The sequence below is a fragment of the Bos indicus x Bos taurus genome, chromosome X (genome assembly GCF_003369695.1).
Source record: "Bos indicus x Bos taurus breed Angus x Brahman F1 hybrid chromosome X, Bos_hybrid_MaternalHap_v2.0, whole genome shotgun sequence".
NCBI classification, from domain to species: Eukaryota; Metazoa; Chordata; class Mammalia; order Artiodactyla; family Bovidae; genus Bos; species Bos indicus x Bos taurus.
The window spans coordinates 71,105,526-71,177,614 of NC_040105.1; the positions used below are offsets into that span (position 1 = coordinate 71,105,526).

General features: G+C 38.9%; 1 pseudogene; it reads left to right on the forward strand.

Moving 5' to 3' along the window:
• The first annotated feature begins 21,473 nt into the window (after positions 1-21,473).
• Positions 21,474-41,165, forward strand: LOC113888077 (annotated as a pseudogene).
• Positions 41,166-72,089: the final 30,924 nt, after the last annotated feature.

Consider the following 72,089-nt stretch of genomic DNA (forward strand, 5'->3'; position numbering starts at 1 on the left):
TCCTCTGCCTTTTCTAAAATCAGCTTGAACATCTGGAAGTTCACGGTTCATGTATTGCTGAAGCCTGGCTTGGAGAATTTTGAGCATTACTTTACTAGCGTGTGAGATGAGTGCAATTGTGCGGTAGTTTGAGCATTCATTGGCCCTGCCTTTCTTTGGGATTGGAATGAAAACTGACCTTTTCCAGTCCTGTGGCCACTGCTGAGTTTTCCAAATTTGCTGGCCTATTGAGTGCAGCACTTTCAGAGCATCATCTTTCAGGATTTGAAACAGCTCAATTAGAATTCCATTACCTCCACTAGCTTTGTTCGTAGTAATGCTTTCTAAGGCCCACTTGACTTCACATTCCAGGATATGTGATTCTAGGTGAGTGATCACACCACTGTGATTATCTGTGTCATGAAGATCTTTTTTGTACAGTTCTTCTGTCTATTCTTGCCACCTCTTCTTAATATCTTCTGCTTATGTTAGGTCCACACAATTTCTGTCCTTTATCAAGCCCATCTTTGCATGAAATGTTCCCTTGGTATCTCTAATTTTCTTGAAGAGATCTCTAGACTTTCCCATTCTGTTGTTTTCCTCTATTTCTTTGAATTTCCTCAATTTCTGACAAAAATGTGGTCCACTGGAGAAGGGAATGGCAAACCACTTCAGTATTCTTGCCTTCAGAACCCCATGAACAGTATGAAAAGGCAAAATGATAGGATACTGAAAGAGGAACTCTCCATGTCAGTAGGTGCCCCACATGCTACTGGAGATCAGTGGAGAAATAACTCCACAAAGAATGAAGGGATGGAGACAAAGCAAAAAGAATACCCAGTTGTGGATGTGACTGTTGATAGAAACAAGGTCTGATGCTGTAAAGAGCAATACTGCATAGGAACCTGGAATGTCAGGTCCATGAATCAAGACAAATTGGAAGTGGTTAAACAAGAGATGGCAAGAATGAACATCAACATTCTAGGAATCAGCGAACTGAAATGGACTGGAATGGGTGAATTTAACTCAGATGACCATTATATCTACTACTGCTGGCAGGAATCCCTCAGAAGAAATGGAGCAGCCATCATGGTCAACAAAAGAGTTCAAAATGCAGTACTTGGATGCAATCTCAAAAATGACAGAATGATCTCTGTTCATTTCCAAGGCAAACCATTCAATATCACAGGAATCCAAGTCTATGCCCCAACCAGTCACGCTGAAGAAGCTGAAGTTGAACGGTTCTATGAAGACCTACAAGATCTTTTAGAACTAACACCCAAAAAAGATGTCCTTTTCAATATAAGGGCCTGGAATGCAAAAGTAGGAAGTCAAGAAACAGCTGGAGTAACAGGCAAATTTGGCCTTAAAATATGGAATGAAGCAAGGCAAAGACTAATAGAGTTTTGCCAAGAAAATACACTGGTCACAGCAAACACCCTCTTCCAACAATACAAGAGAAGACTCTACACATGGACATCACCAGATGGTCAACACCAAAATCAGATTGATTATATTCTTTGCAGCCAAAGATGGAGAAGTTCTATACAGTCAGCAAAAACAAGACCAGGAGCTGACTGTGGCTCAGATCATGAACTCCTTATTGCCAAATTCAGACTTAAATTGAAGAAAGTAGGGAAAACCACTAGACCATTCAGGTATGACCTAAATCAAATCCCTTATGATTATACAGTGGAAGTGAGAAATAGATTTAAGGGCCTAGATCTGATAGATAGAGTGCCTGATGAACTATGGAATGAGGTTCGTGACATTGTACAGGAGACAGAGATCAAGACCATCCCCATGGAAAAGAAATGCAAAAAAAGCAAAATGGCTGTCTGGGGAGGCCTTACAAATAGCTGTGAACAGAAGAGGAGCGAAAAGGAAAGGAGAAAAGGAGAGATATAAGCGTCTGAATGCAAAGTTCCAAAGAATAGCAAGAAGAGATAAGAAAGTCTTCCTCAGCGATCAATGCAAAGCAATAGAGGAAAACAACAGAATGTGAAAGACTAGAGATCTTTTTTTACACAAGCACACCACAGTTACAAATACTTACTGGTCAATTATTGATGAGAACAACCTGAACACTAACAGAAAAGATATTTTACAACTAAAGATGTAAAGAAGCAGCCACAAGATGGAAAGGAGGAGTGGACACACAGTATAGTCAAGAGTCATATCCCTGGGTAAGTGACCCCCAAACAGGAGAATAACTGCAATTGCAGAGATTATCCACAAGGAATAAGGGTCCAAGCCCCACACTGAGCTCCCCAGGCCAGAGACATTTCACGGGAAAGATAAGCCTCTATAATATTTGGCTTTCAAGGCTAGTGGGGCTTACTTTCAGGAAAACTTAAGTGCTGTGGGAAATACAGACTCCCCTCTAAAAGGACACACACTAAATCTCACAAGCTCTGAGACCCAGGACACAAGTAACAATTTGAAAGGAACTTGGGTTATATTCACTTGCTGATCTTGGAAATTCTCTCAGAGAAGGCAATTGGGACTCACTCTAGGGTTATATACAGTGGTGACAGCCATTTTTGGACCTGTTGTCCTGTTGTGGGTGAGGCTAGGTTTTGTGTGTTGTGGTGAACAGGGCCAGTTCCAAGGGATCTCAGGGGTGTTCTTATGTTGGACCAACATCAGCAATGTTGGAAACACCATTTTGAGATTCTTTCTCTAACAGGCTGTTTGATGTAGAACCTCCTCTTAGCTCCCCTGAAACTGGCCCTGCTCACCACAACACCCAAAACACAGCCTCATCCCCAACAGGACAACAGGTCTGTGAATTCAAGACCTCAGAGCTAGAGTACTCAGTATCAAGCTCGACCTACCAGTGGGCCTGAACTAGCCCTTGGGTCCAGTCTTACTCCTCAGCAGTGGGAATTAGGCCTAGGATGATTGGATCCTAGACCTTCTCACTTGTGGGTGGACACCAATTCTGGGACCTTTTCATACTGCACCCAGAGACCCCAGGATCCTGTGGGCCAGAACTAGCCCCAGAACTCTTTTGTTCCTAGCTCTATCTACTATTGGGTGGATACCAACTCTAGGACTCCATCCCATAGCCAGAGACCCCAGATCTTAGCTCTGCACATAATGTGCTGGTAGTATTTTTGGGGATCAAAACTTACCCACTAGTGGGAAGGCAGCAACATTAGGATACCCAGAGCACCAGATCCACCCATGAGGAGATTGACACCAGCCCCAGGACAGCTTCAGCGTCTCAGCCACCTGCCTTCGGCCATGGCCCAGCCCAACAGCAGGTGGATACTAGGTATGGGATCCCAACCCTGCAGTCAACTACCTGGCACCATATACATGACATGGCACCATATACCAGTGGACTGGCACCAGTTTGGGAACTCTCCCAGTCATGCAGCTAACCATGGAAGGACCCTGCCCCATATACCAGAAGCTGGCAATCTTCACGCAAGGCAGGGCCTGGCAGCCAACTAGATTAGGAGACAGCCATGCTTACAAGTTTCTATAGTTGTCAGCTTATCATAGCAGAAAGACCCACATAACCCATACAGAGGCCACTCCAAAAGCATATCGCTCTGGTGACACGAAGGAAGTATGCTGTTAAGCCCCATAGCATGTCTCCTACATAAAGCCATTTCTCTAAGGTAGGGAAATGTAAACAGTTTACCAAATACATAGAAATGAAAGAAAATTAGACAAAATAAAGTGACATAGGAATATGTTTCAAATGAAGGAACAAGGAAAAAAAATCCCAGAAGAACTAATTGAATTGGAGATAAGCAACTACCCAATAAAGCATTCCTAGCAATAATCTTAAAGATGCTCAAAGAACTCAGGACAAAAAAACAGTTGGACACAGTTAGAACAGTAAAAAAAAGAGTTAGACAATATAAAGAGGCACCAAACAGAGATAAATAATGCAGTAACAATTAAAAAACACACTTAGATGAGTCAACAGTAGATTAGATAATATTATACTTAGGGATAGATCAGCAAACTGGAAGACATAATAGAGGAAATTATTTTAGCCAAACAGAAAAAAGAAAATAGTAAAAAATATGGGAATATTTTAAAAGACCTCTGAGATGGCATAGGGATGAGATATGGTTATATAAATATATTAAATATATATATATATATATATATATATATATATATATATATTTCATGATAAGCACAACTGAAAATCCATAATAGATGCAGAACGCCAAAAACTGAAAAGAATCCAAACATAACACTGAAGATAGTTACCAAATCATAAGGGAAGACAGCAAAAGTAAAATAAAGGAACACAAAGGAATATGTCTATCGGGAATTACTTTAGATATAAATGGACTTTACTTTCAAATTAAAAGAGAAGAGTGGCTGAATGCATATAAAAATAAAGCCCATATATTGGGCTGAGCAAAGAGTTCCCTTGGAGCCTCAAAAAAACTTTTTGGCCAACTCAGTATATGCTACTTATAAGAGATTCACCTAGGTTTTGAAGACACACATGAACAGAAAATGAGAAAATGGAAAAACATATGCCATGGAGTGGAAATGGAAAGAAAGCAGAGGCAGCAATATTTCTATCAAACAAAATAGACCTTAAAACAAACACTATAATAAGACAAAGAAGGACATTACATAATGATAAAGGGATATATACAAGAAGAATATATAACACTTGTAAGTACATATGTGCCCAGCATAAGTACATAAGTGCCTAAAGCAAATATTAACAGACATAAAGTAAGAAATTGACAATAACATAATAAACATAGGAAACTGTAACTTCCCACCTACACAATGGACAGATCATCCAGACAGAAAATCAGTAAACACTGGCCTTAAAATTACAGAGTAGAACAACAAGAGAATAGAAATTCTTTTCAAGTGCACATGAAACATTCTCCAGGACAGATCACATGCTAGATGACAAAACAAGTCTTGGTAAATTTAAGAAAACTGAAATCATATCAACCATATTTTCTAACCACCATTCTATGGACTAGACTATAAATCAACTACATGGAAATAAACTGCAAAAATCACAAACATGTGAAGGCTTAAATAATGTGCAACTAAACAATCAATTGGGGAGGGCAGTCCTAAGATGGTGGAGGAATAGGATCAGGAGACCACTTTCTCCCCCACAAATTAATCAAAAGAACATTTGAACACTGAGTAAATTCCACAAAACAACTTCTGAATGCTGGCAGAGGACATCAGGCACACATAAAAGCAGCCCAGTGTCTTCGAAAGGAGGTAGGAAAAAATATAAAAGACAAAAAAGAGACAGAAGAGCTAGGGACAGAGCTCTGTCCTGGGAAGGGAGTCTTAAAAAGACAGACGTTTCCAAACACCAGGAAACACTCTCACTGCCGAATCTGTGGAGAGCCTTGGAACCACAGAGGGCAACATAACTGGGAGGAAAAATAAATAAATAATTAAAACCCACAGATTACAATCCCAACGGTAACTCCCCCAGTGGAGAAGCAGCGCAGATGCCTGCACCTGCCACTAGCAAGCGGGGGCTGGACAGGGAGGCGCGGGCTGCATTGCTTAGAGTAAGGACCGGGCCTGAATGCCCTGAGGGTAATCTGAAGGAACTAACTTGGGCTAGCAAACCAGACTGTGGGATATCTACCATGCAAAAAGCCCTAACCTAAGACACCGCCAGGCCCACTCACAGAACAAAGGACTGAACAGAGCTAGCCTGCTGCAGACGATCCCCCTCCGGTGACAGGCAGCCAGAGCCAAGAGGGGGCAATTGCGGCCCCAGAGACACATTATCTACCAAACTGTAAGCAGGCTTCTTTGCTAACTAAGACTTCTTGGGGTTCTGGACAGTCAACATCCACCTGAGAAGGTGTGCCGGCTGTACACCCAGAAAACTGAGCGGCAAGGATGGGGGAGGCGATAAGTCACAGTAACCGTGCTCGTCAAACACCTCATCACCTGAGCTGCTTGGACCTGGGAAGGGCACAAAACGGAGGCCCAACCGAGTCTGTGCCTCTGAGGCCTACCCGAGTACCTGAACCTGAGCGGCTTAGACCTGGGAGGTGCATGTAGCCCAGGGTGGGCCTGGGATGGTTCCCAGTGGAGCAACCTAGAGCCTGAGCAGTGTGGGCAAGGAGGGCACACACGCCATGAGCTGGGGCACGCCCATTGTGGCTGAGACACTGCGAGCACATGCCAGTGTTATTTGTTTGCAGCGTCCCTCCCTCCCCCCAGGGCGACTGAACAAGTGAGCCTAAAAAAGTGTTCAACACCACTCTCTTGTGTCAGGGTGGAAGACCAGCAAACAGAAGAAGTTAAAACTGAGCGAACCTCCTTGGAAGTGACAGATGCAACAGATTAAAATCCTGTAGTTAGTACTGACTACATCAGATCAGATCAGTCTCTCAGTCATGTCCGACTCTTTGTGACCCCATGAATCCCAGCATGCCAGGCCTCCCTGTCCATCAACAACTCCCAGAGTTCACTCAGACTTACGTCCATTGAGTCAGTAATGCCATCCAGCCATCTCATCCTCTGTCGTCCCCTTCTCCTCTTGCCCCCAATCCCTCCCAGCATCAGATTCTTTTCCAATGAGTCAACTCTTCGCATGAGGTGGCCAAAGTACTGGAGTTTCAGCTTCAGCATCATTCCCTCCAAAGAAATCCCAGGGCTGATCTCCTTCAGAATGGACTGGTTGGATCTCCTTGCAGTCCAAGGGATTCTCAACAGTCTTCTCCAACACCACAGTTCAAAAGCATCAATTCTTCAGTGCTCAGCCTTCTTCACAGTCCAAATATCACATCCATACATGATCACAGGAAAAACCATAGCCTTGACTAGACGAACCTTTGTTGGCAAAGCAATGTCTCTGCTTTTGAATATGCTATCTAGGTTGGTCATAACTTTCCTTCCAAGGAATAAGCGTCTTTTAATTTCATGGCTGCAGTCACCATCTGCAGTGATTTTGGAGCCCAGAAAAATAAAGTCTGACACTGTGTCCACTGTTTCCCCATCTATTTCCCATGAAGTGATGGGACCAGATGCCATGATCTTCGTTTTCTGAATGTTGAGCTTTAAGCCAAATTTTTCACTCTCCACTTTCACTTTCATCAAGAGGCTTTTAAGTTCCTCTTCACTTTCTGCCATAAGGGTGGTGTCATCTACATATCTGAGGTTATTGATATTTCTCCTGGCAATCTTGATTCCAGCTTGTGTTTCTTCCAGTCCAGCGTTTCTCATGATGTACTCTGCATATAAGTTAAATAAACAGGGTGACAATATACAGCCTTGACGTATTCCTTTTCCTATTTGGAACCAGTCTGTTGTTCCATGTCCAGTTCTAACTGTTGCATCCTGACCTGCATACAGGTTTCTCAAGAGGCAGGTTAGGTGGTCTGGTATTCCCATCTCTTTCAGAATTTTCCACAGTTTATTGTGATCCACACAGTCAAAGGCTGTGGCATAGTCAATAAAGCAAAAATAGATGTTTTTCTGGAACTCTCTTGCTTTCTCCATGATCCAGTGGATGTGGGCAATTTGATCTCTGGTTCCTCTGCCTTTTCGAAAACCAGCTTGCACATCAGGAAGTTCACGGTACATAGGAGGGGCCTATAGATCTTGAGAAATATAAGCTGGATCAAGGAACTATCTGAAAACGAACTGACCCCACACTACCCACAACACCAGATAAAGTCCTAGATATATTTTTACTATTTTTACTATCATTCTTTTTTACTGATTTTTAAAAATTTTAAGTCCTCTATTATTCCTTTAATCTTTATCTTTATAACCTACTATTACTTCAAAAAAAAGAGAGAGAGAGCCTATTTTTTAAAGTAAACTTCATATATATATATATATATTATAATTTTTGTGACTTTTTTTTTCTTTAATATTGTTTTTTTGAAAATCCAACCTCTACTCTAGATTTTTAATCTTTGCTTTTTGGTATTTGTTATCAATTTTGTACCTTTAAGAACCCAATCTTCAGTACCCATTTTTATTTGTGAGCGAGATTACTGGCTTGACTGCTCTCTCCCCTGTTGGACTCTCCTTTTTCTCCACCAGGTCGCCTCTATCTCCTCCCTCTCCCTTCTCTTCTCTATCCAACTCTGTGAATCTCTTAGTGTGTTTCGGACGGTAGGGAACACTTACAGAACTGATTATTGGCTGGATCTGTCTCTCTCCTTTTGATTCCCCCCTTTATCCTCCTAGCCACCTCTGTATCCTTCCTCCCTCTTCTCTTGTCTGTATAACTCCGTGAACATCTCTGAGCAGTCCAGTCTGTGGAAAGCACAGAAGGAAGTGATTACTGGCTAGCTTGCTCTTTCCTCTTTTGATTCCACATCATCTCGTTCGGGTCACCTCTAACCCCCTCATCCCTCTACTCTTCTCCATGTAACTCTGTGAACATCTCTGGGTGTCCCTCATTGTGGAGAAACTTTTCATCTTTAACCTAGATGTTTTATCAACGGTGCTGTATAGATGGAGAAGTCCTGAGACTACTGTAAAAATAAGACTAAAACCCCAGAAGCAGGAGGCTTAAGTCCAAATCCTGAGAACACCAGAGAACTCCTGACTCCAGGGAACATTAATTGACAAGAGTTCATGAAATGCCTCCATACCTACACTGAAACGAAGAACGACCCAAGGGCCAACAAGTTCCAGAGCAAGACATACGATGCAAATTCACCAGCAACACAGGAACACAGACCTGAGCTTCAATATACAGTCTGCCCAAAGTTACTCCAAACCCACTGACATCTCATAACTCATTACTGAACACCTCATTGCATTCCAGAGAGAAGAAATCCAGCTCCACCCAACAGAACACCATCACAAGCTTCCCTAAACAGGAAACATTGACAAGCCACCTGTACAACCCCAGCCACAGCAAGGAAACTCCAAAATAAAGAGAACTCCACAATAAAGAGAACTCCACAAACTGCCAGAATACAGAAAGGCCACCCCAAACACAGCAATATAAACAAGACGAAGAAACAAAGGAATACCCAGAAGGTAAAGGAACAGGATAAATGCCCACCAAACCAAACAAAAGAAGAGATAGTAAATATACCTGATAAAGAATTCCTAACAATGATACTGAAAATGATCCAAAATCTTGAAAACAAAATGGAATCACAGATAAATAGCCTGGAGACAAGGACTGAGAAGATGCAAGAAAGGTTTAACAAGGACCTAGAAAAAATAAAAAAGAGTCAATATGTAATGAATAATGCAATAAATGAGATTAAAAAAAACACTCTAGAGGGAATAAATAGTAGAATAATTGAGGCGTAAGATAGGATTAGTGAGGTAGAAGATAGAAAGGTAGAAATAAATGAATCAGAGAGGAAAAAAGAAAAACAAATTAAAAGAAATGAGGACAATCTCAGAGACCTCCAGGACAATGTTAAATGACCCAACATTTGACTCACAGGAGTCCCAGAAGAAGAAGACAAAAAGAAAGACCATGAGAAAATACTTGAGGAGATAATAGTTGAAAACTTCCCTAAAATGGGGAAGGAAATAATCACCCAAGTCCAAGAAACCCAGAGAGTCCCAAACAGGATAAATCCAAGGCAAAACACCACAAGACACATATTAATAAAATTAACAAAAATCAAACACAAAGAACAAATATTAAAAGCAGCAAGGGAAAAACAACGAATAACACACAAGGGGATTCCCATAAGGATAACAGCTAGTCTTTCAATAGAAACTCTTCAGGCCAGGAGGGAATGGCTTAACATACTTAAAGTGATGAAGGAAAATAACCTACAGCCCAGATTACTGTACCCAGCAAGGATCTCATTCAAATATGAAAGAGAAATCAAAAGCTTTACAGACAAGCAAAAGCTGAGAGAATTCAGCACCACCAAACCAGCTCTCCAACAAATGCTAAAGGATCTTCTCTAGACAGGAAACACAAAAAGGGTGTATAAACTCGAACCCAAAACAATAAAGTAAATGGAAACAGGATCATAATTATCAATAATTACCTTAAAAGTAAATGTGTTGTATGCCCCAACCAAAAGACAAAGACTGGCTGAATGGATACAAAAACAAGACCCCTATATATGTTGTCTACAAGAGACCCACCTCAAAACAAGGGACACATACAGACTGAAAGTGAAGGGCTGGAAAAAGATATTCCACGTAAATAGAGACCAAAATAAAGCAGGAGTAGCAATACTCATATCAGATAAAATAGACTTTAAAACAAAGGCTGTGAAAAGAGACAAAGATGGACACTACATAATGATCAAAGGATCAATCCAAGAAGAAGATATAACAATTATAAATATATATGCACGCAACATAGGAGCACTGCAATATGTAAGACAAATGCTAACAAGTGTGAAAGGGGAAATTAACAATAACACAATAATAGTGGGAGACTTTAATACCCCACTCACACCTGTGGATAGATCAACTAAACAGAAAATTAACAAGCAAAAACAAACTTTAAATGATACAATAGACCAGTTAGACCTAATTGATATCTATAGGACATATCACCTCAAAACAATGAATTTCACCTTTTTCTCAAGGGCGCACGCAACCTTCTCCAGGATAGATCGCATCCTAGGCCATAAAGCTAGCCTTGGTAAATTCAACAGAAGTTGAAATCACTATTAGATCTCAATTACAGGAGAAAAACTATTAAAAACTGCAACATACGGAGGCTGAACAACACACTGCTGAATAACCAACAAATCACAGAAGAAATTAAAAAAGAAATCAAAATATGCATAGAAATGAACGAAAGTGAAAACACAACAACCCAAAACCTGTAGAACACTGTAAAAGCAGTGCTAAGGGAAAGTTCATAGCAATAGAGGCATACCTCAAGAAACAAGAAAAGAGTCAAATAAATAACCTAACTCTACACCTTAAGCAACTAGAAAAGGAAGAAATGAAGAACCCCAGGGTTAGTAGAAGGAAAGATATCTTAAAAATTAGGGCAGAATTAAATGCAAAAGAAACAAAAGAGACCATAAGAAAAAATCAACAAAGCCAAAAGCTGGTTCTTTGAAAGGATAACTAAAATTGACAAACCATTAGCCAGACTCGTCAAGAAACAAAGGGAGTATAATCAAATCAATAATATTAGAAATGAAAATGGAGAGATCACAACCGACAACACAGAAATACAAAAGATCATAAGAGACTACTATCAGCAACTATATGGCAATAAAATGGACAACTTGGAAGAAATGGACAAATTCTTAGAAAAGGACAACTTTCCAAAACTGAACCAGGAAGAAATAGAAAATCTTAACAGACCCAACAAAAGCACAGAAACTGAAACTGTAATCAGAAATCTTTCAGCAAACAAAATCCCAGGTCCAGACGGCTTCACAGCTGAATTCTACCAAAAATTTAGAGAAGAGCTAACACCTATCCTACTCAAACTCTTCTAGAAAATTGCAGAAGAATGTAAACTTCCAAACTCATTCTATGAGGCCACCATCACCCTAATACCAAAACCTGACAAAGATCCCACAAAAAAAGAAAACTACAGGCCAATATCACTGATGAACATAGATGCAAAAATCCTTTACAAAATTCTAGCAATCAGAATCCAACAACACATTAAAAAGATCATACACCATGACCAAGTGGGCTTTATTTCAGGGAGGCAAGGGTTATTAAATATCCACAAATCAATCAATGTAATACACCACATTAACAAATTGAAAAATAAAAGCCATATGATTATCTCAATAGATACAGAGAAAGCCTTTGACAAAATTCAACATCCATTTATGATAAAAACTCTCCAGAAAGCAGGAATAGAAGGAACATACCTCAACATAATAAAAGCTATATATGACAAACCCACAGCAAACATTATTCTCAATGGTGAAAAATTGAAAGCATTTCCCCTAAATTCAGGAACAAGACAAAGGTGCCCACTTTCACCACTATTATTCAACATAGTTTTGGAAGTTTTGGCCACAGCAATCAGAGCAGGAAAATAAATAAAAGGAATCCAAATTGGAAAAGAAGAAGTAAAATTCTCACTGTTTGCAGATGACATGATCTTCTACATAGAAAACCCTAAAGACTCCACCAGAAAATTACTAGAGCTAATCAATGACTATAGTAAAGTTGCAGGATATAAAATCAACACACAGAAATCCCTTGCATTCCTATACACTAATAATGAGAAAATAGAAAGAGAAATTAAGGAAACAATTCCATTCACCATTGCAACGAAAAGAATAAAATATTTAGGAATATTTCTACCTAAAGAAACAAAAGACATATTATATATATATATATATATATATATATATATATATATATATATAAAACACTGATGAAAGTAATCAAAGAGGACACTAATAGATGGAGAAATATACCATGTTCATGAATCGGAAGAATCAATATAGTGAAAATGAGTATACTACCCAAAGCAATCTATAGATTCAATGCAATCCCTATCAAGCTACCAACGGTATTTTTCCAAGAGCTAGAACAAATAATTTCACAATTTGTATGGAAATACAAAAAACCTCAAATAGCCAAACCAATCTTGAGAAAGAAGAATGGAACTGGAAGAATCAACCTGCCTGACTTCAGGCTCTACTACAAAGCCATAATATCAAGACAGTGTGATACTGGCACAAAGACAGAAATATAGATCAATGGAGAAAAATAGAAAGCCCAGAGATAAATCCACACACCTATGGACACCTTATCTTTGACAAAGGAGGCAAGAATACACAATGGAGAAAAGACAATCTCTTTAACAAGTGGTGCTGGGAAAACCGGTCAACCACTTGTAAAAGAGTGAAACTGGAACATGTTCTAACACCATACACAAAAGTAAACTGAAAATGAATTAAAGATCTAAATGTAAGACAAGAAACTATAAAACTCTTAGAGGAGAACATAGGCAAAACACTCTCCAACATAAGTCATAGTTGGATCCTCTATGACCCACCCCCCAGAATATTGGAAATAAAAGCAAAAATAAACAAATGAGACCTAATTAAAATTAAAAGCTTCTGAACAAAAAAGGAAACTATAAGCAAGGTGAAAAGACAGCCTTCAGAATGGGAGAAAATAAGAGCAAATGAAGCAACTGACAAACAACTAATCTCAAAAATATACAAGCAACTCCTACAGCTCAATTCCAGAAAAATAAGTGACCCAATAAAAAATGGGCCAAAAAACTAAACAGACATTTCTCCAAAGAAGATATACAGATGGGTAACAAACACATGAATAGATGCTCAACATCACTCATTATCAGAGAAATGCAAATCAAAACCACAATGTGGTACCATCTCAGGCTGGTCAGAATGGCTGCTATCCAAAAGTCTACAAGCAATAAATTCTGGAAAGAGTGTGGAAAAAGAGACCCCTCTTACACTGTTGGTGGGGATGCAAACTCGTACAGCCACTATGGAGAACAGTGCGGAGATTCCTTGAAAAACTGGAAATAGAACTGCCTTGTGACCCAGCAACCCCACTGCAGGGCATACATACCAAGGAAACCAGAATTGAAAGAGACACATGTACCCCAATGTTCAATGCAGCACTGTTTATAATAGCCAGGACATGGAAGCAACCTAGATATCCATCAGCGCATGAATGGATAAGAAAGCAGTGGTACATATACACAATGGAGTATTACTCAGCCATTAAAAAGAATACATTTTAATCAGTTCTAATGAGGTGGATGAAAGAGGAGCCTATTATACAGCGAAGTAAGCCAGAAAGAAAAACACCAACACAGTATACTAACACACATATATGGAATTTAGAAAGATGGTAATGATAACCCTGTATATGAGACAGCAAAAGAGATACAGATGTATAGAACAGTCTTTTGGATGCTGTGGGAGAGGGAGAGGGTGGGATGATTTAGGGGAATGTCATTGAAACATATATAATATCACATAAGAAATGAATACAGGATGCTTGGGGCTGGTGCACTGGGATGACCCAGAGGAATGGTACTGGGAGGGAGGTGGGAGGCGGGTTCAGGATGGGGAACACATGTACGCCCATGGCAGATACATTTTTATGTGTAGCAGAACCAATACAGTATTGTAAAGTAATTAGCCTCCAATTAAAATTCATTTTAATATTTGGCAAAACTAATACAATTATGTAAAGTTTAAAAATAAAATAAAATTTAAAAAAAGTAAAAAAAAAATTTAATTAAAATAAATAAATAAATAAACCATTAATGGATCACTGAAGATCTCAAAGAGGAGATTAAAAAAATACACGAAGAAAAGTACAAATGAAAACACAATGATCCCAAATTTATGGGATTCAGGCAAAAGCTTTTATGAGGGGGTAGTTTATAAAAGTGCAAGCTTTTCTCAGGAAACAAACAAACAACAAATCTCAAATTAAACCACCCAAGCTTACACCTATTGGAACTAGGAAAAGAAGAACAAAGAAAATCCAAAGTTAGTAGAAGGAAATAAATTATAAAGATCAGAGCTGAGGTAAATTAATTAGAAGCAAAAATCATAGAAAAGATCAATAAAACTAAGAGCTATTTCTTTGAAAAGATAAATCAAATCAATAAATTTTTTGTCAGATTCAAGAAAAAAGAGAGGACCAAAATCAATGAAATGAGAAATGTAAAAGAAGTACAAATTATACCAAAGAAATATGAAGTATCATAAGAGCTTACTATGAACTATATACCAATAAAATGAACAACATAGACGTGTACAAATTCCTAGAAATGTACAATCTTACAAGACTAAAAAAGGAAAAAATTGAAAATATGAACAGAACAATTATCAATAAGGAAATTGAATCAATAATTAAAAAATAACTGTCTTCTGAAGTCCAGGAACCTTTGTCTTCATGAATGAATTCTCTTAAACATATAGAGAAGAGTTAATATCTACTTTTCTCAAACTAGTCAATAAATTTGCAGAGGAAGAATTGCTTTTGAATTCATTCTAAGAGGCCAACATCACTCTTGTTACCAAAACCAGAAAAGGATATCACACAAAAAAGAAAATTACAGGCCAATATCTCTAATAAACATAGATGCAAAAAATCTCTACAAAACATTAACACAACAAATACAACGATATATTAAATAGGCCATGCATCATGATCAAGTGGGATTTATTCCAGGAAGAGAAGATGGCTCAATATCTGCAAAATAATATGATATATCACATTAAGAAATTGAAGAATAAAAATCATATGATCATTTCAACAGATGCAAAATAAGCTTTTGACAAGATTCAATAACCATTTATGATAAAAAGCTCTCCAGAAAGTGAGCATAGACAGAACACACACAATATAATAAGTATGTATATGAAAACCTACAGCTGACATTATACTCAATGGTGAAAAGCTGAAAGTATTTCTTCTAAGATCAGGAAAAAGACAACAATGCCCACACTTACCACTTTTATTTAACATAATATTGAAAGTCCTAGCTACAGGAATCAGGAATCCAAATTGGAAAGGAAGAAGTAAAACTGTTACTGTTTACAGGTGACATGATACTCTATACAAAAATTCTAAACATGTCACCAAGAAAACTACTAGAACTCATGAAAGAATTCTCTAAAGTATAGGTTACAAGATTAATACCCAGGAATCTGTTGCATTTCTATACACTAAAAAGGAATTTTAAGAAAAAAAGAGAAAGCAATCTTATTTACTATGACATGAAAAAGAATAAAATATATAGGGAAAATTCTAATTAAATAGGCAAAAGGCCTGTACTCCAAAAGCTATAGCTCATTGATGAATGAAATTGAAGAAGACACAAACAGGTGCAAAGATATACCATGCTCATGGATAGGAAGGATCAGTATTGCTAAAATAACCGTACTACCCAAGCCAATGTACAGATTGAATGCAATCTCTATCAAATAACAATGTCATTTTCACAGAATTAGAACAAATATTTCAAAAATATGTATGGAACACAAAATATCCTGAATGGCCAAAACTTTCATGCTCCCTGATTTCAAACTGTACTATAAAGCTATACTACACTAAACTATAAATCAAAATTCTATGATATAGACACATAAATTAATGGTAGAGAATAGACAGCCCATAAATAAACTTCACACTTATATGGGGCAATTAATATATGACAAAGGAGGTATAAATATACATTGGGAAAGGATCACTCTTCTGGGAAAACAGGACAGTTACATGCAAAACAAACAAATGGGGTTATTTTTCACATGATATACAAAAACAAAGCCCAAATGGATTAAATACTTTAATATAACCACCTGAAATCATAATACCTTTAAAAGAAAACATAGATAGTATTCTGTGAAATCTGTATTAGCAAGATTTTTTTGGATATGTCTCCCCAGGCAAGGGAAACAATAGGAAAAAATAAATTTAACTATATCAAACTAAAAAAAAAAAAAGCAAACAAAAAAAATCCTTTTGAACAGCAAAGGAAACTATCAATGAAATGAAAAGGCTACATAGCAAATGGGGGGAGATATTTGTAAGTGTTTATCTAGTAAGACATTAATATCCAAGATATACAAATCACCATCAAAAAACTAAACAATTGGATTAAAAAATGGGCAGAGGACCTGAATATACATTTTCCCAAAGGCAACATACAGATGACCAAGAGACACATTAAAAGATGCTAAACATCACTAATAATCAGAGAAATGCAAATAAAAACTAAAATGAGATATCACCTCACACCTGCCAAATGGCAATTATCAAGAATTACAAAAATAAAAGTTTTGGCAAACATTTGGAGAAAAGTATACCCTTGTGCACTGTTAGTTGGAATTTAAATTAACACACTCACTATGGAAAAAATTATAGAAATTTCTCAAAGAGGTAAAAATAGGAACTATCCTACAATCTAGCAATACCACACCTGGATATTTATCCTAACAAAACAAATACAATAATTAAATATGATATATGCACTGATATTTCTTGCAAAATTATTTACAATAGCCATTATAAGGAAGCAAACCCAGTGCCCAGCAATAAATGAATGAATATTGAAGATGTGGTACATGTATGCAATTTAACATTAGTTATAAAAAGAATGAAACCTTACTATTCACAATTACATGAGAGGACCTTAAGTTCAGTTCAGTTCAGCCTCTCAGTCATGTCTGACTCTTTGCGACCCCAGGAACTGCAGCATGCCAGGCCTTTCTGTCCATCACCAACTTCCGGAGTTCACTCAAACTCATGTCCATCGAGACGGTGATGCCATCCAGCCATCTCATCCTCTGTTGTCCCCTTCTCCTCCTGCCCCCAATCCATTCCAGCATCAGAGTCTTTTCCAATAGGTCAACTCTTCAGAAGAGGTGGCCAAAGTATTGGAGTTTCAGCTTCAACATCAGTCCTTCCAATGAACACCCAGGACTGATCTCCTTTAGGATGAACTGGTTGGATCTCCTTCCAGTCCAAGGGACTCTCAAGAGTCTTCTCCAAGACCAAAGTTCAAAAGCATCAATTCTTTGGCACTCAGCTTTCTTCACAGTCCAACTCTGATATCCATACATGACCACTGGAAAAACCATAGCCTTGACTAGATGGACCTTTGTTGGTAAAGTAATATCTCTACTTTTTAATATGCTATCTAGGTTGATCATAATTTTCCTTCCGAGGAGTAAGTGTCTTTTAATTTCATGGCTGCAATCACCATCTGCAGTGATTTTGGAGATCAAAAAAGTAAAGTCTGACACTATTTCCACTGATTCCCCATCTATTTCCCATGAAGTGATGGGACCAGATGCCATGATCTTTGTTTTCTAAACGTTGAGCTTTAAGCCAAATTCTTCACTCTCCTCTTTCACTTTCATCAAGAAGCTTTTGAGTTCCTCTTCACTTTCTGCCATAAGGGTGGTGTCAGCTGCATATCTGAGGTTATTGATATTTCTCCTGGCAATCTTGATTCCAGCTTGTGCTTCCTCCAGCCCAGCATTTTGCATGATGTACTCTGCATATAAGCTAAATAAGCAGGGTGACAATATACAGTCTTGAGGTACTTCTTTTACTATTTGGAACCAGTCTGTTGTTCCATGTCCACTTCTAACTGTTGCTTCCTGACCTGCATATAGGTTTCTCAAGAGGCAGGTCAGGTGGTCTGGTATTCCCATCTCTTGCAGAATTTTCCACAGTTGATTGTGATCCACACAGTCAAAGGCTTTGGCATAGTCAATAAAGCAGAAATAGGTGTTTTTCTGGAACTCTCCTGCTGCTGTTTTGATTACCCAGTGGATGTTGGCAATTTGATTTCTGGTTCCTCTGCCTTTTATAAAACCAGCTTGAACATCTGGAAGTTCACAGTTCATGTATTGCTGAAGCCTGGCTTAGAGAATTTTGAGCATTACTTTACTAGTGTGTGAGATGAGTGCAATTTTGTGGTAGTTTGATCATTCTTTGGCATTGCCTTTCTTTGGGATTGGAATGAAAACTGACCTTTTCCAGTCCTGTTGCCACTGCTAAGTTTCTCAAATTTGCTGGAATATTGAGTGCATCACTTTCACAGCATCATCTGTCAGGATTTGAAATAGCTCAACTGGAATTTCATCACCTCCATTAGCTTTGTTCATAGTGATGCTTTCTAAGGCCCACTTGACTTCACATTCCAGGATATCTGGCTCTAGGTGAGTGATCACATCATCGTGATTATCTTGGTCTTGAAGATCTTTTTTGTATAGTTCTTCTGTCTATTCTTCCCACCTCTTCTTAATATCTTTTGCTTCTGTTAAGTCCATACCATTTCTGTTCTTTATCAAGCCCATCTTTGCATGAAATGTTCCCTTGGTATCTCTAATTTTCTTGAAGAGATCTCTAGTCTTTTCTATTCTGTTGTTTTCTTCTATTTCTTTGCATTGATCACTGAGGAAGACTTTCTTATCCCTCCTTGCTATTCTTTGTAACTGCATTCAGATGGGTATATCTTTCCTTTTCTCCTTTGCCTTTAGCTTCTCTTCTTTTCTCACCTATTTATAAGACCTCCTCAGACAACCATTTTGCTTTTTTTGCATTTCTTTTTCTTGTGGATGGTCGTGATCAATGCCTCCTGTACAATGTCACAAACCTCCATCCATAGTTCAGGCACTCTATCAGTCTAATCCCTTGATTCTATTTGTTCTTTCCATTGTATAACCATAAAGGATTTGACTTAGGTCATACCTGAATGGTCTTGTGGTTTTCCCTACTTTCTTCAATTTAATCTGAATTTGGCAATAAGGAATTCATGATGTGAGTCACAGTCAGTTCCCAGTCTTGTTTTTTGCTGACTGTATAGAGCTTCTTCACCTTTGGCTGTAAAGAATACAATCAATCTGATTTTGGTATTGACCATCTAGTGATATCCATTTATAGAGTCTCATAAACCTCATAATATTTATTAATATCAACTTTATAGAGACTAGCCTTTTGCACATCTAACTAAAGTTTAACATTAAGAAAGAAGAAGAAGTGAAGTCACTTAGTCATGTCCGACTCTTTGTGACCCCACGGACTCTAACCTACTAGCCTCCTCCATCCATGGGATTTTCCAGGAAAGAATACTAGAGTGAGCTGCCATTTCCTTCTCCAGGGGATCTTCCCAACCCAGGGGTCGAATCTGGGTCTCCTGCACTGCAGGGAGACTCTTTACCATCTGAGCCACCAGCAAAGACATTAAGACAACAAGACTGGAAATCAGGTTATCTGAAACTCAGTCCCTATCCTAACATCACTTACTATAAGTGTAATCACTTACTATATAGTACTCTGCTATATGTAAATAATAATTAACTGGTCCTGATTCATTAAAATATATAATCTCAGTCTTGTGCAAGTCACTTCTGTGTTAGATGACTAATTCCATGGAAATGAATACTTATTCTCATTTAAATCTTTGAATGTTACTACCAGTAATCATGTCTTTATGTCTTGGTTTGACTCAGTTTACAAATTTGATGTTTAACTAACATGCATAGTTTGACTCAGGGTATCCAAAGGCAGAGGGCTAGCATGAGTCAGGTTTAAAAACAGGAATAGAAAGAAAGGAAGGAAAGAAGGAAGACACCTAACTTGGGAAGAAGATAAATAATAAGGTTGTAGAAAGGTTGAAGAAGATAAATAATAATGTTGCAGGGCTCCCTAACCTTGAGCCCAAACTAACCTTGAGTCAGCAAAATGGTGATAATTAACTCATTGAAAAAGATTATTTGCAGTCCTCCAGGCCTAGGTTCTGTTCTGTTTCTGTTTTCTCTCTGGCCCTGACTCTGTTACTGATTGACATGTACTGGTGGCTGATTTACTGATTACATAATTATGGAAGAAACTGTTTCTTTCACAGAGGAAAGAGCATTGGCATGCAGTTAGGATATCCAAGTTCTCAACCATACTCCGTTGCTCCTTTGCTGTAACCTGCCACAAATTATTAGTACTCTTTGGGCTTCAATTTTTTCTGCTAAATGAGAGGGTTGGATTTTATGATATATGAGATCCCTTCTAGTTCTGTCATTCATTGTCTCTAAGAAGGAATATCAGACTTTCTGAGAAAGTACAGGTACATTAATGCAAGTGTGTGGGACACTGGGGGAATAGTAAGGCACAAATTATCTGGGGTAGATTAGTGAAGGCCAAAGAAGGTTATAACTTGAAAGAAGCAAAGATTAAAGGCTGATATGCTTTATGATTGCTGATAATACACCCAGGCCCCTTTGTTTATGCTTCACTTATGTGGACACCTATGGACCATGCAGATTAGTACCATAGTCAGAGGACAGCTAGTAAAGATAAGAATAGGCACCAGAACTAAATTCAGTTAAAATGAGAAGTAAGAAACATCTAACCCCTTCCCTTGCTCTTCCCAGAAAGTTCAATTAGAAATTGGTTCAAGGAGAGGAATCAAGATGGCAGAATAGGAGGACATGGAATTCACCTCTCTTCACAAGTACATCAAGAATATACCTAAAAATGGAACAATTCTCACAAAGCACCTGTTGAACACTAGCGGAAGACTTTGTACATCTAAAAGAATAAGAAAAATCCCCATACCACTGAAAAAAAAAATTAAAGAGGAAACAAGAAGGATCCATCACACTTTGTGGGAAGCTGAAAGTGAAGAGAAGTTCCCACACTCAGAAAAGCCTCTTCACAGTGGGGAAATAAACTGGGGTGGAAAGGAAACTTCAAGCAGGCTGGAGGGGAACAGAGAAATCAGTCAGTCTGTGGGAGGCTGAACAGTGTAAGAAGTGTGCTTATGGTTCATACCACAACCTGGCATACCCCAGCCTGAGCCATGTGTCTCCTGATAAGAAGGGAGTTTGGGTGCTGGGAAGTGGGGTTTGAAGAGCAGACCCAGTGAAAGTAAAGCTGTTGGTGTCCTAAAGGACAGCTGAAGTGACAGCCTGAAGGGATGGGAGTGAGGAGATCCACAACTGAGAGAGTTTATGGAAGAAGCCTGGGCCACCGTAGAAACAATATGTCATTGTTGACTGGTGTTCAAGGGTCAGGGCCACCATTGCAACCTCTTTACCCACCAACTGGTCCCTGCTTTCATGGGCACTGGGAAGGACACCTGTTTGAGTAGGCTCACTCCTCAAGCCAAAGCCTCCTCCACACATGCAGGCTCTGGGGTTCTGATCATCTCCATCCTGAAAGCCTCCTTTGGCCATGCAAGCTCCAGTGGACCTGCAAGGCTTTTTGAGAGTCAACCCTGGGCACCCCAGCCTGAAATGGTAATCTGGCAATGCTAGTACAGGCAGAGTGTTAAAACATGGGGTTAAGAGAGCAGATCTGGGGAGACGACTGCCATTGGCTGTGTGGAGATAACCTAAAGGGATGGAAATGAGGGGTTCTGGGAAATGAAGTGAGGGGCTCCACTGCCAAGAATGCTCCTAAAGGAAACATTGTCTGCCTTGGAAATATAACACGATTTTTTAGTGGTGCACAAGGGGCATAGCCACTATCCTGGTCTCTCTCCCCACACACCAGCTCTTGCATCCATTGGCGCTAGGAAGGACTCTCATCAAAGAAAGTGTGCCACAGTCTGTTGCAACTTCCTGCCAGTCTCTGCCACTTCAGGTTCTTTATGCACACCCCAATTGTGCCTGCCTTATTCCTCCCTGGCCTGAGTGAGTAACTGTGTCCCAGTAAGTTGCTACTTTTGCTCCTGATCCCCTGGGTGGAGAACATACTCCTGAAGGTAGTCCATAGGCAGAGGTGGGGGAAAAGACAAAGCTGAATCCTAGGGGTTGTGCAACCAAAGAAGAGCAACAGAAATCTCTCTGTGCAGCTTCACAAGTGGTGAATTAAATCTCTGAAATCAGCATGATAAACCCTGCCCCTTGGGAATATCTGAATGGACAACAAATGCTCCCACAACTGAGACTGGTCTAGTCTTAGCATCTGTGGAAGTTGAGGACAAGTACACAAGGGAGCTGGGTCAGATCAAAGTTGGAGCTGACCCCACAGTGCCCACAGTACATCCAGAGACCTACCTAAAGGTACTGGAAGACCTCCTGGGGAGGTGAGGCTTAGTTGTGACACTGACAGCAGAGGACTCAGGAAAATAATATTATCACTATTATTTATGTTTCATTGTGTTCTTCTGTTTTATTATTTTCTTTAAAAATTTTCAATATATTTATATTTTATTAATTTTTACTTTGCTGCATTTTCTCTTGTTTTTTTTTGTTTGTTTGTTTGTCTTACCTTTTTAATCTTTTATTTCAAATATTTTTTGTGTTTTTGCCTTTATTCTTTTATTTTTTGTTTTTCTGGTTCTTTGTTTTCTTGCTTTTTGTTTCCTTTATTTTTTTGTTTGCTTCTTTTTTTTTTTGGTTTCATTTTGTTTTGATCATTTATCTTCAGTTCTGTTGGTCTGATTGTTTTCTTCTTTAGCTGTTACTTTTATTATTGATGTTTATGTTTGGTTTTATTTTTCTGTTTGCTTTCTTTTTCTGGCCATGTTATGTGGCTTGTAGAGTCTTTTTTCCCCTGCCAGAGGTTGGGCTTTAGCCTACAGGGTGGAAGTGGTGAGTCAACGGCTCTGGACCACCAGTGAATTCCCAGGCCCAGGAAATATGAATTGGTGTGGGGTCTCCCAAAGGTTTCCATCTCAGCACCAAGACCTGGCACCACCCAATAGCCTACAGGCTCCAGTGGAGGATGCCTCACATTAAACAACCAGGAAGATAGAAACACAGCCCCATCCAGCAGCAGACAGGCTGAGTAAAGCTGTATGGAGCTAACAGAGACCCCCAAACACACAAACCCAAGTGGTCCTGCCAATCAGAGGGACAAGGCTTAGCTCCAGCCACCAGAGTACAAGAACCAGTCCCTCCCAACAAGAGGCCAACACAAGGCCATGAACCAATCACAAGCACCAGGAGGCAGACTGTAGAAGAGGAAATATGACCCTGCAACCTGTTGCAAAGTATACCACAAACAGTAACTTAGACAAAATGAGATGACAAAGAAATATGTTACAGATGAAGGAGCAAGGTAAAAACACACAAGACTTAATAAATGAAGAGGAAATAGGCAATCTACCTTAAAAAGTATTCGGAGTAATTATAGTAAAGATGATCCATTATCTTGGAGATAGAAAAAAGACATGGCTCAGGAAGATAAAAGACATTTTTAACAAGGGCCTAGAAAAACTAAAGAACAAGCAAACAGTGATGAAAAACACAATAACTGAGCTGAAAAGTGGACTAGAATGAATCAATAGCAGAATAACTAAGGCAGTAGAATGGATAAGTGAATTGGAAGGTAGAATGATAGAAATAATTGCTACAAAGTAGAAAAAAGAAAAAAATGAAAAGTAATGAGGGCAGTCTCAGAGACTTCTGGGATATTTTAAACACAGAGACATTCAAATAATAGAAGTCCCAGAAGAAAAAAAGGACTTTGAGAAAGCATTTGGAGATTATAAATGAAACTTCCATAACATGGGAAAGGAATTAATCAGCCAAGTCTGGAAAGTGCAGAGAGTCCCATACAGGATAAACCTGAGGAGAAACACACTGGGACTTATATTAATCAAACTAACAAAAAATAAATACAAAGAAATATATTAAAAGCAACAAGAGAAAAGCACAAGGGAATCCCCATAAGGTTAAGAGCTGGGGTTTTTTGGCAGAAACTCTGTAGACCAAAAGAAAATGGTTTAATATATTTAAAGAGATTAAAGAGAGAAAAACTACAACAAATATTAATATACCCAGCAAAGATCTCATTCAAATTTGATGGAGAAATCAAAACCATTACAAACAAGTGAAAGCTAAGATAATTTAGCACCACCAAATCAGATTTACAAGAAATGCTAGGCAGGAAGAAAAAGATCTACAAAAACAAAGTCAGAACAATTAAGAGGAACATACATATCAATAATTACCTTAAATGTAAAGGGATTAAAGTTTCAACCAAAGGACACAGACTGCCTGGATGAATATAAAAACAAGATCTGTACATATGCTGTTTAGAAGAAACACACACTTCGGATACATACAGATTGAAAATGAGGGGATGGAAAAAGATATTCCATGCAAATGGAAAAAAAAGAAAGTGGAAGTAACTATACTTATATCAGACAAAGTGAAAATTAAAGTCACTCAGTTATATCTGACTCTTTGCCATACCATGGACTATACAGTCCATGGAATTCTCCAGGCCAGAAAACTGGAGTGCCTTTCCCTTCTCCATGGGATTTTCCCAACCTAGGGATCAAAGCCAGGTCTACAACATTGCAGGCAGATTCTTTACCAGCTGAGCCACAAGGGAAGCCCAAGAAAACTGGAGTGGATGGCCTATCCCTTCTCCAATCCAGGAATCAAACCAGGGTCTCCTGCATTGCAAGAGGATTCTTTACTAACTGAGTTAAGAGGGAAGCCCATATCAGATAAAATAGACTTTAAGATAAAGACTGTTACAAGAGACTGGGCTTCCCAGGTGGTGCTAGTGGTAAAGAACCTGACTGCCAGTGTTAGAGACAGAAGAGACTTGTGTTCTATCTCTGGGTCAGGAAGATCCCCTGGAGAAGGAAATGGCAACTCACTCAAGTATTCTTGCCTGGGAAATCTCATAGACAGAGAAGCCTGGTGGGCTACAGTCCATACAGTTGCAAAGAGTCAGACATGACTTAGTGGTTAAGCACAAGAGATTAGGAAGGACACTATGAAATAATCAAGGGATAAAGCCAAAAAGGACATATAACAATTGTAAAAATATATTCAACAGACATAGGTACACCTCAATACATAAGGCAAATGTTAATAGTCATGAAAAGAGAAATCAACCATGATATAATAATAGTGGGAAACATTAACACCCTGCTTACAATAGTGGACAGATCAGACAGAATACAAATAAGGATACAAGCTTTAAATTACACATTAGACCAGATAGACTTAATTGATATTTATAGAGCATTCCATCTAAAAACATCAGAATACACTGTCTTCTCAAGTGCACATAGAACATTCTCCAGAATAGATCTCATCTTCGATAACAAATCAAGCCTTGGTAAATTAATGAAATTAAATCATATCAAGCATCTATTCTGATCACGATGCTATGAAATTAGATATCGATTACAGGGAAAAGACAAAAAAAAGAAAACTGTAAAAACATGGGGGAAAATAACTAAATAACTAAGAGATCACTGAAAAAATCAAATAAATATATATCTAGAAACAAATGACAATGGAAACAAGATAATAAAAAACCTATGGGATGCAGGAAAAACCATTTCAAGAAGGAACTATGTAACAATTCAATCCTACCTTAAGTAATAAGAAAAAAAAAAAAAAAACCTTCTAATAAACCTCCTAACCTTACACAGAAAACAATTAGAGAAAGAACAACAAAAACAAAAGACCCAAAGTTAGTAAAAGGAAAGAAATCACAAAGATCAGAACAGAAATAAAAAGAAAAAAAAAATAGCAATGATCAATAAAAGTAAAATCTGGTTCTTTGAGAAGATAAACAAATGGATAAACCATTAGCCAGACTCGTCAAGAAAAAAAGAGAGAGGACTGAAATCAGTAACATTAGAAATGAAAAAGGAGAACACATAACTGACACCACAGAAATACAAAGGATCATAAAAGACTACTACAAACAACTATATACCAATAAAATGGACCACTTGGAAGAAATGGACAAATCCATAGGACAGTACAAACTTCCAAGACTCGACCAGAAGAAATAGAAAATATGAACAGACCAATCACAAGCATGGAAAGTGATACTGTGATTAAACATCTTCCAACAAACAAAAGCCCAGGACTAGATGTTTCTAGAGTTAAATTCTATCAAACATTTTGACAAGAGCTAACACCTATTCTTCTCAAACTCTTCAAAAAAAAAAAAAAACTATCACAGAGAAGAACACTCCCAGGCTCACTCTACAAGATCACCATCAGCATGATTAAAAAAATCAGACAAAGATATTACTGTAAAAGAAACTTAGAAGTCAATGTCACTGATGAACATAGACAAAAATTCCTCAAGAAAATACTAGCAAAGTGAACTAACAACACATTAAAAGGATCACGTACTATGGTCAAGTGGGGTTTATCCCAGGGATGCAAAAGTGGATTCTTCAATATATGCACATCAATCAATGTGATACACAATATTAACAAACTGAGGGATAAAAACCACAAGATCAACTCAGTGGGTGCAGAAAAAGCTTTTGAAAATATTCAACACCAATTTATTATATACAAAAAAATAACTCTCAAGAAAATGGGCATAGAGGGAACCTATCTCAACATAATGAAGGCCATATAAAAGAAACCCACAGCAAACATCATTCTCAATGGTGAAAAACTGAAAGCTTTTCCCCTAAGATCAGAAATGAACAAGGATGTCCACTCTCACCAGTATTATTCAACATAGTTTTGGAAGTCCTAGCCAGGACTATCAGACAACAAGAAGAAATAAAAAGAATCAAAAATGGAAAAAAAAAGAAGTAAAATTGTCATTGTTTGCAAATGACATGATACTGTATATAGAAAATTCTAAAGATGCCACCAGAAAACAACCAGAGCTAATAAATGAACCTAGTAAAGTGTCAGGATACAAAACTAATACACAGAAACCTCTTGCATTCCTATAACCTAACAACAAATATCAGAAAGTGAAATCATGGAAACAACCCCATTTGCATTCCAACAAAAGAATAAAATACCTAGGAATAAACCTACTTAAGGAGGTAAAAGACCAATAGTCATAAAACTGAAAGATACTGATGAAAGAAATCAAAGATGACACCATCAAATAGAGAAATATACCTGTTCTTGGACTGGAAGGATAAATATTGTGATAATAACTATCTTTCCCAAATCAATATAAAATTTCAATGTAGTTCAGTTCAGTCGCTCAGTCGTGTACGACTCCTTGTGACCCCATGAACCGCAGCACATCAGGCCTCTCTGTCCATCACCAACTCCCGGAGTCCACCCAAATCCATGTCCATCGAGTCGGTGATGCCATCCAACCATCTCATCCTCTGTTGTCCACTTCTCCTGCTGCCTTCAATCTGTCCCAACATCAGGGTCTTTTCAAATGAGTCAGTTCTTCACATCAGGTGGCCAAAGTATTGGAGTTTCAGCTTCAACATCAAACTTTCAAATGAACACCCAGGAATGATCTCTTTTAGGATGGACTGGTTGGATCTCCTTGCAGTCCAATGCACTCTCAAGAGTCTTCTCCAACACCACAGTTCAAAAGTATCAATTCTTTGGTGCCCAGCTTTCTATTTAGTCCACTCTCACATCCATGCATGACCAGTGGAAAAACCATAGCCTTGACTAGACAGACCTTTGTTGGCCAAGTAATGTCTCTGCTTTTTAATATGCTGTCTAGGTTGGTCATGGAGAAGGCAATGGCACCCTACTCCAGTACTCTTGCCTGGAAAATCCCATGGACAGACGAGCCTGGGGGCTGCTGTCCATGGGGTTGCACAGAGTCTGACACGACTGAAGCCACTTAGTATCAGCAGCGGCAGGTTGGTCATAACTTTCCTTCCAAGGACTAAGCGTCTTTTAATTTCATGGCTGCAGTCACCATCTGCAGTGATTTTGGAGCCCCCCTCCCAAAATAAAGTCTCTCACTGTTTCCATTGTTTCCCCATCTATTTGCCATGAAGTGATAGGACCAGATGCCATGATCTTAGTTTTCTGAATGTTGAGCTTTAAGCCAACTTTTTCACTCTCCTCCTTCACTTTCATCAAGAGACTCTTCAGTTCTTCTTCACTTTCTGCCATAAGGGTCGTGTCATCTGCATATCTGAGGTTATTGATATTTCTCCTGGCAATCTTGATTCCAGCTTGTGCTTCATCCAGCCCAGCCTTTCTCATGATGTACTCTGCATATAAATTAAATAATCAGGGTGACAAGATACAGCCTTGACATACTCCTTTTCCTATTTGGAACCAGTCTGTTGTTTCATGTCCAGTTCTAACTGTTGCTTCCTGACCTACATACAGGTTTCTCAAGAGGCAAGTCAGGTGGTCTGATATTCCCATCACTTTCAGAATTTTATACAGTTTGTTGTGATCCACACAGTCAAAGGCTTTGGCATAGTCAATAAAGCAGAAAGAGATGTTTTTCTGGAACTCTCCTGCCTTTTTGATGATCCAGTGGATGTTGGCAATTTGATCTCTGCTTCCTCTGTCTTTTCTAAAACCAGCTTTAACATCTGGAAGTTCATGGTTCATGTATTGCTGAAGCCTGGCTTGGAGAATTTTAAGCATTACTTTATTAGCATGTGAGATGAGCGCAATTGTGTAGTAGTTTGAGCATTCTTTGACCTTGCCTTTCTTTAGGTGACCTTTTCCAGTCCTGTGGCCACTGCTGAGTTTTCCAAATTTGATGGCAAATTGAGTGCAGCACTTTCACAGCATCATCCTTCAGGATTTGAAGTAGCTCAACTGGAATTCCATCGCCTCCACCAGCTTTGTTCGTAGTGATGCTTCCTAAGGCCCACTTGACTTCACATTCCAAGATGTCTGGCTCTAGGTGAGTGATCACACCATCATGATTATGTGGGTAGTGAAGATCTTTTTTGTACAGTTCTTCTGTGTATTCTTGCCACCTCTTCCTAATATGTTCTGCTTCTGTTAGGTCCATACCTTTTCTGTCCTTTCATTGTGCCCATCTTTGCATGAAATGTTCCCTTGGTATCTCTAATTTTCTTGAAGAGTTCTCTAGGCTTCCACATTCTATTGTTTTTCTCTATTTCTTTGCATTGATCATTAAGGAATGCTTTCTTATCTCTCCTTGCTATTCTTTGGAACTTTGCATTCAAATGGGTATATCTATCCTTTTCTCCTTTGCTTTTCACTTCCCTTCTTTTCACAGCTATTTGTAAGGCCTCCTCAGACATCCATTTTGCTTTTTTGCATTTCTTTTTCTTGGGAATGGTCTTGATTCCTGTCTCCTGAACAATGTCTTGAACCTACATCCATAGTTCATCAGGCACTTTGTCTATGAGTTCAAGTCCCTTAAATCTACTTCTCACTTCCACTGTATAGTCATAAGGGATTTGATTTAGGTCATACCTGAATGGCCAAATGGTTTTCTCCACTTTCTTCAATTTCAGTCTGTATTTGGCAATAAGGAGTTCATGATCTGAGCCACAGTCAGCTCCCGGTCTTGTTTTTACTGACGGTATAGAGTTTCTCTATCTTTGGCTTCAAAGAATATAATCCTTCTGATTTTGGTGTTGACCATCTGGTGATGTCCATGTGTAGAGTCTTCCCTTGTGTTGTTGGAAGAGGGTGTTTTCTATGACCAGTGTGTTCTCTTGAGAGAACTCTATTAGCCTTTGCTCTGTTTCATTCGGTACTCCAAGGTCAAATTTGACTGTTATTCCAGGGGTTTCTTGACTTCCTACTTTTGCATTCCAGGCCCTTATATTGAAAAGGACATCTTTTTTGGGTGTTAGTTCTAGAAGGTCTTGTAAGTCTTCATAGAACTGTTCAGCTTCAGTCTCTTCAGCATCATTGGTTGGGGCATAGGCTTGGATCACCATGATATTGAATGGTTTGCCTTGGAAATGAACAGAGATCATTCTGTTGTTTTTGAGATTGCATCCAAGTACTGCATTTTGGACTCTTATGTATTATGATGGCTACTCAATTTCTTCTAAGGGATTCCTGCTCACATAGTATAAATAATGGTCATCTGAGTTAAATTCACCCATTCCAGTCCATCTTAGTTCGCTGATTCCTAGAATGTTGATGTTCACTCTTGTCATCTCCTGTTTGACCACTTCCAATTTGCCTTCATTCATGGACCTAACATTCCAGGTTCCTATGCAACATTGCTCTTTACAGCATCCAACCTTGCTTCTTTCACCAATCCCATCCATAACTGGGTGTTGTTTTTGCTTTGGCTCCATCCCTTCATTCTTTCTTGATTTACTTCTCCACTGATCTCCAGTAGCATACTGGGCACCTACCAACCTGGGGAGTTCCTCTTTCAGTGTCCTATATTTTTGCCTTTTCATACTGTTTATGGGATTCTCAAGGAAAGAATACTGAAGTGGTTTGCCATTCCCTTCTCGAGTGGACCACATTCTGTCAGACCTCTCTCCACCATGACCCGTCCGTCTTGGGTGGCCCCACAGGGCATGGCTTAGTTTCATTGAGTTAGACCAGGCTCTGGTCCATGCGATCAGATTGGTTAATTGTCTGTGACTGTCGTTTCAGTCTGTCTGCCCTCTGATGCCCTCTCTCAGTGCCTGCTGTATTACTTGGTTTTCTCTTACTTTTGATGTGTGGTATCTCTTCACGGCTGCTCCAGCAAAGCGCAGCCACTGTTCCTTACCTTGGACTTTGGGTTCAAGCAATCTTTGTCAAATTACCAACTCCATTTTTCACATAATAAGCAGGAAAAAAATCACAGTTTTTATGGAAATACAAATAACCAAAATTAGCCAAAACTATCCTGAGAAAGAAAAACACAGCTGGAAGTATTCACAACTATCACTTCAAACTACACTATAAAACTACAGTCATCAAGACAGTATAGCCCTGTCAGAAAAATAGAAATATAGATAAATAGAACAGGATTAAAGCCCAGAGGAAAATCCAATGCTCAGTGGTCACCTAATCTATGACAGAGTTGGCAAGAATATACAACGGAGAAAAGACAGTCTTCTCAGTAGGTGTTTCTGGAAAACTTGACAGCTAAAATTAAAATAATGAAATTAGAACATACTCTAACACTATACATAAAAATAATCTCAAAGTGACTTAAAGACCTAACTAAAGGTAATGTCAGCACTCTAAATCTTTTCGAGGAAATCATTGGCAGAACACTCTTTGATATAAATCACAGAAGTTCTTTTTTGACCCACTTTCTAGATTAATGAAAATAAAAACAAATATAAAGAACTGGTATCTAATTAAACTTAACAGCTTTGCATAGTCAGTTGCATAGTCAGTTGCTCACATGTCTGACTGTTTGTGACCCCATGGACTGCTGCTCATCAGGCCTTCTTGCCCATCATCAACTCCTGGAGCCTGCTGAAACTCATGTCTATTGAATCGGTGATTCCATCCAACCATCTCATCCTCTGTCGTCCCCTTCTCCTCCTGCCTTCAATCTTTCCCAGCATCAGGGTCTTTTCAAATGAGTCAGCTATTTGCATCAGGTGGCCAAAGTATTAGAGTTTCAGCTTCAGCATCAGTTCTTCCAATGAATATTCAGGACTGATTTCCTTTAGGACTGACTGGTTGGATTTCCTTGCAGACCAAGGGACTCTCGAGAGTCTTCTCCAACACTACGATTGAAAAACATCAATTCTTTGGCCCTCAGCATTCTTTATAGTTCAACTCTCACATCCATACATGACTACTGGAGAAACCATAGCCTTGACTAGATGGACCTTTGGTGGCAAAATAATGTCTCTGTTTTTTAACATACTCTCTAGGTTGGTCATAACTTCTATTCCAAGGAGCAAGTTTCTTTTAATTTCATGGCTGCAGTCACCATCTGCAGTGATTTTGGAGCCCCCCTCCCAAAATAAAGTCTCTCACTGTTTCCATTGTTTCCCCATCTATTTGCCATGATGGGATGGGACCAGATGCCATGATCTTCGTTTTCTGAATGTTGAGCTTTAAGCCAACTTTTTCACTCTGCTCTTTCACTTTCATTAAGAGGCTCTTTAGATCTTCTTCACTTTCTGCCATAATTGTGGTGTCATCTGCATATCTGAGGTTATTGATATTTCTCCCGGCAATCTTGATTCCAGTTTGTGGTTCATCAAGTCCAGCATTGCTCATGATGTACTCTGCATATAAGTTAAATAAGCAGGGTGACAATATACAGACTTGATATACTCCTTTAAAAAATCATTTTTGCCAGAGATAAATCCACGCACATATGGACATCTTATCTTTGACAAAGGAGGCAAGAATATGCAATGGATTAAAGACAATCTCTTTAACAAGTGGTGCTGGGAAAACTGGTCAATCACTTGTAAAAGAATGAAACTAGAGCACTTTCTAATACCATACACAAAAATAAACTCAAAATGGATTAAAGATCTAAATGTAAGACCAGAAACTATAAAACTCCTTGAGGAGAACATAGGCAAAACACTCTCCGACATACATCACAGCAGGATCCTCTATGACCCACCTCCCAGAATATTGGAAATAAAAACAAAAATAAACAAATGGGACCTAATTAAACTTAAAAGCTTTTGCGCAACAAAGGAAACTATAAGCAAGGTGAAAAGACAGCCTTCAGAATGGGAGAAAATAATAGCAAATGAAGCAACTGACAAACAACTAATCTCAAAAATATACAAGCAACTCCTACAGCTCAACTCCAGAAAAATAAATGACCCAATAAAAAAATGGGCCAAAGAACTAAATAGACATTTCTCCAAAGAAGACATACAGATGGCTAACAAACACATGAAAAGATGCTCAACATCACTCATTATCAGAGAACTGCAAATCAAAACCACAATGAGTTATCATTTCACACCAGTCAGAATGGCTGCAATCCAAAAGTCTACAAGCAATAAATGCTGGAGAGGGTGTGGAGAAAAGGGAACCCTCTTACACTGTTGGTCTGAATGCAAACTAGTACAGCCACTATGGAGAACAGTGTGGAGATTCCTTAAAAAACTGGAAATAGAACTGCCTTATGAACCAGCAACCCCACTGCTTGCATATACACTGAGGAAACCAGACTTGAAAGAGACACGTGTACCCCAGTGTTCATCACAACACTGTTTATAATAGCCAGGACATGGAAGCAACCTAGATGTCCATCAGCAGATGAATGGTAAGAAAGCTGTGGTACATATACACAATGGATTATTACTCAGCCATTAAAAAGAATACATTTGAATCAGTTCTAATGAGGTGGATGAAACTGGAGCCTATTATACAGAGTGAAGTAAGCCAGAAAGAAAAACACCAATACAGTATACTAATGCATATATATGGGATTTAGAAAGATGGTAACAATAACCCTGTATACGAGACAGCAAAAGAGACACTGATATATAGAACTGTCTTTTGGACTCTGTGCGAGAGGGAGAGGGTGGGATGATTTGGGAGAATGGCATTGAAATATGTATAATATCACATATGAAACGAGTCACCAGTCCAGGTTCGATGCATGATACTGGATGCTTGGGGCTGGTGCACTGGGACGACCCAGAGGGATGGTATGGAGAGGAAGGAGAGAGGAGGGTTCAGGATGGGGAACACATGTATACCTGTGGCAGATTCATTTTCATATATGGCAAAACCAATACAATATTGTAAAGTTAAATAAAATAAAATTTAAAAATAATTAAATAAAAGATTAAAAAAATGCAAAAAAAAAAAAATCATTTTTGCCTAGTCACTGAAACCATAAACAAGAACAAAAGGTAAACCTCAGAATGGAAGGATATACTTGCAACTAAGCAACTGACAAGGGATTAATATACAAAATATACAAACAGCTCATGTATTTCAATATCAAAAGAAGCAAAAACCCATTTGAAAAATGACTGAAGAACTAAATAGACATTTCTATAAAAAAGTCATACAGATCGCCAACAAACATGAAAAGATTCTCAGTATCACTAATCATTAGAAAAATCCAAATCAAAACTACAGTGAGGTAACACCTCACAGCAGTCAGAATGGCTATCATCAAAAAATCTACAAAGAATAAATGCTAAAGAGGATGTGAAGAAAAGGTAACCCTCTTATACTCTTTGTGGGAATGTATATTGATATAGTTATTATGGAGAACAGTATTGAGGTTCCCTTAAAGGTAAAAAATAAAAATAAAAAGAACTACCATATGACTCAGAAAACCCACTCCTGGGCATATATCCTAATAAAACCATAATTCCACAAGATACATGTACTCCAATGTTCATTGCAGCACTAATTTCAATAATCAGGATATGGAGGCTACCTAAACGTTTATCAACACAGGAATCAAGAAAGAAGATGTGGTACATATATATAATGGAATATTATTCAGCCACAAAAAGAAACTAATTTGTACCATTTGTAGAGAGAGGTGGATGGACCTAGAGACTGTCATAGAGAGTGAAATAAGTCAGAAAGAGAAAAACAAATACCGTGTAATATTGCATATATGTGGAATTTACAAAAATGACATGGATGTACTTATTAACAAAGCTGAAATAAAGACAGAGATGTAGAAAAAAAAATGTGTGGATACCAAGTTGGGAAGTGTGGTGGGTTGAACTGGAAGACTGTGACTGATGTATATACCCTACCATATATAAAATAGATAACTAATGAGAATGAAGTTTATAACACAGGGTAATCTACTCAATGCTCTGTAGGTACCAAAATATGAAGGAAACCCTTCCTGTACATAGGAAACCCATCCTATGTATAAAAGAATGTATACATATAGTGGACTCACTTTCTTGTACAGCAGAAACAAACTCAATTTTGTAAAGCAACAACAATTCAGTAAAAATTAAAGAAATTTATTCAAAACATTAATGCAAAAAGTTGGTAGCAAAACATTGTGCACATTACAATTTTAGTTTTGTTTATATAATTAATGGGGAAAAAAGCACACCAGAGTTGTAATAGTGATTATCTCAGAGCACAAATAACTTTCCTTTCTGTGCTTTTATGCATTTTTAAAATTGTTTTACTATAATATTCTTAATGGACTCCAGTTCAGTTCAGTTACCTAGTCATGTCTGACTCTTTATGAACCCATGCATTGCAGCACACCAGGCATCACCAATTAGCTTGCTCAAACTCAAGGCCATCGTCAGTGATGCCATCTAAACATCTCATCCTCAGTCATCCTCTTCTCCTCCTGCCTTCACTTTCCCAGCATCAGTGTGCTTTCCAGTGAGTCAGTTCTTTGCATCATGTGGCCAAAGTATTGGAGTTTCAGCTTCAGCAACAGTTCTTCCAAAGAATATTCAGGACTGATTTCCTTTAGGATTGACTGGTTTGATCTCCTTGCAGTTCCAGGGATTCTCAAGAGTCTTCTCCAACATCACACTTCAAAAGGATCAATTCTTCACCATTCAGCTTTCTTTATAGTCCAACTCTCACATACATACATGACTATTAGAAAAACCATAGCTTTGACTGGACAGACCTTTTTTGGTAAAGTAATGTCTCTGTTTTTTAAGAGCCTGTCTAGGTTGGTCGTATCTTTTCTTCCAAGGAACCAGCGTCTTTTAATTTCATGGCTGCAGTCACCATCTGCAGTAATTTTGGAGCCCCCCCCCCCAATAAAATCTGCCACTATTTCCATTGTTTCCTCATCTATTTGCCATGAAGTGATGGGACCAGATGCCATGATCTTAGTTTTTTGAATGTTGGGTTTTAAGTCAGCTTTTTTTGCTCTTCTCTTTCACTTTCGTCAAGAGGCTCTTTAGTTCTTCACTTTCTGCCATAAAGGTGGTGTTATCTGCACATCTGAGATTATTGATATTTCTCCTGGCAATCTTGATTCCAGCTTGTGGTTCATCCAGCCTGGTATTTTTCATGATGTATTCCGCATACAAGTTAAATAAGCAGGGTGACAATATACAGCCTTGACGTAATTCTTTCCCAATTTGGAACCAGCCCATTGTTCCATGTCGAGTTCTAACTGTTGCTTCTTGACCTGCATACCAATTTCTCAGAAGATAGGTAAGGTGGTCTCGTATTCCCATCTTTTGAAGAATTTTCCACAATTTATTGTTATCCACACAGTCAAAGGCTTTGGTGTAGTCAATAAACCAAAAGTAGATTTTTTTTTTTTCTGGAACTCTCTTGCTTTTTTGATGATCCAATGGATGTTAGCAATTGATTTTTGGTTCCTCTGCCTTTTCTAAAACCAGCTTGAACATCTGGAGGTTCATGGTTTATGTACTGTTGAAGTCTGGCTTGGAGAATTTTGAGCATTACTTTGCTAGTATGTGAGATTAATGCAATTGTGTGATAGTTTGAACATCCTTTGACATTGCTTTTCTTTGGGATTGGAATGAAAACTGACCTTTTCCAGTCCTGCGATCACTGCTGAGGTTTCCAAATATGCTGGCATATTGAATGCAGCACTTTCACAGCATCATCTTTTAGGATTTGAAATAGTTCAACTGGAATTCCATCACCTCCACTAGCTTTGTTCATAGTGATGCTTCCTAAGGCCCACTTGACTTCGCATTCCAGGATGTCTTATCTGGGTCATTAAGATCTTTCTTTTTAATAGTTCTGTGTATTCTTACCAACTCTCCTTAGTATCTTGCCACTTCACCTTAATATCCTCTTCTTCTTTTAGGTTCATACCGTTTCTGTCCTTTATTATGCCCGTCTTTGCATGAAATGTTACCTTAGTATCTCTGATTTTCTTGAACAGATTGCTCATCTTTCCCATTCTGTTGTTTTCCACTATATATTTGTTTGCTTTGTTTACTCTGGAAAGTTTCTTATCTCTCCTTGCTATTCTTTGGAACTGTTCATTCAAATGGAAATGTCATTCCTTTTCTCATTTGCCTTTCATTTCTCTTTTCTCAGTTATTTGTAAGACCTCCTTTGACAACTGTTTTGCGTTTTTGCACGTCTTTTTCCTGGGGATGGTCTTGATCACCACCTCCTGCACAAGGTCACAAACTTTCATTTATAGTTCTTCAGGCACTGTATCTACAGGGCGAATCCCTTGAATCTATTTGTCACTTCCACTGTATACTCATAAGGGATTTGATTTAGATCATACCTGAATCTTCTAGCAGATTTCTCTACTTTCTTCAATTTAAATCTGAATTTTGCACTGAGGAGTTCATGATTTGAGCCACAGTCCACTCCTGGTCTTTTCTGTTTGTTTGTTTTGGCTGACTGTATAGTGTTTCTCCATTTTTGGCTGCAAAGAATATAATTGATCTGATTTCCGTATTGACCATCTGGTGACGTCCATGTGTAGAGTCATCTCTTTTGTTGTTAGAAGTGGGTGTTTGTTATTACCAGTGCCTTCTATTGGCAAAACTCTGTTAGCTTTTGCCATGCTTCATTCAAGGCAAAAGACCAAACTTGCCTATTACTTCAGGTATCTCTTGACTTTCCTACTTTTCCATTCCATTTGTTGTTGTTGGTGGTGGTGCTGTTAGTTCTAGAAGGTCTTGTAGATCATCATGGAACTGTTCAATTCATCTCCTTCAGCCTTAGTGTTTGGGGCATAGACTTGGATTAGTGTGATATTGAATGGTTTGCATTGGAAATGAACAGAGATCAGTCTGTCATTTTTGAGACTGCAACCAAGTCCTGCATTTTAGAACCGTTTGTTGACTATGAGGGCTACTCCATTTCTTCTAAGGGATTCTTGCCCACAGTAGTAGATATAATGGTCATCTGTATTAAATTCGCATATTTTGGTCCATTTTAGTTCACTGATTCCTAAAATGTTGATGTTCACTATTGCTACTCCTGTTTGACCATTCCCAATTTACCTTGATTCATGGACCTAAAATTCCAGGTTATTATGCAATACTGTTCTTTACAGCATCAGACATTACTTCCATCACCAGTCACATCCACACCTGGGCATTTCCACTTTGGCTCTGTCTCTTCGTTCTTTGTGGAGTAATTTCTCCACTCTTCTCCAGTAGCATATTGGGCATCTACTGACCTGGGAAGTTTCATCTTTAGGTGTCACATCTTTTTTATTTTCATACAGTTCTTGGGGTTCTCAAGGCAAGAATACTGAAGTAGTTTGCTATTCCATTCTCATTCTCACGTTTTATCAGAACTCTACCATGACCACTCAGTCTTGATAGCCCTACAGGGAATGGCTCATGGTTTCATTGAGCTAGACAAGGATGAAGCAGGGCAAATGCTAATAGAGTTCTACCAAGAGAACACACTGGTCATAGCAAACACTCTCTTCCAACGACACAAGAGAAGACTCTACACATGGACATCACCAGATGGTCAACACCAAAATCAGATTGATTATATTCTTTGCAGCCAAAGAAGGAGAAACTCTATACAGTCAGCAAAAACAAGACCAGGAGCTGACTGTGGCTCAGATCATGAACTCCTTATTGCCAAATTCAGACTGAAATTGAAGAAAGTGGAGAAAACCACTCGGCCATTCAGATATGACCTAAATCATATCCCTTATGACTATACAGTGGAAGTGAGAAATAGATTTAAGGGACTAGATCTGATAGACAGAGTGCCTGATGAACTATGGATGGAGGTTCATGACATTGTACAGGAGACAGGAATCAAGACCATCCCCAAGAAAAAGAAATCCAAAAAAGCAAAATGGTTGTCTGAAGAGGCCTTACAAATAGCTGTGAAAAGAAGGGAAGCAAAAAGCAAAGGAGAAAAAGAAAGATATACCCATTTGAATGCAGAGTTCCAAAGAATAGCAAGGAGAGATAAGAAAGACTTCCTCAGCCATCAATGCAAATAATTAGAGGAAAACAATAGAATGGGAAAGACTAGAGGTCTCTTCAAGAAAATTAGAGATACCAAGGAAACATTTCATGCAAACATGGGCTCAATAAAGGACAGAAATGGTAGGGACCTAACAGAAGCAGAAGATATTAAGAAGAGGTGGCAAGAATACACAGAAGAACTGTACAAAAAAGATCTTCAGCGTTGGTCCGGGGCCCACTCCCCCCACTGCCCATGGGCCGGGCCGCCACGCCCCCGACAGGTTCTTCTGTGGGGGCCCTGCATGTGGAGCTGTCATCTCAGCAGTGGCATCTTCAGAACATTGCTGCCTGGAACATTGTTAATAGCCATCAGCTCCTTGATACCTACTTCACACTTCACTTGTGTAACAGTGAAAAGGTATACAAAGAATTTTATAGGAGTGAAGTGATTAAGAATTTCTTGAATACAATATGGTGGAGTCTTGATTTTGGAATAATGCCAGACTGTCTGGATACATCTGTGTCTTGTTTTGTGGTAAAGATATGGGGTGGAAAGGAGGACATCTACCAGCTGTTGACTGAATGGAAATCTGTTTGGACTGGTTTAAATACCTGGGTCAGCAGATTCATGCCCGCAACCAGAATGAAATAAATCTGGGGCTGAATGATGGCTAATATGGTGCTGCATTTGAACATAAGGGTTATTCAAATGCTCAGAAGAATATTCGTCATCAGGTGTATCAGAACTGTGTTTGAAATTCTTATGATGTCTTCTCTTTGCTGCAGCTTCATAGAGCCCAGTGTGCAATTAAACAGACTCAGGTAACTTCAGAAAATTGGAAAGGGAATTGACGAAAAAACTAAAACTCACATCTACAAGCAATGGGCTGAAAAAAGAAAGTGAGTGTCTGCAATTAAAAATTTTGGTGCTTCGAAATGAACTGGAAAGACAGAAGAAAGCTTTGGGACAGGAAGTAGTCTTGCTGCATAAAGAAAAAATTGCATTACAGAACAAAGGAAGTACATTTTCAGCTGAGCACCTCAAGCTTCAACTCCAAAAGGAATCCCTAAATGAGTTGAGAAAGGAGTGCACTGTGAAAAGAGAACTCTTTCTGAAGACTAATGCTCAGTTGACAATTCGTTGCAGGCAGTTACTATCTGAGCTTTCCTACATTTACCCTATTGATTTGAATGAGCATAAAGATTACTTTGTATGTGGTGTCAAGTTGCCCAATTCTGAGGACTTCCAAGCAAAAGATGATGGAGGCATTGCTGTTGCCCTTGGTTATACTGCACATATGGTATCCATGATCTCCTTTTTCCTACAAGTGCCCATCCTGTAATTCATAAGGGATCTAGATCAACAATCAATGATAATATTAATGACAAGCTGACTGAAAAGGAGAGAGAGTTTCGATTATGCGCAAAAGGAAGAGAGAAGTTGCAGTTTGATTACGGTGTCTATCTTCTGAAACAAAAATAGAGCACAGCTAAGATATCAACATGAACTAGGGACTCCAGACTTGAGGCAAACCCTTTCTAACCTGAAAAACTTCATGGAGCATGGACTAACGGTCAGGTGTGACAGACATCACACCTCCAGTGCAAACCCTGTTCCAAAGAGACAAAACTCCATATTTGGGGTGCAGATGTAGGTTTCTCTGGGGGAATCCCTTCACCAGACAAAGGATACTGGAAACGGGCCAGCTCAGAGAGTGAGAGAGTCCAGTACAGAACCCCTCCCCCCAGTCATAACTCTGCACTCGTCCAGCCTGTGACCCTTGTGCCCTCCACAGGAGAATCTGACAGAAAGACAGCATCTGTCTTCCTCCTTGGACACCTCCTTGGACCTCTCCAAAGAAAACAAGAAAAAAAAAAGGGGGGGGTAGATCTGGGTGACAGCTTAAATGGAGGCCACATGAGTGTGAAAACTAGCCAGGAGCAAGGACAAGCCCTCTCGGGGCCTCCGGCCACAATCAACAGCACCCTCCTGCCCAGTGAGTAGGCCAGCTTGTCTGGCGCCCAGCTCCCCGGGGGCTTCCACCCAGTCTCGGAAGCTGTGCTCTGCTTCACCGTGGAACAAGCAGAAGAGATCATTGGAATGGAAGCCACAGGCTTCACCTCAGGCGATCAGCTGGAAGCATTTAACTGCATCCCCGTGGACAGTGCTGTGGCAGTGGAGTGTGATGAACAAGTTCTGGGAGAGTTTGAAGAGTTCTCCCGAAGGATCTATGCACTGAACGAAAATGTATCCAGCTTCCGCAGGCCACGTAGGAGTTCTGATAAGTGAAGCAAGCGGACAGATGGTAGGACCAGGATGGAGTCACTGCTTGAAATGAGGATAAAGCTGCACTGGTTACCCTTTGTAGTAATTATGACACAAAATGAATATTAATGGAGGATATTCCTCAGAAAAATAGACTTTGTGAATCAAGGAGGGACTCAGGATCATTGTCTATCAATGGGCCAGATAAAGTTAGATTTTGCTTGCAAGATTTTGCTTTTCAGGCCTGACAATTGTTTTAAGGCAAAAGTCACTCTCTAGCTTGAGTCACCTTATAAGCATTTGTCTGCTTTTTTATTTACACTTATATGTTATCCTCAGAGGGAAGATGATAATATATAGATAATATAATGAACTAGCCTTTAGATTTTCATTGGATTTGCCCTCACCATAGTTTATGAAACTTTTGGGAAAATTGAATATTCAGTAAAAGGTCTCCACCATTGACTGAAGAATCTTTGGCCATCCATTAGGTTGATGTGTAAGAAGCACAGTGGTCTCCTATAAAAGGCCCATTGGCCTCTGCCCCCAAGCTCCACAGTCAACCCAGCTGTTATGCCATTGGGGCAGTAGATGCCTTGTGCATCCTGACCCCAGAGAACATCACATTTGCTGGTTCTTTAATGCAGTTGCCATGACCTTCCACCTCTTTCAGTCAGCCATAACTTTGATGCAGCCCTCAGATTATATGAAAAACCTCACCTCTGGAGGATCCTAGGGGACCCTCAAGGACACTCCCCCCAAGGTTACTATAGTCAGACTGTATCAAGTTCCCTCTGGGGGCCAAAGTTTTTATGTGGGTAGATGCTGTTGTCAAAAACTGGGTGTGCTTTCTGGCAATGTTCACTGTATAGAAATCCCTATATGTAAATCCCATGTCAATTTATTAAATTTCAGTGGAAAGGAGGCATTGTGTATGATGAAATATGCGTAGGGAGTCAGGCTGTCCAGTGTGAAAAATGCAAGGCAGTTGATTTAGTTGGATTCAGAGACTAGATGAGGGATAGAATACTATTGGTATGTGTGCAATTACATAAATATTAAATTATGTTTTTGAAGTCCACTTTCATTTCTGGAGCTCAGATTTCATTTGCTATTGCTGTATATTTTATATACCCAAGGGCATTACCTCAGGGTTGCAAGCAGTTTAAGGAGATTTTATGCTTATATCCATGTATTAAATAGAAGAATAAAAATTGAGTTTACTTGAAAAAAAGAATCTTCATGACCCAGATAATCACAATGGTGTGATCACTCACCTAGAGCCAGACATCCTGGAATGTGAAGTCAAGTGGGCCTTAGGAAGCATCGCTACAAACAAAGTTAGTGGAGGTGATGGAATTCTAGTTGAACTAGTTCAAATCCTAAAAGATGATGCTGTGAAAGAGCTGCACTCAATATGCCAGCAAATTTGGGAAACTCAGCAGTGGCCACAGGACTGGAAAAGGTCAGTTTTCATTCCAATCCCAAAGTAAGGCAATGCCAAAGAATGCTCAAACTACCACACAATTGCACTCAGCTCACATGCTAGTAAAGTAATGTTCAAAATTCTCCAAGCCAGGCTTCAGCAATACATGAGCCGTCAACTTCCAGATGTTCAAGCTGGTTTTAGAAAAGGCAGAGGAAGCAGAGATTAAATTGCCAACATCCACTGGATCATCAAAAAGTAAGGGAGTTCCAGAAAGACATCTATTTCTGCTTTATTGATTATGGAAAAGCATTTGACTGTATGGAACACAATAAACTGTGGAAAATTCTGAAAGAGATGGAAATACTAGACCACCTGACCTGCCTCTTGAGAAACCTGTATGCAGGTCAGGAAGCAACAGTTAGAACTGGACATGGAACAGCAGACTGGTTCCAAATAGGAAAAGGAGTACATCAAGGCTTCATATTGTCACCCTGCTTATTTAACTTATATGCAGAGTACATCATAAGAAATGCTGGGCTGGAGGAAGCACAATCTGGAATCAAGATTGCCGGGAGAAATATCAATAACCTCAGATATGCAGATGACACCACCCTTATGGTAGAAAGTGAAGAAGAAATAAAGAGCCTCTTGATGAAAGTGAAAGAGAAGAGTGAAAATGTTGGCTTAAAGCTCAACATTCAGAAAACTAAGATCACAGAATCCAGTCCCATCACTTCATAGAAAATAGATGGGGAAACAGTGGAAACAGTGTCAGACTTTATTTTTCTGGGCTCCAAAATCACTGCAGATGGTGATTGCAGCCATGAAATTAAAAGATGCTTACTCCTTGTAAGCAAAATTATGACCAACCTAGACAGCATATTAAAAAGCAGAGACATTACTTTGCCAACAAAGGTCCATCTAGTCAAGGCTATGGTTTTTCCTGTGGCCATGTATGGATGTGAGAGTTGGACTATAAAGAAAGCTGAGCACTGAAGAATTGATGCTTTTGAACTGTGGTGTTGGAGAAGACTCTTGAGAGTCCCTTGGACTGCAAGGAGATCCAACCAGTCCATCCTAAAGGAGATCAGTCCTGTGTGTTCACTGGAAGGACTGATGTTGAAGCTGAAACTACAATACTTTGGCCACCTATTGCAAAGAGCTGACTCATTTGAAAAGACCCTGATGCTGGGAAAGATTGAGGGCTGGAGGAGAAGGGGACGACAGAGGATGAGATGGTTAGATGGCATCACTGACTTGATAGACATGGGTTTGGGTGGACTCTGGGAGTTGGTGATGGACAGGCAGGCCTGGCGTGCGGCGATTCATGGGGTCACAAAGAGTCGGACACGACTAAGAGACTGAACTGAAATGAACTGAGACAAGGATATGATCCATGTGATCTGTTTGGTTAAATTTCTACGATTGTGATTTTCATTCTGTCTGTCCTCTGATTAATAAGGATTAAAGGCTTGTGGAAGCTTCTTGATGACAGGGACTCTCTGTGGTTAATCTGGGTCTTGCTCTGATGGGCGGGATCATGCTCAGTAAATCTTCAAAGCAATTTTCTGTTGATGGGTGAGGCTGTGTTTCCTCCTTGCACTTTGGCCTGAGACCAAATTATGGTATGGGTAATGGTGGTAAATGCCAACCTACTTCAAACGGATTTATGCCAGCATGCTGCAGCTCCCAGAATTGTTGTATTCAGAGCACCTACCCCTGTAGCAGGCCACTGTTGAACCACGCCTCTGCCTGAGGTCCTGGACACTCACACACAAGTGGCTCAGTCCCTTGTGGGGTCACTGCTCCTTTCTTCTGGGTCCTGTAGTGCAGGTTTTCTTTGTATCCTCCAAGAGTCTGTTTCCCTAGTCCTGTGGAAGTTCTATAATCAAATCCCATTGGCCTTTAAAGTCAAATTCCCTGGGTGTTCTCAGTTCCTTTGCCAGATCCCCAGTTTGGAAAATCTCTGCAACAGATTAATTTCCAAAATATACAAATAAGTCCTAGGGTTTAAGACAGTAAGTACCATTATAAACAACTAATGGAATATAATGGAATAAGTAATATTGATAACATCAGTTTGCAAAGAGACTTAATCATATTAAATCAAGACCTGGCTGGTTCATTTTTCTGTTGTGAATTTTATCTGCATAAAAACTCCAATTTTAAAAAATAACTATCTCTGTATAGAGATAACCAAGAGTACTGCTAAGAGTTGTTTCTTCTCTTATTTTCAAATATTTGAAAAGCATTGAATTTAAAATACTTCAAAATCAATGCATCATCCTAAGTGTTCTTGATATGCATTACTAAAATAAAAATACCAATAACTTTATCAATTGCTTAATACATACCAGAGACTTTACATACACTATTTTACTTACTTCATGTACCTGAAGGTGTTGAAAAATATTTGAATATGTGATGATATTCTATTTTTGTGATTCAATGTTATAATTATGATAAGATGGTTGGTATTATTATCATGCTGCTTTTACTGATAGAAACAGTAAAGCTCCATGTCTATGCTCTTCCTGTTACAAAATATTTGCTTCCTATGTTTTGGAATTAGGCACCCCTGGATCCAAATTTCAGCTTCACCACTTTCTGCTCAGGTATCCTGGGACATTAAGGTATCCAAGTTAAATTTCCTCCTTTGTAAAATACTCTTAACAAAGGTTATTGTGGGTAGAGTTTAAATGGTATACCTGCACAATAATAAGTGGGCAATAAATATTAGTGGCTTTCCTATTTACTTCTGTTATTCCTAGGTGGTTTTTCAGTACATCTAACACAGTTAAAATTCCATTCACATGATTTTCAGAAGTGTCTTGGACTGAGTTAGAATTTCTGGATGACTATAGCACTTAAAGGTAGAGTCCTGCAACTGAACATTTATTATAGTGCCTCTGAAATACTTCTAGCTGTGAGTCATACCTCACCAACCATCCTGCAAGCTCCTAGAAAACAGAAGTCTTGTCCTGTACCTCTTTGAATTCTACCTGGAACTAGATGCAGAGTTGAAAATATAGCATAATGTTTGGGCAAAGGTCTATAAAGGGTGCTGTTACTACCTTTGACTGTATCATCTCAAGCAAATCATTTAACATTTCTGAGTTTGATTTTTCATTTTTAAAAATGGAGAAAAATAACATAATATCTACCTTATAGACTGAATGACAAAATGCACATAAAATATTAAGTACAGTGACCAATACATAGTAAATGTATAAAAACTGGAGTTGTAATAATATTAGTATAAATTTCAGATATCAGTAAATAAAGGATTGATTACTCTATTCCAAGCAATATACTATATTAATCATAGTCCTGTGAGGGTTTTTTATACTATGAAAGCCAGCACTTAAATATTTTTTTTATTTATATTTTTCTTTATATGTTTTAATGTCATCTGAAAAATCATACTTTGCTATCACTGTTTTATCTATAAACATTATATTCTCATATTTATTAAAACATTTTATTTTTTCTATTTTTAAAATTTTAATTTTTAAAATTAGAGTATAATTACTTTACAATATTATGATAGCTTCTGCCATACATCAACATGAATCAGCTGTAAGAATACATATGTCTCTCTCTCTTGAACTGCATGTCCCATCCCACCCCTCTAGGTTGTCACAAAACACTGGCATTCTTGAGTCACAGAGCAAATGTCCACAGAGCAAATGTCCACTGGCTATTTTTTCACATGTGCATGTTATGGTAATGTACATGTTTCAATGCTACTCTCTCAAATCATCCCAGCCTTTCCCCACTGTGTCTAATAATCTGTTCATTACGTCTGTGTCTCCATTGCTGCCCTGCCAGTGGGATCATCAGTACTATCTTTCTAGATTCCATATATATGCATTAATATGTGATATTTGTTTTTTTCTTTATGAATTACTTCACTCTGTATAATAGGCTCCAGGTTCATCCAGTTCATTAGAACTGATTCATATATGTACCTTTTTGTAGCTGAGTAGTATTCCATTGTGTATATGTGCCACAACTTCTTTATCCAGTCATGGGTCAATGAACACATAGGTTGCCATGGCCTAGCTATTGTAAATAGTGCTGGGATGAACATTGGGGTACATATGACTTTTTAAATTATGGTTTCCCCAGGGTATATGCCCAACAGTGGGATTCCTGGGGTACCAGTTCAGTTGCTCGGTCGTGTCCGACTCTTTGTGATCCCATGGACTGCAGCATGCCAGGCCTCCCTGTCCATCACCAACTTCCAGAGCCTGCTGAAACTCATGTCTATTGAATTGGTGATGCCATTCAACTATCTCATCCTCTTTCATCCCCTTCTCCCCCCGCCTTCAATCTTTCCCAGTATCAGGGTCTTTTCCAATGAGTCAGTTCTTTGCATCAGGTGGCTGAAGTATTGCAGTTTCAGCTTCAGCATCAGTCCTTCCAATGAATATTCGGGACTGATTTCCTTTAGGATTGACTGGTTTGATTTCCTTGCAGTCCAAAGGACTCTCAAGAGTCTTCTCCAATACCACAGTTCAAAAGTATCAATTCTTTGGCACTCATATGGTAGTTTTATTCCTAGTATTTTAAGAAATTGCCATATTGTTCTCCATAGGGCCTATATCAATTTTCATTCTCACCAATAGTGCAAGAGCATTCCCTTTTCTCTACATCCTCTTCATCATTTATTGCTTGTAGACTTTTTGATGATGGCTATTCTGACCAGTGTGAGATGATACCTCATTGTAGTTTTGATTTGCATTTCTCTAGGAATGTGCAATGTTGAGAATCTTTTCATGGGTTTACTAGCCATCTGGATGTCTTCTTTGGAGAAATGTCTCTTTAGGTCATCTGCCCACGTTTTGATTGTTTGTTTTTCTATTATTGAGCTGCATGAGCTGTTTGTATATGTTGGAGGTTAATCCTTCATCAGTAGTTTCATTTGCTATTAATTTCTTCCATTCTGAAGGGTTTTTCATCTTGCTTATAGTTTCCTTAAAAAAATCATTTAAGTTTAATTCAGACCCATTCATTTATTTTTGTTTTTGTTTCCATTACTCTAGAAGAAGAAAAAAGAAGAAGAAGAAAGTTAAGTAGCTCAGGTGTGTCTCACTCTTTGTGACCCCATGGACTGTAGCCTACCAGGCTTCTCCATCCATGGGATTTTCCAGGCAAGAATACTGGAGCGGGTTGCCATTTCTTTGGAGGTGGGTCAAAGAGGATCTTGCTGTGATTTATGTCAGAGTATTCTGTTTTCCTCTCTGAGTTTTATAGTTTCTGATCTTATATTTAGTTCTTTAATACATTTTGATCTTATATTTGTGTATGTTGTTAGGAGGGCTTCCCAGGTGGTCCTCATGGTAAGGAGCCTGTGTGCCAATGCAGTAGACATAAGAGATGCTGATTTGACCCCTGAGTTGGGAAGATCCCCTGGAGGAGGGCATGGTAACCCATTCCAGTATTCTTACTTAGAGAATACCATGGACAGAAGAGCCTGGTGGGCTATAGTCCTTGAAGTCACAAGGAGTTGGACAGGACTAAAGCAACTGAGCATGCATGCATGGTGTTAGAAGTGTTCTAATATCATTCTTTTACATGTAGCAAACCAGTTTTCCCAGCACCACTTATTGATGAGACTGACTTTTCTCTACTGTATAGTTTTGCCTCCTTTGTCAAAGATAAGGTGTCCACTAATGCACGGATTTATCTCTGGGATTTCTATCTTGTTCCATTGGTCTATATTTTTGGTTTTGTGCCAGTACCATACTGTTTTGATGACTATGGCATTGTAGTATAGTTTGAAGTCAGGAAGATTGATTACTTCAGCTCCATTCCTCTTTCTCAAGATTGCCTTGGCTATTTGGAATCTTTTGTGTTTTCATGCAATTTGTTCTGATTCTGTGAAAAATACCATTGATAGTTTGATAGAAATTGCATTAAATATATAGATTAATTTGGATGCATCCTCAGTCACTTTAGTCATGGCCAACTCTTTGTGACCCTATGGACTGTAGCTAGGCTCCTCAGTCCATGGCATTCTCCAGGCATAAATACTGGAGTGGTTCACCATTCCTTTCTCCAAGGGATCTTCCTGACCCAGGGATTGAATCCACATTTCTTATGTATCCTGCATTGGCAGGTGGCTTATTTACTACAAGCACCACCTATGAAGCCCAGATTGCTTTGGGTAGTAGAGTCATTTTCATTATATTAATTCTTCCAATTCAACAACATGGTATATCTCTCCATCTGTTTGTGTCATCTTTGATTTCTTTCATCACTATTTTATGTAGATGAAAAATTTCCATGTAGATTTTTTTCTCTTTAAGTAAATTTATTCCTAATTATTTGATTCTCTTGTTGCAATGGTGAATGGGATTGTTTCCTTAAGTTCTCTTTCTGATCTTTCATTGTTAAGTGTATAGGTATGCAAGGGATTTCTGTGCATTCATTTTATATCCTGTGACGTCACTATATTCATTGATTGGCTCCAGTAACTTTCTGGCGGCATCTTTAGATCTTTTATGTAGAGAATTATGTCATTTACAAGCAGTGAGAGTTTTACTTATTTTCCAATCTGGATTGTAAAAATTTCTTTATCTTCTTTGATTGCTGTGGCCAAGACCTCCAAAATCTTGTTGAATACAGTGGTGAATATGTGTACCCTTGTCTTGTTCTTGATTTTAGCAGAAGCACTTTCAGTTTTTCCCCATTGAGTAGTATAAGGTTTCCTGTGGGTTTGGCATATGTGGCCTTTATAACGTTGAAGTTTGTTCCTTCTGTGTCTACTTTCTGGAAGATTTTATTATTATTGTTATTATTTTTTATCATATATGGTTGTTGAATTTTGTCAAATAATTTCTCTGGGTGTATTGGTATGATCATATAGTTTTATCTTTCAATTTGTTAAGATGTATCACATGGCTTTGCATATATCAAAGAATTCTTACATCCTTGGGATAAAGCCCATTTGCTCATGATATATGATCTTTTTAATGTGCTATTGGATTCGGTTTGCTAGAATTTTGTTGAATATTTTTGCATATATGTTGCAAAAATATATCAGCCTCTCATTTTCTTTTTTTGTATGGTGTCTTTGTTTGGTTTTGATATCAGGGTGATGGTGACTTTGTAGAATGAGTTTGGAAGTCTTCCTTCCTCTGAAATTTTCTGGAAGAGTTTTAGCAGGAAAGGTGTTAGATATTCTCTAAACTGTTGATAGAATTCGCCTGTGACACCATGTGGCCATGGGCTTTTCTTTTGTTGTTGTTGTAAGATTTTCAATACAGTTTCAATTTCTGTGTTTGTGATTGGTCTATTCATATTTTCTATTTCTTCCTGGTTCAGTTTTTGAAGGTTATACTCTTAAGAATTTGCCCATTTCTTCTGTGTTGTCTATTTTATTGACATGTACTTGATAATAGTAGTCTCTTAAGATCTTTTTTATTTCTGTGTTGTCTGTTGTAACTTCTTTTTCATTTCTAATTTTATTGATTTGGGTCTTCCTTTTTTTTCTTGATGAGTCTGGCTAATGGTTAGTCAATGTGCTTTATCTTTTCAAGGAATCGGCTTTTAGTTTTACTGATATTTGGTATTGTCTACATTTCATTTTCATTTATTTCTGTTCTGATCTCTATGATTTCTTTCATTCTACTAATTTTGGGGGGTTTAATTCTTCTTTTTCTAGATGCTATAGGTGTAAGGTTAGGTTGTTTATTTTATGTCTCTCATGTTTCTTGTTTCTTGAGGTAGGCATGTATTGCTATAATCTTATTTCTTAGCTCTTAGCATTGTTTTTACTGCATTCCATAACTTTTGAGTAGTATTTTCATTGTCATATTTTAATAAGCATATTTTGACTTCTTTTTGATTTCTTTAGTGATCTGCTGGTTATTCAGAAGTGTGTTTTTTAGCCTCCGTGTGTGTGTTGTTGCAGTTTTTTTTTTTTTTTTCCTGCAGCTGATATCTCATTTTACAGTGTCATAATCAGAGAAGATGCTAGAAATGATTTTAATTTTTAAAAATTTGCTAAGGCCTGATTTGTGATCCAAGATATGATCTATCCCGGAAAATGTTTCATGTGCACTTGAAAAAAAAGTGAGATTTCTTGTTTTTGGATGAAGTGCCCTATCAATATCAACTGGTCCAGAGTATCATTTAAAGCTTGTATTTTCTTATTAATTTTCTGTCTGGATGATCTGTCTGTTGGTGTAAGTGAGTTACTAAAGTCCATCACTATTATTATGTTACTGTCAATTTCCCCTTTAATAGTTGTTAACATATGCCTTACATATTGAGGTGCTCTTCTGTTGGGTGTATGTATGTGTGTGTGTGTGTGTGTATATATATATATATATATATATATATATATATATATATATATAATTGTTATATTTTCTTCTTGGATTTAACCCTTGATCATTACATAGTGTCCTTCTTTGTCTCTTGTAACAGTCTTTATGTTAAAGTCTATTTTATCTGATATGAGTATTGTTACACCTGCTTTCTTTTCATTTCCATTTGCATGGAATATCTTTTTCTAGTCCCTCACTTTCAATCTGTATGTTTCACTAAGCTTCAGGTGTGTCTCTTTTAGACAGCATATATAGGGGTTTTGCTTTTATATCCATTCCATCAACCTGTAACTTCTGGTTGGAGCATTTAGTTCATTTACACTTAAAATAATTATTGATATATATAATCATTTACCTTATTGTTTTGCATTTGTTTTGTATGTCTTTTTTTGTGTGTTTCCTCTCTAGAGAAGTTCCTTTATTGTTTTATGTAAAGCTATTTTGGTGGTTCTGAATTCTCTTAACTTTTACTTGTCTGTAAACTCTTGATTTATCTTTAAAATCTAAATAAGATCCTTGCTGGGTAGAGTAATCTTGGTTTTAGGTTTCCCCCCCTCATCACTTTAAGTATATCCTCCCATTTCCTTCTGGCCTGCAGCATTTCTGTTGAAAGAACAGCTGTTAGGTTTAAGGGAATCCCCTTGTATGTTCTGTTGCTTTCTCCTTGTTGCTTTTAATATTTGTTTCTGTGTTTAATTTTTGTTAGTTTGATTAATATGTGTCTTGGCATGTTTCTTCTTGGATTTATCCTGTTTGGGACTCTCTGGACTTCCTGGACTTGGGTGGTTATTTTCTTTCCCAATTTAGGGAACTTTTGACTATATTCTCCTCAACCACTTTCTCATGTCCTTTCCTTTTGTCTTCTTCTTCTGTGACCACTATGATTTGAATGTTGTTATGCTTAATGTTGTCCCTAATGTCTCTGAGACTGTCCTCATTATTTCTTTCTTTTTTCTTTATTGCGTTCTGCTTCAGTTATTTCCATCATTTTATCTTCCAGCTCACTTATCCATTCTTTTGCCTCAGTTACTCTACTGTTGGTTCCCTCCAGTATATTTCCAATCTCTATTATTGTTTGCTCATTGTTGACTGTTTATTCTTTAATTCTTCTAGATCCTTGTTAAACATTTATTGCATCTTCTTGATTCATGCCTCCAGTCTATTTATCTGTGCTTCTATTTTATTTTCAAGATTTTGGATCTGCTTTACTATCATTATTCTGAATTTTTTTCAGGTAGACTGCCTATTTCCTCTTCATTTGTTTGGTCTTGTGGGTTTTTACCATGTTGCTTCATCTGCTGTATGTTTCTATGTATTTTCATTTTGTTCAATTTACTGTGTTTTGGATCTCCTTTCTGCAGACTGGAAAGTCATAGTTCTTCTTAATTGTGGAGTCTGCCCACATGTGGGTAGCTGCCTTATGAAGGTTTCCTGGTTGGGGGAACTTGTGCCCTTTTTCTGGTGGATGGAGCTGGATCTTTTCTTTCTGAAGGGCGGTGCCATGTTAATAGTATGTTTTGGGGTGCCTATGTGTCTGGCATCACTTTGTGCAGCCTATCTGCTAATGTGCAGAGCTGTGCTTCTGTTTCTCTGCACAATTGACATGGGGCATCCATCTCTGGAGCTTTCTGGGCTTTGGGTTGAGCTTGGTCTTAGTGTTGAGATTGAGGCCTTTGGGAGGGCTCTCACTATCAATGTTCCCTGGGTTCAGGAGTTCTCTGGTGGATCACAGTCCTGGATTTGGGTCTCCAACCTCAAGCGTTCAAGCCTGAGGTCTTAGAACCAAGACCTCACAAGTCACATAGAACAGAAGACAAAACTCCAAGACTTTTGGTGAAGGCAGCGCTCAACATCCCAGAATACCCAATGAAACTGACCCCAGAATCCTCTGATATTTCTCAGATCTCTGGATTTGTTGTGGGCAGTGTGGGGTCAGCTCATCCTCAGGTCTGGCCTTATGTCAGCTTATCCTTTCTCCTAAAGCTCACTGCTGCTGCTGCTGCTGCTAAGTCGCTTCAGTTGTGTCTGACTCCGTGCAACACCAGAGACGGGAGCCCAACAGGCTCCCCTATCCCTGGGATTCTCCAGGCAAGAACACTGGAGTGGGTTGCCATTGCCTTCTCCAATGCATGAAAGTGAAAAGTAAAAGTGAAGTCGCTCAGTCGTGTCTGACTCCTAGCGACCCCATGGACTGCAGCCCACCAGGCTCCTCCATCCATGGGATTTTCCAGGCAAGAGTACTGGAGTGGGTTGCCATTGCCTTCTTTGCCTAAAGCTCACAGTTGCCCCTAAAGTCCCTGTTCCATGCACAGACATGAGGGAGCAAAGACCGAGGCTTAATAGGGCACATTTGTTACTCAGGCTACAGAGTAGGGAGAATATAACAGCCACAGTTGGGATGTACTGGGGAGTGTCTGCAGAGATAGAAACCTGCAGGATGTTGTTACAGTCTCTGGCAGGTCATGTATTCTCCCAGAGCAATTGTCTCCAGATCATGAGTCCCTTCAAAGAGCCAAGCTGCTTAAGCTCCCAGCAAAGTGTGGGCAGTAACCTGTGCCTGCTCACAGCCTGGTGGTAGCTGCCACCTCTGGGGCTGAGACAGTATCAGCTATGATTTTTTGTCCACTGCCTCATTTTCCCCTGCTCTGGCAGTGACAGTAGCTTCCAATTTCACAGCTGGTGCTCCAACTGGTTTTGCTGCTTTTGGTGGCCACTGGTGGGCACTAAGCCACTGTCTGCACATGTGGAGTTAGTGTTCTGGCAACAAGGACTTCTTGCCACTCTGAGATGCAAAGTCTTATCTCTGGACTTCCTCCACTGAGCTGAATTAGCCCCCTCAGTGTATCCTCGGAGAAGGTAATGACACCCCACTCCAGTACTCTTGCCTGGACAATCCCATGGACGGAGGAGCCTGGTATGCTGCAGTCCGTGGGGTCTCGAAGAGTCAGACATGACTGAGCAACTTCACTTTCACTTTTTACTTTCATGCATTGGAGAAGGAAATGGCAACCCACTCCAGTGTTCTTGCCTGGAGAATCCCGGGGACGGGGGAGCCTGGTGGGCTGCCTTCTATGGGGTCGCCCAGAGTCGGACACGACTGGAGAGACTTAGCAGCAGCAGCAGTGTATCCTCACAGCAACCCATCCTGGTCCTCTCTGTGGGATCTGACACCCAAGCCTGAGCCTGGTACCCTGCCCCCACTGTCTGCTGTGGGCAGTGATGTGCAAGTTGCTTCTATGCTGGAAAGGGGTGTTCTGCAGTGATTTCTGTGGTGAATTTTCTCTCTTTTGCCTTCTGAGCCCCTGCTGTTGCACTCTCCTCTCAAGTTCTGAAGGTCCTCCCTTGCTCAGCCTATAGGGGGCTTTCCTAGTGTGTAGAAACTTTCTTCCTTTGAGACTCCCTCCCCAGGTGCAAATCCCCATCTTGAAATCCTTTGACTCTTTTTTTGTTTTTATCTTTTGCTTTACCTCATTCTAAGAAGATTGGCTTGCCTTTTTGGAAGTTGGGGGTCTTCTGCTAGTATTCAGAAGTTGCTCTGTAGGAGTTGCTTCATATTCAGATGAATTTGTGATGTGTTTGTGGGGAGGAAGGTGATCTCCCGGTCTTACTCCTGCACCATCTTTTTCTGCCCCACTGCTACCCCATGAAGGTTTTGATGTAGAGATTCCTTATTTCTCTGTATTCTGGCATTATTATCAGTGTGATCATTGCAGAATTGTTAGGGTGACAGGGCAACCTTGAACAGCAATAAGTATAGAAATATTTTACTTTTAATTGTTTTAAACCTCTTAGCTTCAGGATGATTTGTACTCCGTTTCTTATAATTAAGTCAGTGATGCCACATGGAAGAAATTCTAAATCAATTATCTTACTGTTCCAGGTTACTTGGCTGAGCAATGAACTTTGGTTGCTATTCATAAACCACTGGTAAAAACAGGATATAACATCACTTCCTTGGGTTTAAAATAAAAATCCCCTACAAGAGTAAGTGGTACAGTCAAAGTTAATATGTAAGACCAGACACTTAAAACTCATTAGTATTCAGCTGTTGATGAAGAAAGTTATAGGCTTGGGAATTTACCAGATAATAAATTTACCAAAGATGCATGACATCATAAAGAGATAATATAGATTGCTCATGCCTATTCTATTGGTCCAACCTGCACTATTCAAAGTGAAATTTTGACTCCACTTTTGATAGAGTGGGCAAAGAAAATCCCTGCTGTACACACCAAAGCTTAAAATGTGCAGACTAGCATGCAGGCCACTGGTTAAAACACATGTCATATATTTGGCACTTGTAATTTCCCCAAATGAGTCTCATTCTTTCTTTTTGCCTGTTACAAAGACCAAACTGCTTTGTTCAAACATGTGGCTTATCAGTCAGCTCTAAATGAGTTTCTTATGGACTATGTGTTCTTCAGCAGCTTCCTTACAATTTAATTAGGAAGTGCAGTATATCCAGAAAAGAAGTAGTGAACACTACAGACATTGCAGAATAAGATAATTCTGTGGCCTCAGAGCTTGATAAATTTTGGACCCAGTGAATATTTGAAAGGGCCTTTGAAGGGTAAAGGACAGTTATGATTTCATTGGGCAGAAGGCCTATTTTTCCTCATACTAGACTATTTTGTGCCTATTAGGATTAGTTTATCAATGCACTGAGCATAAAATAGCTGTTTTTTTTCCCATACCCATGTCTTTTCACTTACCCTGTACCTACTTCATGAATCTAAAGAAATAAGCTTTATAGACAAATGAAAATCTGTTATCTTCTAAGCCACAGAAGTTTGCAAACTTAACTCAGCTTATGTTGAAATATAACTCCAAATATTCAGAACTGAACAGAGAAACCTTGACCGCTTCCTCCAAAACAATGAGTTTAACTTAATTATACTTTAGTCATTGATGTAGAACCCCTTGAAATTATTCCATATAGCATTCATCACCACCTGCATTTACATTAGTCTCTTTCTTAAGCACAGCCTGGCACTCCACTAAACATTCTTCAACTTTGGCAGACAGCTTAAATGCAGAAATAATCTCTTCTTCTTTGATTTTAAAATTGGCAATAAACTGAGCACTCAGAGAGACCTGATTGCAACTTGAGAACTTGCAACACTTTAAATTTTGTTTCCCAAAGGCTCAAGGCTGCAATTAGAGAACTCTGAACAATCAATCAGCTGAGCTGTCTAACAGAGAATATAGCGTTCAGGCCAGAATAGGAAACCCAGTAAGTGCTTTAAATATCAATTTTGAAACCTTTAAAACTCAAGGTTTTGAAGATGGTAGAGGAATAGGATGGGGAAACCACTTTCTTCCCCACAAATTCATTGAAAGAACGTTTGAAAGCTGAGCAAATTCCACGAAACAACTACTGAATGCTGTCAGAGATCAGGCACCCAGAAAGGCAGCCCATTGTCTTAAAGGAAGTAGGACAAAATATGAAAGATAAAAAGAGAGACAAAAGAGGTAGGGATGGAGATCCATCCCGGCAAGGGAGTCTTGAAAAGAGAGAAGCTTCCAAACACCAGGAAACACTCTCATTGGTGGGTCTATGGTGAGTCTTGGACTCTCAGAGGGCAACATAACCAGGAAGAAAAATAAATAAATAAGTAATTAATTAAAATCCACAGATTACATGCCTAATGGCTATTCCCAGCTGAAAAGCACCCCAGACGCTCACATCCGCCACTAGTAAGCAGAGGCTGGACAGGAAGGCATGGGCTGCATTGTTTAGGGTAAGGACTGGGCCTGAATGCCCCAAGGGCAATCTGAGGGAATTAACCTGAGATAGCAACCCAGACTGTGGGATAGCCCGGGGGGGGGGGGGGGAGGGGAAAGAGAGAGAGGAAAAAGAGAGAGAGAGAGAGAACTATCCAGCGAAAAGGCCTAACCTAAGACACTGCCAGGCCTGCTCACAGAACAAAGGACTGAGCAGAGCTAGCCAGCTTCAGACTGGCCCATTCCCTGCCAGAGACAGGCAGGCAGGGGCAGCAAGAGCCGGAAAGGGGCAACTGTGGCCCCAGAGAGGCATCCTCTACCAAACTGCAAGCAAGCTTCTGTGCTAAACAAGAATATTTGGGATTCTGGATGGTTGACATCAGCTGGGAGGGTCGCAGCCAGAGATCAGCCCCCTAGAGGAGACACACAGCACACCCGAGAAGGCGCCCCCATTGTACACCCAGAAAACCAAGCAGCTGGGACAGGGGAGGTGATAAGACGCAGCCCCCACCTGGGGGTGAGTGCACTCGCCAAGCACCTGGTCACCTGAGCTGCTCGGACCTGGGAAGGGCACAAAACACAGGCCCAACTGAGTCTGTGCCTTTCTGGAGTACCCAAGAACCTGAACCTGAGCGACTTAGACCTGGGATATGCATGCAAACCAGGGCCCGCCTCAGACAGTCCCTGGCGGAGGAACTTAGAGCCTGAGAAGTGTAGACCATGAAAGCACTCATGCCATGAGTGAGGGCAAACCCAATGTGGCTGAAACACTGCAAGCACTCCCCAACCACGACAACGATATTTGTTTGCAGTGTTCCTCCCTCCCCACAGAACAACTGAACAATTGAGCCTAAAAAAGTGACCACCATTGCCCCCTTGTGTCAGGGCTAAAATTAGACACTGAAGAGACCAGCAAACAGAAGAAGCTAAAATAAACAGAGGGAACCGCTTTGGAAGGGATAGGTGAAACAGATTAAAACCCTGTAGTTAGACTGACTACATAGGAAGGGGCCTATAGATTTTGAGAAGAAGTATAAGCCAGATCAAGGAACTATCTCAAAATGAACTGACCCTGCACTGTTCGCAACAGCTCCAGAGAAATTTCTAGATATATTTTTACTATTATCATTTAAAAAAATTTTAAGTCCTCTATTATTCCTTTAACTTTCATTTTTATAACCTACTATTACCCTGCAAAAAAAAGACTATTTTAAAAGCAAACTTCATATATATATATTATAATATTTGTGATTTTTTTTAATATGGTATTTTTGAGAATCGAAACTCTACTCTAGATTTTTAATATTTGCTTTTTAGTATTTGTTATCAATTCTGTACCTTTAAAAACCCAATGTTCAGTACCCATTTTACTTGGGAGTCAGATTACTGGCTTGTTTGCACTCTCTCCCTTTTGACTCTCCTTTTTCTCCACCAGGTTGCCGCTATCTCCTCCCTCCCCCTTCTCTTCTCTACCCAAATCTGTGAATCTCTTTGTGTGTTCTTGGCTGTAGGGAACACTTAGGGAACTGATTACTGGCTGGATCTGTCTCTCTCCTTTTGATTACCCCCTTTCGCCTCCAATCCACTCTAGCACTCTTGCCTGGAAAATCACATGGATGGAGGAGCCTGACAGGCTACAGTCCATGGGGTCGCAAAGAGTCGGACATGACTGAGTGACTTCACTTTCACTTTTCTCCTCCTGGCCACCTCTGTCTCCTTCCTCCCCCTTCTCTTCTCTGTGTAACTCTGTGAACATCACTGAGGGGTACAGAATGTGGAGAGCACATAGGGAAGTGAATACTGGTTAGCTTGCTCTCTCCCCTTTTGATTCCCCCTCTTCTCCTCCTGGTCACCTCTATCTCCCTCCTCCCTCTTCTCTTCTCCATGTAACTCTGTGAATGTCTCCAGGTGTCCCTCACTGTGGAGAAACTTTTCGTCAATAACCTAGATGTTTTATCATTGGTGCTGTATAGATGGAGAAGATTTGACGCTACTGTAAGAATAAGACTGAAAACCAGAGGCAGGGGGCTTAAGTCCAAAACCTGAGAATACCAAAGAACTCCTGACTCTAGGGAACATTAATCAATAAAAGCACATCAAAAGCCTCCATACCTACACTGAAACCAAGAACCACCCAAGACCCAACAAGGTCCAGAGCAAGACATACCATGCAAATTCTCCAGAAACACAGGAACATAGCCCTGAGCTTCAATATTCAGGTTGCCCAAAGTCACACAAAACCCATTGACATTTCAAAACTCACTACTGGACACTTCACTGAACTCCAGAGAGAAAAAATCCAGCTCCACCCAACAGAACACCAACACAAGCTTCCCTAACCAGGAAACCTTGACAAGCCACCCATCCAACCCCACCCACAGTGAGAAACCTCCACAATAAAGAGGAATCAAAATGGCCAGAATACGGAAAGGCCACCAAAACACAGCAATCTAAACAAAATGAAAAGGCAGAGAAATACCCAGCAGGTAAAGGAACAGGATAAATGCCCACTAAAACAAACAAAAGAGGAAGAGATAAGTAATCTACCTGATAAAGAATTCCAAATAATGATAGTGAAAATGATCCAAAATCTTGAAAACAAATTGGAGTTACAGATAAACAGCCTGGAGACAAGGATCGAGAAGATGCAAGAAAGGTTTAACAAGGACCTAGAAGAAATAAAAAAGAGTCAATCAATAATGAATAATGCAATAAATGAGGTCAGAAACACTCTGGAGAGAACCAACAGTAGAATAACAGAGGCAGAAGATAGGATAAGTGAGGTAGAATGCAGAATGGTAGAAATAAATGAAGCAGAGAGGAAAAAAGAAGAAAATAATTAAAAGAAATGAAGACAACCTCAGAGACTTCTGGGACAATGTGAAACGCCCCAAATTCGAATCATAGGAGTCCCAGAAGAAGACAAAAAGAAAGACCATGAGAAAATACTTTAGGAGATAACAGTTGAAAACTTCCCTAAAATGGAGAAGGAAATAGTCAGCAAAGTACTGCCGGAGTCCAGCTTCAGCAGCCAGCGATTCAACCTGAAGGGGTGAGCAGTGTCAGTGAGAGAAACTGAGGCAGCCTCTCATTTTAATTGGACTGCCTGTTTATTTCAAGCTTATGATTCTCTTTTATACTTTTACAAAAGCATTAGGTCAGAGGTTTGATATTTTTAGTTCCCATGAACCCAGATTTATTTTTCTCCAAAAATCATTGTTGCCCCTCAAAAGGAGTTCCTTCCTCAGCAATTCTCTTATCTACTTTTTCTCATGTGTCCTTGTGAATACACTGTAACTCATGCTAATGTCTGGGCTGCATACCACATTCCTCAGTTTAATTCTTATCTTTCTAAGTCCTGTTTTCCCCTAGTATCCTAAGCTCACTATTTCTTAGAAAGGGCTTCTACCTAATAATATCTCTAAAGTCCCTAATTTCTATAAGCTATAATAAAATATGTTAACATTACAGCAATCCTTAAATCTTTAGCTTCTATTTTAATTATTCCTAAGCCCTAAATTTAGCAAACTCCTTTGCCATAAACTTTTCTCACAAATGGGCTTCAGATAGCAATCCTTCCCATGGCCTCAAGCTGTGGCCTGTGTGCTCACCCTGGAACACTTTTTGGTAAAAGTCCTTGAACAAATGTCAGAGATTAACTTTATAAACTATTCTTTGAGCACAGCTGCAGAAGGCTTTATGCCTTCTCATGCTCCTCTCAAAAACAATAAGCACCTTAATATTCTCTTCAGTCAACTCAGCCCAAGGAAAGGGAAAAACAAGTCAGAATCACAAAGCCTAACTCCTTCATTCTGGGTCTGTGCCTATGGAACAAAGGGAGGGGGTTTAGGGCCATGCCTCCATTTTGTCAGTAATGCCTAACGTGGCTCCCTACAAAGTAAAGAAACCTAGAAAGTCCAAAACAGGATAAACCCAAGGCGAAACACCCCAAGACACATATTAATCAAATTAACAAAGATCAAACACAAAGAACAAATATTAAAAGCAGCAAGGGAAAAACAACAAATAACACACAAAGGGATTCCCATAAGGATAACAGCTGATCTTTCAATAGAATCTGTTCAGGCCAGAAGGGAATGGCAGGACATACTTAAAGTGATGAAAGAGAAAAACCCACAAATCAGATTACTGTACCCAGCAAGGATCTCATTCAAATATGAAAGAGAAATCAAAAGCTTTACAGACAAGCAAAAGCTGAGAGAATTCAGCACCACCAAACCAGCTCTTCAACAAATGCTAAAGGATCTTCTCTAGACAGGAAACACAAAAAGGGTGTATAAACTCGAGCCCAAAACAACAAAGTAAATGGCAACTGGATCATACTTATCAATACTTACCTTAAATGTAAATGGGTTGAATGCCCCTACCAAAAGACAAAGACTGGAGGAGTGGATACAAAAAAAAGACCTCTATATGTGTTGTCTACAATAGACCCACCTCAAAGCAGGGAACACATACAGACTGAAAGTGAAGTGCTGTAAAAGGTATTCCATGCAAATAGAGACCAAAGGAAAGAAGGAGTTACAATACTCATATCAGATAAAACAGAATTTGAAATAAAGGCTGTGAAAAGAGACAAAGAAGGACACTACATAATGGCCAAAGGATCAGTCCAAGAAGAAGATATAACAACTATAAATATGTACACACCCAACATAGGAGCACCACAATATGTAAAGCAAATGCTAACAAGTATGAAAGGGAAAATTTACAATAACACAATAATAGTGGGAGACTTTAATACCCCACTAACACCTATGGATAGATCAACTAAATAGAAAATTAACAAGGAAACACAAACTTTAAATGATACAATAGACCAGTTAGACCTAATTGATATCTATAGGATATTTCACCACAGAACAATGACTTTCACCTTTTTCTCAAGTGCACATAGAACCTACTCCAGGATAGATCACATCCTGGGCCATAAATATAGCCTTGTAAATTAAAAAAAAAAAAAAATTGAAATCATTCCAAGCATCTTTTCTGACCACAATGCAGTAAGATTAGATGTCAATTACATGAGAAAAACTATTAAAAATTCCAACATATAGAGGCTGAACAACCAAAAAATCAAAAAGAAATTAAAATATGCATAGAAATGAATGAAAATGAAAAGACAACAACCCAAAACCTATGGGACACTGTAAAAGCAGTGCTAAGGGGAAGGTTCATAAAAATATAGGCATACCTCAAGAAAGAAGAAAAAAGTCAAATAAAAACCTAACTCTACACCTAAAGCAACTTGAAATGAAGAACCCCAGGTTTAGTATAAGGAAAGAAATCTTAAAAATTAGGGCAGACATAAATGCAAAAGAAACAGGAGACCATAGCAAAAATCAACACAGCTAAAAGCTAGTTCTTCAAGAAGATAAATAAAATGGACAAACGATTAGCCAGACTCATCAAGAAACAAAGGGAGAAAAATCAAACCAACAAAATTAGAAATGAAAATGGAGAAATCACAACAGATAACACAGAAATACAAAAGATCATAGGAGACTACTATTAGCAACTATATGACAATAAAATTGACAACTTGGAAGAAATGGACAAATTGTTAGAAGAGTAAAACTTTCCAAAACTGAACCATGAAGAAATAGAAAATCTTAACAGACCCATCACAAGCATGGAAATTGAAACAGTAACTAGAAATCTTCCAGCAAACAAAAGCCCAGGACCAGATGGCTTCACAGCTGAATTCTACCAAAAATTTAGAGAAGAGCTAACACCTATCCTACTCAAACTCTTCCATAAAATTCCAGAGGAAGGTAAAATTCCAAACTCATTCTGTGAGGCCACCATCACCCTAGTACCAAAACCTGACAAAGACGTCACAAAAAAGAAAACTACAGGCCAATATCACTGATGAACATAGATGCAGAAATCCTTAACAAAATTCTAACAATCAGAATCCAACAACACATTAAAAAGATCATACATCATGACCAAGTGGGCTTTATCCCAGGGATGCAAGGATTCTTCAATATTCACAAATCAATCAACATAATACACCACATTAAAAAATAGAAAGATAGAAACCATATGATTATCTCATTAGACACAGAGAAATCCTTTGACAAAATTCAACATCCATTTATGATTAAAAAAAAAAAAAAAAAAAAAACACTCCAGAAAGCAGGAATAGAAGGAACATACCTCAACATAATAAAAGCTATATATGACAAACCCACAGCAAGCATTATCTTCAACGGTGAAAACTTGAAAGCATTTCCCCTAAAGTCAGGAATAAGGCAAGGGTGCCCACTATCACCACTGCTATTCAACATAGATTTGAAAGTTTTGGCCACAGCAATCAGAGCAGAAAAATAAATAAAAGGAATCTAGATTGGAAAAGAAGAAGTGAAACTCTCATTGTTTGCAGTTGACATGATCCTCTACGTAGAAAACCCTGAAGACTCCACCAAAAAATTACTAGAGCTAATCAATGAATATAGTAAACTTGCAGGATATAAAATTAACACCCAGAAATTCCTTGCATTCCTATACACTAACAATGAGAAAACAGAAAGAAAACTTAAGGAAACAATTCCATTCATCATTGCAATGAAAAGAATAAAATACTTAAGAATATACCTACCTAAAGAAACAAAAGACTTATATATAGGAAACTATAAAACACTGACGAAAGAAATAAAAAATGACACAAATAGATGGAGAAATATACCATGTTCATGGATTTAAGAATCAATATAGTGAAAATGAGTATACTACCCAAAGCAATCTATAGATTCAAGGCAATCCCTATCAAGCTAGCAACAGTATTTTTCAGAGAACTAGAACAAATAATTTCACAATTTGTATGGAAATACAAAATACCTCGATTAGCCAAAGCAATCTTGAGAAAGAAGAATGGAACTGGAGGAATCAACCTGCCTGACTTCAGGCTCTACTACAAAGCTACACTCATCAAGACAGTATGGTACTGGCACAAAGACAAAAATATAGATCAATGGAGCAAAATAGAAAGCCCAAGGATAAATCCATGAATCTATGGACACTTTATCTTTGACAAATAGGCAAGAATATACAATGGAGAAAAGACAATCTCTTTAACAAGTTGTGCTGGGAAAACTGGTCAACCACTTGTAAAAGAATGAAACTAGAACACTTTCTAACACCATACACAAAATTAAACTCAAAATGTATTAAAGATCTAAACGTAAGACCAGAAACTATAAAAATCCTAGAGGAAAACATAGGCAAAACCCTTTCCAACATAAATCATAGCAGGATCCTCTTTGACTCACTTCCCAGAATGTTGGAAATAAAAGCAAAAATAAAAAAATGGGACCTAATTAAACTTAAAAGCTTTTGCACCACGAAGGAAACTATTAGATCAGATCAGATCAGTCGCTCAGTCGTGTCCGACTCATTGCGACCCCATGAATCGCAGCATGCCAAGCCTCCCTGTCCATCACAAACTCCCGGAGTCCACTCAGACTCACATCCATCGAGTCAGTGATGCCATACAGCCATCTCATTGTCTGTCATCCACTTCTCCTCTTGCCCCCAATCCCTCCCAGCATCAGAGTCTTTTCCAATGAGTCAACTCTTCACATGAGGTGGCCAAAGTACTGGAGTTTCAGCTTTAGCATCATTCCTTCCAAGGAAATCCCAGGGCTGATCTCCTTCAGAATGGACTGATTGCATCTCCTTGCAGTCCAAGGGACTCTCAAGTGTCTTCTCCAACACCACAGTTCAAAAGCATCAATTCTTTGGTGCTCAGCTTTCTTCACAGGCCAACTCTCACATCCATACATGACCACTGGAAAAACAATAGCCTTGATTAGATGGAACTTTGTTGGCAAAGTAATGTCTTTGCTTTTGAATATGCTGTCTAGGTTGGTAATAACTTTCCTTCCAGGGAGTAAGCGTCTTTTAATTTCATGGCTGCAGTCACTATCTGCAGTGATTTTGGAGCCCAGAAAAATAAATTCTGACACTGTTTCCACTGTTTCCCTATCTATTTCCCATGAAGTGATGGGACTGGATGCCATGATCTTCGTTTTCTGTATGTTGAGCTTTAAGCCAACTTTTTCACTCTCCACTTTCACTTTCATCAAGAGGCTTTTTAGTTCCTCTTCACTTTCTGCCATAAGGTTGGTGTCATCTGCATATCTGAGGTTATTGATATTTCTCCTGGCAATCTTGATTCCAGCTTGTGTTTCTTCCAGTCCAGCGTTTCTCATGATGTACTCTGCATATAAGTTAAATAAACAGGGTGATAAAAGACCGCCTTCAGAATGGGAGAAAACCATAGCAAACAAAGCAAATGACAAACAATTAATATACAAACAACTCCTGCAGCTCAATTCCAGAAAAATAAAAGACCTAATCAAAAAATGGGCCAAAGAACTAAACAGACATTTCTCCAAATAAGACATACAGATGGCTAACAAACACATGAAAAGATGCTCAACATCACTCATTATCAGAGAAATGCAAATCAAAACCACAATGAGGTACCATCTCACGCCAGTCAGAATGGCTGCTATTCAAAAGTCTACAAGCAATAAATGCTGGAGAGGGTGTGGAAAAAGGGTTCCCTCTTACACTGTTGTTGGGAATGCAAACTAGTACAGCCACTATGGAGAACAGTGTGGAGATTCCTTAAAAAAACAGGAAATAAAACTGCCATATGAATCAGCAATCCCACTTCTGGGCATGCACACTGAGGAAACCAGAATTGAAAGAGACACGTGTTCCCCAATGTTCATCACAGCACTGGTTATAATAGCCAGGACATGGAAGCATCCTAGATATCCATGAGCAGTCGAATGGATAAGAAAGCTTTGGTACATATACACAATGGAATATTACTCAGCCATTAAAAAGTATACATTTGAATCATTTCTAATGAGGTGGATTAAACTGAAGCCTATTATACAGAGTGAAGTAAGCCAGAAAGAAAAACACCAATTCAGTATACTCATGCATATATATGAAATTTAGAAAGGTGATGATGATAACCTTGTATGCGAGACAGCAAAAGAGACACAGATGTATAGAATAGTGTTTTGGACTCTGTGGGAGAGGGCGAGGGTGCTATGATTTGGGAGAATGACATTGAAATGTGTATATTATCATATGTGAAAAGGATCGCCAGTCCAGGTTTGATGCATGAGACAGGGTGCTCGGGGCTGTTGCACTGGGATGACCCAGAGGGATAGGATAGAAGGGAGGTGGGAGGGGGGTTCAGGATGGGCACCACATGTACACCCATGGTGGATCCATGTCAGTGTAAGGCAAAACCACTTCAATATTGCAAAGTATCTGTGCAACCCCATAGATGGCAGCTCACCAGGCTCCTCCGTCCCTGGGACTCTCCAGGCAAGAACACTGGAATAGGTTGCTATTTCCTTCTCCAGTGCATGGAGGTGAAAGTTGAAAGTGAAGGCGCTCATTCTTGTTCCACTCTTCATGACCACATGGACGGCAGCCTACCAGGCTCCTCCGTCCATGGGATTTTCCAGGCAAGAATACTGGAGTGGGTTTCCACTGCCTTCTCCATGTAAAGTAATTAGCCTCTGATGAAAATAAATACACTTATATTAAAAAATTAAAGAAAAGGACACCAAAAAAGAATTAAAAAAAAATAAAATTCAAGGATTCAAGTGTAGTATCTCAAAGGGAAATTTCATGTCTGTGTTATAAAGAGAAACCAAGTAAATTCCATGGTAATGGCCTTTTTGTAAATTCCTGAAAGTTGAGGTTAAGAAATCCAAGGAAAAAATATCCTAATGGTTACAGTTACTTTGACAAGAATTCCATTTCCCTCAATATGCCATCATGAGACTAGAAGAAAATTTTAAGAAAGTAAAGTTAGGGTATTTTCTCTGAGCTCCATCTCCATTCTAAAAAATTAGAAATAAGGAGGGAAAAACAAAACAAAACAAATAACCCCCAAATAAATGTTTACATTAATTTTATTGGGTTGGCCAAAAGGTTCTTTTGTGTTTTTTTTTCATAACATCTTATGGAAGAACCCAAACAAACTTTTTTGCCAATTCAATAGTTTTGCCTAGGCACACAAAGCGTTATATCTGAGGTGCATTTCCTTCTCAGTCACAGGTCTGATTTCAGAAGTTGACACCTGTGTCTTTGCTCTGGACAGTTCTACAGAAAACCATGCAAAAAATAGTTTATCCCCCCTCACCCATGCAAAATTTCAGCTTTTATCCCTTCTTAGTTATTCCCATTAAGCTACTCTTGCCCTCCTATTCTGATTTCAATTCCACCCTTTTCCCTTAGATACTAATGACTAAGAACAGTTTGTCCATAAAGAAGACTGTCATTTTAATTCATTCAAATTTGTATTTAACATCTATTAGGTGTAATGTCTTTTCATTCATCTGAACTGGGGGATGAAGGTTTTAAACAAATACACAGACATGCGTTCATGTGTGTGCTTATGCACACAGGCACACACACATGCACACAGAAGTCTTTCCTGGAAATATTTCAAGGTAAGTCAGGTCGAAGAGATATTTGTCATGGAGTTTTTGGGTGAATGTAACTACACACCTTAATAGTTCTAAAAGATACCTATATTGAGAAAATTGAAAATTTGTCTAAGAAGGTTTTCCTCTCATCTTTCATAGAGAGGATGTGTTGAGATTTCAAAATAAGCCCTTTGTTTGTACTGATAAATTGACTAGACTCTCCAATGAAAGGATATCTATCATCCAAATTAGTAATGATTTTAGGTGGCCCAAATTATCTGAACTATCTTATATACAAATTAAGGATTAAGACAATCTCTTTAAAATACTTTTAACAGCAATAACAATAATTTATTTTATTGTCATTGGCAAACATGTTGAATGCATTTACTATATGCATATATACATATGCATACATATTTATATATACTGAATACTTCTTAAATTGCATTTATATTGACTAAAGTGAGCACTCATAAGTAGAGTTGAATATATATTATTTACATTTGGCAAGTGAGAAAAACTGGCAAAAGAATCATACATTTTTTTTCAATTCCAAAAGTTAAATAAGCAGCATATCTGAGATTATTAAATAGCTCAATAGCTATGTACTATACTACCTTTAAAAACTTGTAATTAGAATTAATTATATATCTCTTCTTTTGTTTCTGTAGTTACTCAGTAGGTAAATCCCCCCCCCCCCAACCCCGCAAACCACATACTTCGGTTTAAAGGAATGCTTATGGTACAGCAGAAGGGAGAATGTGCTGATCCAGAGGTATTTGTGAGGCTTTCATCCCTAAAAGAGTATAAATCCTGAAGGGGAAAGGAAGGGACTATGAGAATTTGCAGGAGTGAAGAAAAAGAACAACTCACAGGGGTGGGAGAACTGCAGAGTTATGCATCAAGATTCAAATTTCACATTGCGGCCAGATTTGCAGAGACTGTGACCAAAACTGGGTGACTGGAGTGCAACATGGGGAATGCACGTCTTGGGCTTTATGTGCTACTAGGAAAATCTACCTGTACTCATAAGGCTGACTGTTTGCTAAACCCAGGGTAGGCACGGTAGGAGCTAAGAGGCTGGCAGAAGACTCGAGGAGACATAGGAACTGCAGATATATTTATTATCTCTTGGCTGACACAGTAGCCATATCAGTGGACACATTATTTCTCTACTCTTGTGGCCAACCCAATGGACACAGCCATGAAGCAGCAGTAATTGCCACCCCTTTATAGGTGGAGCTCATATATCCCTACAGCACAAACTAGCTCATGACCAAGTGAATACCACGTGATGTGTGTGCACTGTGATATAAATGATTTCAGCTGTTACATAGTCATTATTTACAAAACATAGGGTGAGAGAACCAGAACATACCATCTTGGCTAATTTGCCCTCTCCCCACACTTTCCAAACCAAACCAATCCAGAGGACACAGCAGGAAAATAAAAACTGAAAGATTTAGTAGATTTCAGAAACATTTTTAGAATTGATAGTGGCCTCAGAAATCATCTAATCTAACAATTTTTTTATAGAGGAGGAAAAAGGCCTGGGTGGATGGAGACAGGGATAAGTAGGCTACACACTTATTTAGTGAGAGAGCTGGAACAAGAGCTTTTTGTCTGTGTTTCTTTCCATTTCACTTTACTTCAAAGACAGATATTGCCTTGCAGCAAGGAAATAGCAATCTGAGTAGAGACACTTTAGAGTTAAAGGGAGACACCATTAGAAAAGACGTCTGCCTAATTACAGCTTTATAGATTACTTAAAAATTATACTAGCTACTCACCAGTTGCCTGCAGAGCCTGAAAGGTGAATGAATACATGGGCCTGTGTGCAGGAGGATTTGGTCAAGGTCAGAGTACAAATACTCAAGAGGAAAATAAAGGAGCTTCCATAACAAGGGAAACAACAGTGCACAGCTGTGGGATAACAAAAGAGTAACAAATCATGTTTGGAATTTCACAGCTTTGGGGGCAAATTTGCAAAAGTTGTACCTTATCCTGGGAACAGCAAGCAAAGTATGGGGAACACGTACTCTTATGTACCTGGTGCTCCAAGTTGGAGAGAGCTTGAAGCTTGGGAGAAGGAAGCCTTCCAAAAATCTACTACATACCTGCTTTTTAGAAAGCCCACATATAAAACCACGCACACATGGACACCTTATCTTTGACAAAGGAGGCAAGAATATACAATGGAGAAAAGACAATCTTTTTAACAAGTGGTGCTGGGAAAACTGGTCAACCACGTGTGAAAGAATGAAACTAAAACATTTTCTAACACCATACACAAAAATAAGCTCAAAATGGATTAAAGATCTAAATGTAAGACCAGAAACCATAAAATTCCTAGAGGAAAACATAGGCAAATCACTCTCTGACATAAATCACAGCAGGATCCTCTATGACCCACCTCCCAGAATAATGGAAATAAAAACAAAAATAAACAAATGGGACCTAATTAAACTTAAAAGCTTTTGTATAACGAAGGAAGCTATAAGCAAGGTGAAAAGACGGCCTTTAGAATGGGAGAAAATAATAGCAAACAAAACAACTGACAAATAATTAATCTCAAAAATATACAAGCAGCTCCTGCAGCTCAATTCCAGAAAAATAAGTGACCAAATAAAAAAATGGGCCAAAGAACTAAACAGACATTTCTCCAAAGAAGACATACAAATGGCTAACAAACACATGAAAAGTTGCTCAACATCACTCATTATCAGAGAACCGGTCAGAATGGCTGTTATCAAAAAGTCTACAAACAATAAATGCTGGAGAGGGTGTGGAGAAAAAGGAACCCTCTTACACCATTGGTGGGAATGCAAACTAGTACAGCCACTATGGAGAGCAGTGTGGAGATTCCTTAAAAAGCTGGAAATAGAACTGCCATAAGACCCAGTAATCCCACTGCTGGGCATACACACTGAGAAAACCAGAATTGAAAGAGACACGTGTACCCAGTGCTCATTGCAGCACTGTTTACAATAGCCAGGACATGGAAGCAACCTAGATGTCCATCGGCAGATGAATGGATAAGAAAGCTGTGGTACACATACACAACGGAATGTTACTCAGTTATTAAAAGGAATCAGTTCTAATGAGGTGGATGAAACTGGAGCCTATTATACAGAGTGAAGTAAGTCAGAAAGAAAAACACCAGTACAGTATATTAATGCATATATATGGAATTTACAAAGATGGTAACGATGACTCTATATGCAAGACAGCAAAAGAGACACAGACGCAAAGAACATACTGTTGGACTTTGTGGGAGAAGGCGAGGGTGGGATGATTTGAGAGAATAGCATTGAAACACGTATATTATCTTATATGAAATAGATCACCAGTCCAGGTTTGATGCATGAGACAGGGTGCTTAGGGCTGGTGCACCCTGAGAGATGGGATGGGGAGGGAGGTGGGAGGAAGGCTCAGGATGGGGAACACATGTACACCCATGGCTGATTCATGTGAACGTATGGCAAAACCCATCACAATATTGTAAAGTAATTAGCCTCCAATTAAAATAAAAATAAATAAAAGAAAAAAGAAAATTTAAAAAATACCATGAAGGATTATTAAAAAAAGAAGAAGAAGAAGAAGAAATACCCTCACAGAAACACCTAGAAATCCTATCTTTTCACTCCATGCATGGACTAGTCAAATTGACACATAAAATTAGACATCATATTCCATAAGGGTAAAAGCAAAAAGAACTATGCAGAAATATTTTACTTGAATTTATAAATTTGTTTTTCACAGAAGTATGGATTAAGCAACTCTTGGAATTACTTTATATCCATTATAAGATTGTGCAAATAAATGTCTAGATTATATTTCTCAGCTATTAAAAAGAATGCACTTGAATCAGTTCTAATGCAGTGGATGAAACTGGAGCCTATTATACAGAGTTAAGTAAGTCAGAAAGAAAAACACCAATACAGTATATTAATGCATATATATGGAATTTAGAAAGATGGTAATGTTGACCTTGTATGTGAGACAACAAAAGAGACATAGATATAAAGAACAGACTTTTGGACTCTGTGGGAGAAGGTGAGGGTGAGATGATTTGTGAGAACAGCATTGAAACACGTGTATTACCATATGTGACATAGATCACCAGTCCAAGTTCGATGCCTGAAACAGGACACTCAAAGCTATTGCACCGGGACAACACTGAGGGATGGGATGGAGAGGGAGGTGGGAACGGGGTTCAGGATGGGGGACACATGTACACCTATGGCTGATTCATGTCAGTGTATGGCAAAAAGCACTATAATATTGTTAAGTAATTAGCCTGCAATTAAATAAATGAATTTTAAAAATCTAATATATGCCTGCTTTTGCTGTGTTTGATATTTTACTAATCCTATAATTTAAAATGTGCATTTTTTCTTCTAAAGTTGCCTGAAGATAGGAAGCATAATGTTGAAAATATTAAAGTTAGCAAGCAAAAATGATTCAAATGGCATCAGGAGAACCTGGGTACAGTTATCTCTCAATATATTTTTAACACTTCAGTGAATCTTCTCTTCCAATACTCCACTCACACTCTATGTCCTTATTTTGCCCTTTCACTAGTCAAAATTCCCTTCTTCAACCCTCCATCCACATCTGCCCCCCCATAAAATCTCCAGAATCCCTAGTTTGTTCTCAGATCATAGATGCTGCTGCTGCTGCTAAGTCGCTTCAGTCGTATCCGACTCTCTGCGACCCCATAGACGGCAGCCAACCAGGCTCCCCCATCCCTGGGATTCTCCAGGCAAGAACACTGGAGTGGGTTGCCGTTTTCTTCTCCAATGCATGAAAGTGAACTCGCTCAGTCGTGTCCAACTCTTTGCGACCCCATGGACTGCAGCCCACCAGGCTTCTCTGTCCATAAGGCTTTCCAGGCAAGAGTACTGGAGTGGGGTGCCAATAGCTACCAGATCCTAAAATAGAATTTCCGTTCCTTGAAACAGCTGATCATACTAATTTATAACATGAATTGGATCACTGGTCAACCCAACTATACCTA